This window comes from Anabrus simplex, chromosome 12, assembly GCF_040414725.1.
Source record: "Anabrus simplex isolate iqAnaSimp1 chromosome 12, ASM4041472v1, whole genome shotgun sequence".
Classification (NCBI taxonomy): Eukaryota; Metazoa; Arthropoda; class Insecta; order Orthoptera; family Tettigoniidae; genus Anabrus; species Anabrus simplex.
This window is the reverse complement of record NC_090276.1, coordinates 63,508,221-63,580,309: the sequence shown is the minus strand read 5'-3', so window position 1 is coordinate 63,580,309 and position 72,089 is coordinate 63,508,221.

Genomic DNA, 72,089 nt, shown 5'->3' with positions numbered 1-72,089 from the left:
ACAAAAGTTGCAGACAAAAATTTTGGACCCATATGTTTTTTTGTGTGTGTACTTCGACGATGTATGCTTACACAGTAAATCGCTGCTCTTCATCTGACTCAGTATATTCTCAAAATATTTTTTTACTATGTACAATTTTTTTTAAATTTATGTATGTGATGGTCTAAAATCTGACACAATTTCTTCTGCGCCACTGGGACAATTTTGTCTTGTAAAGATTGAGGTAATCCAAGTTTCTTCTGAAACTATTCAAAGAATTTCGGAATAACACCGCGAGACCCTGTGAGTGGTCCTATTACTTCTAGATGTTTCAGTTGATATTTTTCGTTGAAATACCCAATTGTTGGCTCGTATATGTTGGTTCTTTTCAACATTTACTTCTTCTGGCTGATTTCTTCCCATTGGTTCGATAACGAATCCATTTCTGGTGACCTTGCCAGGATGTCTATTCTTCTAGTGGAGCTGTTTGTTGTAATGTAGGGGTAGTTCCTCCTCAACTTCCCACGATATGTCCTTCAATGCTGCTGCTATTGGTGTCCTTACTTGATGGTGGTGATCGTTTCTTAGTAATAAACCACCGTCGTATTGCCCTTGAACGTGAGCAAGGGTTTCATTCCCTCGCCATCTATATCTCTATAATCCATGAATTAACTGTGCAGACACTTCCTCAGCAGTATGGAATAGTGTATAATGGTTGTGGCTCCCGAATGAAAAACACACCACTACTACCTATTCAAGGTCAGAAGAGAAAATAAACTTTTGTCACCATTGTGACCTTCCCATCACATCACTTATGCAATACGCCCAACACATCGAAGCGCAAGCTGTCAGAACTTCATAACGAAAGTATTACAAGTCTCTAGATTCTTCGACATCCAAATTGATCATCGTTAGTTCTTACTTCAGCGACAGCTAAGTGCATTAATTTATGCATTGTATGCATTATCTGAAACTTTTATCACAATTGTGACCATTTCTTCATCATCTTTGTAGTGTCCAATCCACTGTTTTTGCACCTTTTTTACAATTTCTATGGACTGTTTGATACATTGTGCAACTCGTGCTTTTGGCTGATGATGACCCTGATAATGGGTCGAAACTAGTACGTACCTAATAAATGTTTCTTCTGTAAAGTAACCCACTTTACTTGAATTTGTATTAAAAAGGTGGAACTATTGTACTTCTAATTTTTGACAGTAGACCTTGGTTGGGAGCCGAACTTCCACCGCAGCGAGACATAAGAGCCATGGCACTCTGAAAGAATTATGTCATGACGGGCTCTCGCTCTCAGCTCATTTGAAAATAATACCCGTTTGCATTCACTGTCCCCTTCTTACAGGGAGGTTTAAACAATATATGGATTTATTTGCGTTGTTAAAAAGATAGTCAAAACATAATTCCAAAGTAACTAGCTAGTAAAGGTTTAGGCTATTAGGTTCTTCTATTTATTAGTTTAATGAATCAGTATTATATCTTACGTAGTTGACATTCGACAATTAATTGAACTCAACTCTCTAGCCTACGTTATAACTGTAAGTCATGCTCGTGATCACTCAAAATTGTCTGTTTTAATATTGGGAAGAACAGCTCAGCATTTTCTCAGTTCGTATGTCGTATCATTGCACAAGACTTGAATAATCGAATCACAAGATCATCGGTGTATGTGGACAGTGGATAAGTGAGCCAGCTGATGCAATAACTTGAATAAAAAGATGTTGAATCAGAAAACCACAGCGCTACTCTGCATCTTGGGTAGCCTATACAAAATATGACTATTTCAAAAGTCCTCTACTGATAGAACATATTTTCAAAGATGACCGAGCAAATTGGCCATGCGGTTAGAGTTACGTAGCTATGAGCTTGCATTCAGGGCACGGTGGGTTCGAATCCTACCGTCAGCAGTCGTTAAGATGGTTTTCCGTGGTTTCCTATTAGCACACCAGGCAAATACTGGTATTGTACCTTAACCTTTTAAGTGCTGAGTTACCGGTTGACTGTTTGGTACCTCAGTGCTGAGTTTTTTCATTCATATGTAAACATTTTTGTAGAAGCCTCAATTTTTAATTTATCAGTGGGGTGATTAGCTTAAAATGTTTATAAATGTTGGTTGTTTATAAATCTAAATGCAAATGGAAAATCCTACACTTATGTTAAATATTATTTTGAGAGAAAACAAAATTACACTTATGTGCCCATGTGTGCATTATCTTTATACAAACTAAAGAGCCCAAAATAATATTATTTCCTAATATCTGTAGGCAACTAATACATGTAACTTCTTAGAAGTATATAAGTTGATATTTTAAAATACTTTCTAAACCTGGAATGTGGTGATAATTAAATGTTTTCTACTGGTTGTTTGTGATGCCGATTTGTTCAACTGACTGCACCTACTCCACTGGCACAAAAGTTTCTAAAAAAATCAATGATTTTTGGGTTGTCATCAAACACTACTTGGCCCTCAGAGCCTGTCACAGTTACCTGAAACTCTGGTGAAGAAAAGTAATCCATCCACCACGAAATTAGTGATAAAATAGCTTTTGCACTCACTGTGTTTTTCTTCTTTCGTTTAGAAGGAGGCTCTGTTTCTCTCTCACATACAATATTTTCCGCACTCTCTCTATCACTCTCACTTTCTAAATCGCTGCGAGAGCAACTAAAATGTTGTTCCGCCATGTTTGTTTACATCACAGATGTCTACGAAAAGCTCTGTAAGTTACTTCCCGAAGCTATAATCTCTGATCAGTTAGTTCTACATAATGCCCAACAGATGGAAGAACATGTCAGAGATGAAATTCGCACTCGAAAGTGAACCGGGAAACTAAAAAAAAATTTAAATTTTCGCGCACCATCTATAGATGGGCGTAGCACTGGTGGATCCGCCGCGTCAGCCCGTCTATAGGGGAGCGTAGCACTCATCGGGTTAATTAAAGTCACGGCTGCTTCCTTTCCACTCCAAGTCCATCGTCGCCATAAGGCCTGTCTGTGTTGGTGCGAGGTAAATTAACTTATTTGATTTATATTTAATATGTAGGCTACTTATTGAGAACACAGGTAATTTTGCATCTAATTCTGTATATATAATACAGTTGTGATTTTTGGAGAACTGTGGGAAAACCATTAGTTAGTGTATAAAATTTGAGTTATGTCAGTTCTTCTTCTTAACTACGTAAGTTTTGTACCGTAATATAACGAACATGTATAGTACTGCACAAGTGCCTATTTTTTCCTGCATTTCATTTGAATGGATGAAAACCATAACGGTACAAGTGACATTTAAAAAAAAAATTGAGTTAAGTGCAGGATGTAAGTTTGGGAGGATGTATCCTTTCATCAGCAAAGTGATGCAAGTGATAGCGGTAATATTCTGCGCTCTAGTGATGGGTGGTATAACTACAAATAGCATGCTTTATATGAGTGTTGAAGATGTTTAAATGCCTTTTTCTCTGAATGACCAAAATGCTACTTATACCGTTATGGTTTTCACCCATTCATTTTTTACTTGTTTTGTATTGTGTACTTACCATGGATGCAATGAAATGTCCATGTTCTTTGAAATCATCTAAGAAAAGAATAGGCAAACAATTGATAGGGAATCTCTCACCTGGGCAACAGCTCTAAATGCAGATCACTGATGATTGTGCATACAGATATATTTTAATCTAATTCTATATACTTATTTAATGGAGTTGTCACTGTGGGGAAAGGCTTTGTAACATCAAAATTTGATGCGAAGAGGTGGCTGCCAGGAGAGACCTGAATCTGACAGCTAGATAACGTGTAGGAAAGCAGTTTGTAGAATGAAGACCAAATGGCAGCATCAAGCTTTGAATGTTGTTGCTGCTGTCTTATCAGTAGACTACACAGATGTAATAGGAACGGTGACTCTAATGTGCCGTGAATCGGTTCACTGTATCGATTCAGTAATGTGAACGGAATCAAATTAATCGATTCAGTAAAATGAATTGAATATCCCATCACTACTCTGGAGGGGTCTAGAAATGTCAAGGTTTTGTAGAAAATTTTGCCTTTTTGTGCCACACCAGTCAAAGCCCATGGTGTTTTGTTGTTATTTCATACCAAGTAAGGCAGATTTTTCTACATAAGCTTGATTTTTTTATCCACATGGCAAATATCTGGGGGAAAAAATATAAAAACTGCCTTTTAAAATAATGGGTCATAACAGTTTTTATCGTGTGTGTATTAAATTTAACAGAATTTCTTAACTTGCTATTGCATATGTTTATATCTAAATAGTATGTGTATATCATGTTCAGTTGAAGTCAGAAAATACCATTGATTAGGTTTACAAATACTTATACTGTATATACATTCTTGTTTTGTTATGTTTGAATGCCATATAGCATATGATTGCTAAATGTAATTTGATGTACTTCAAGTGGTGCTTATGAATTATTAGCAAATTGTCCTGTCTTGTCTCTTCTCTGTTGTCTAGTCAAGTGGTCTTTATATACTTTATATATATATATATTTACATTTAGTTATTGTCTTTGTATTATTGATGTGAAGATATCTTTCTAATAAATATGTATATTAATTGATGTATAGCTTATTCAAACTTGAATATCATGGATAAAATGAGTTGAGGATTAACTGGAAAAGTTAACATTCTCAAGACAAAGATGTTGGTTTGGAAGAAATCGAAGGAGATTGATTGCCAGGTAGGAAATGCAAAATTTGAGCTGATGGTAATTTCAAGAACTTGGGATATGTACTTTTCCTATAGTGAGAGAAATTGAATCAATCTCTCTCTCGGTCTCTCTTTTCCCCTTGACAGTTGTAAAGCCATGAATAAAGACTTTCCAACCAGCGTCTTTCTCCGATCAACCCATCCTGCAGGTATCCATCAGTGAGTTCTCCTTCCTGGTACCTACCCTCATACCACCATCTTCTTCATGGCTTCCTTTCTCATTGAAATATGGTCAGAGTATGTCAAGACTGCATGATGGATCTCCTCCATGAGACCCTGCTTGACTCTGATCACCTCAAGAACTGAAGCGTTGGTTCGGTGTTCTGTCCAAGATATACGTAGGACTCGGCTGTATACCCACATTTCCAGTACTTCTGTCTTCTTCCTGGAGCTGTCTTGGAAAAGTCACTTAGTGCAATATTAAAATCCTGGCAGTGATACAACTTTATATTCCTCATTTCGTACCTGTAAGACGTTTGCATAGATTTAGGACTGAAACAATCATTACAGTGACCCCTGTATGTCAACAAAGATATTTCAAGTAAAACACTGCTTTTCAGAGTTCTTAAAATGTCCTGGATAAACTGATTATTTCTACACTACTTAACTCTCAACCCTTGGACTAGATCTATTGCTAGTAAACATTGGTGTGCCTAGCTGAATACATCTGGAGGTGGGGGGGGGTCATCATTGTCATCTGCAGCCTTTATTCTGCATTTTCTTCACTCTCTCTCAGTTTTTGTTTGTTAAGACGATCATACAATGAAGATGATTTTTGACAAATAATCAAACCATGAATCTAACAAAACATTTTGCATAGACAGAAGACTCATTTAAAGTTCTGACATTCCAGTAAATCTCACCGAGTTGTCACTGTTACTGCTTGCTGCTTTCCCCCCAACCCCTGCTAGTGACATTAAGTAGTGAACAAAGTGAATGACATCCTGAGGTGTCTGTAATTCTTCCAAGGAAATGAAGTGCACCGTACTATGCTTTTTCACCACTTTACAACTTCCTGGCTTATTGATAACAGGAAATTTGAAAACACCTGAATGTGTACACAGTTCATGAGTCAATTGTAAGCAATTCCTTACATCACATGCATCTCTTGTAATGAAATTTTCACATTTTCACATTGGACAAATTCCACAAGTGGTTGCCTTCATATTATCCAAGATTTAATGCCTCTGTTTTTCCTGCTCATATTTGAAGCCCCATGCAAGGCCAGTTCTTGTAGTTGTGACACAGATAGTAGAAGTCTAGTTATGACATCCAAAAGTGTATTATGTATATTCTCACCTGTGGTGAAAGGTGTAGCATATAAACTGTAAAACCTGTCACGAGAATGAACATATTCTTCAACCCATCTTACACAAGTTCTTTACCACTAGTATCCATCTTTCCATCGTACATTGTGAAAAAGATGGGAGGAAATTGGTTTTTAGTGTCGAAAGATATTTTCTGGATGATTCTGTGAGCTGTGATGCTAAGAATTACATTCTATATTTTTCTGTCCATGAAGTTCTCCCATTGCTTTTGAACCCAGAATGTTAATTCTGGTAAATCATGAGAATGTAGCTGTAGTAGTTCTATAAAATTTTCGTTATCCAGTGCTTATGAAATGGTGATTTTGTCATACAGACTGGAATCCTCATCTATACAAAACCAGCTAAGTTGCAAATCAAAATGAACGTAGCAAAACTGCCTCAAGAAAATCGTTAGAAAACAGTATTGCTTGTATGACAACAGGGTTGCCATATCGAATCCTGCCCTAAACATGGGCCACAAAATTAATGATTCTCGCATTTAACCAAGCATTATGTCTGATAAACTTTGTTAAAGAAAAATTGAATAATGACGAAAATGATTTTGTATCCATGTTAGCTTGTAATGCATGGGTTCAGTTTTTCAAGCAATGTAAATTCAGTGAGCAGTATTCTGAATTCTTTAAATTGGCTCAGTTCTATCTCTGTTTACCTGGCCATAATGCATGTGTGGAAAGAATTTTTTTCTTTAATGAATTCACAATGGACAGATGACAGAAACGGACTGAAAGTAGAATCTGTTAAATCAAGTTTATTGCTGCAATACAATTTTAAAGAAATATCTTGTCAGGAATTTCATGATTACATTGGAAAAAGTGATGAGTTGCTAAAAAGTGTGTCAAGTTCACAATAGTATGATTGGTATGGGCATCAGGGCACTTCTGCGTCATAAATACCTTTAAGCAAAGATAAATAAATGGTTTTTAGTTTTCATGTACTCGTGTTATTGAGAAGTGAGTAAATCCATGTGAGCTGTCCCATCTGTTACTTAAAATCTATTTAAATAACATTGAATATTATATAATTTTGGAATGGTCTGTAAAGTAGGTATTTTACTTAAAGTATGATTTCTTTTTATTTCTCTATTTGATTTTTAACAAGTGTGTCTTTTGTTAATGGATGGGATAGTTCACATGGAATTACCCAAACATACTCGCTGAAACCATAGGCACCAACTTTTGGTCTTGAACACGGGGGCAAGAATGAATATATAAAATATTTTTACAGGAGCAAAAACACGATTGCGTCCTCGTGCCTCTATATGCATGGGGGCAAGTGCTCTGGTATTTGCCGATGTTATTTTCTCTGAGTCTGCAGAAGATCTGGAGAAATTGCTCAGTGATATGGACACAGTCTTGGAAAATGAGTACAGGATGAAAATAAATCAATCCAAACAAAAATATTGGAGTGCAGTCGAACAGAGTCAGGGGATGCATGAAATATTCGATTAGAAAATGAAGACTTGCGAGAAGTAGATGAACATTTTTTTTTGCTATTGGCTTTATGTCTCACCGACACAGATATGTCTTGTGGCGACGATGGGACAGGAAAGGGCTAGGACTGGGAAGGCCTTAATTAAGGTACAGCCCCAGCATTTACCTGGTGTGAACATGGGAAACCACGGAAAACCATCTTCTGGGCTGCCGACAGTGGGGTCTAGTCTATGGACTTATGGCAACCCTATGTACGAATCGGTTAGCTTCGTCGAATGATATTTTGCGCGTATTTCCGCTGAGTATCTCGTTTAATATTTCAAGAAATTAAAGGGAAGAATTAGGTGATAGACAACATAGTTTGTATAAATTATTTTTTATAATTTCTAGTTTTAGGCGGATGAATGGAATACAAAATTACTTTTTTTTCCCGAAAGAGTCGGAGGGGTGAGGGGTGGGAGGAGGACTGCCTCTTCCTCTACCTCCCTCCCCCCGCCAAATCACCACCACTAAGAGTGCTTCCTGGAAGATAGAATATGTTTTTTTTTTTTTTTTTAGTGGAGAGCATGTATAAAGGATCTGAGTCGACCAGACTACGAAAACGCGACCGTGAGAGAAACACCATATTTATTACATCATAATTTCCTTCTAGCGTTCTAGGTTAATTGCGCGTTTCAAACCCTTCACTTTAAACAGCTGTACGAAATGAGTTAGGTACGTTATACCTTTTCAATACAAAATTGAACTGAAATGAAATGGTGTATGGCTTTTAGTGCCGGGAGTGTCTGAGGACAAGTTCGGCTCGCCAGATGCAGGTCTTTTCATTTGACGGCTGTATGCGACCTGCGCGTCGGGATGAGGATGGAATGATGATGAAGACGACGCATACACCCAGCCCCCGTGCCAGCGAAATTAACCAATTATGGTGAAAATCTCCGTTCCTGCAGGGAATCGAGCCCAGGTCCCCTGTGATCAAAGGCCAGCACGCTAACGATTTAGCCACGGAGCCGGACATAAAATTGAAATACACTGACTGACAGAGCAAATGCAACACCAAGAAGGAGTGGTCAGAACTTTATGCCAATTGCAGGGTAGACAGACGTCACTGAGTTATGCTCATGATGTGAAATGCGCCGCTGTGCTGCGCACGTAGCGAACGATAAACGGGACACGGCGTTGGCGAATGGCCCACTTCGTACCGTGATTTCTCAGCCGACAGTCATTGTAGAACGTGTTGTCGTGTGCCGCAGGACACGTGTATAGCTAAGAATGCCAGGTCGCCGTCAACGGAGGCATTTCCAGCAGACAGACGACTTTACGAGGGGTATGGTGATCGGGCTGAGAAGGGCAGGTTGGTCGCTTCGTCAAATCGCAGCCGATACCCATAGGGATGTGTCCACGGTGCAGCGCCTGTGGCGAAGATGGTTGGCGCAGGGACATGTGGCACGTGCGAGGGGTCCAGGCGCAGCCCGAGTGACGTCAGCACGCGAGGATCGGCGCATCCACCGCCAAGCGGTGGCAGCCCCGCACGCCACGTCAACCGCCATTCTTCAGCATGTGCAAGACACCCTGGCTGTTCCAATATCGACCAGAACAATTTCCCGTCGATTGGTTGAAGGAGGCCTGCACTCCCGGCGTCCGCTCAGAAGACTACCATTGACTCCACAGCATAGACGTGCACGCCTGGCATGGTGCCGGGCTAGAGCGACTTGGATGAGGGAATGGCGGAACGTCGTGTTCTCCGATGAGTCACGCTTCTGTTCTGTCAGTGATAGTCACCGCAGACGAGTGTGGCGTCGGCGTGGAGAAAGGTCAAATCCGGCAGTAACTGTGGAGCGCCCTACCGTTAGACAACGCGGCATCATGGTTTGGGGCGCTATTGCGTATGATTCCACGTCTCCTCTAGTGCGTATTCAAGGCACGTTAAATGCCCACCGCTACGTGCAGCATGTGCTGCGGCCGGTGGCACTCCCGTACCTTCAGGGGCTTCCCAATGCTCTGTTTCAGCAGGATAATGCCCGCCCACACACTGCTCGCATCTCCCAACAGGCTCTACGAGGTGTACAGATGCTTCCGTGGCCAGCGTACTCTCCGGATCTCTCACCAATCGAACACGTGTGGGATCTCATTGGACGCCGTTTGCAAACTCTGCCCCAGCCTCGTACGGACGACCAACTGTGGCAAATGGTTGACAGAGAATGGAGAACCATCCCTCAGGACACCATCCGCACTCTTATTGACTCTGTACCTCGACGTGTTTCTGCGTGCATCGCCGCTCGCGGTGGTCCTACATCCTACTGAGTCGATGCCGTGCGCATTGTGTAACCTGCATATCGGTTTGAAATAAACATCACTTATTCGTCCGTGCCGTCTCTGTTTTTTCCCCAACTTTCATCCCTTTCGAACCACTCCTTCTTGGTGTTGCATTCGCTCTGTCAGTCAGTGTATTTCTCGTTATTACGCCACGCGAAATAATCGTCACTAATTATTATTAATCAGAAGTGTTTTACTATTTGAAAGCTCGCGGCTTATAAATGACAATGCTATATTGAAAACACGAAACAGTATAAAACAACGTTAAAGTGTATTCCTTCATAAGTTATAAAACATGTACATTAAACATTAGCATTGTAAAATATTTATGATGTATTATCAAGGAGATAAAAGTAGGCTATACATTGGGATAAATTTTTGTCTGCGTTCAGTGTATCAAGAATCCGAGAATGTAAGATACTGGCTTTACCCCGAGCCTCCGTCCGTGCCGACCGAACTTTGTGAATCCAAGCGATTGTGTTCTTTGAGTTTCGTAAAAAAAAAAAAAAAAAACTACTAAGTGCTGACTAACGTTAAAAATACACAGCTATTTTCTTCGCATTTCTTTACTTGAAACATTATTTTTGTTGTTCGGGTCATCAGTGCATAGACTGGTTTGATGCAGCTCTCCATGTCATCCTATTCTGTGCTAACCTTTTCATTTCTTCGTAACCACTACATCCTACATCTACTCTGATCTATTTGTCCTATTCATACGTTGATTTGCCCCTAGCGTTCTGACCGCCTAGACTTGCCCCAAAACCAACTGAACAACTCCTAGGTATCTTAAGATGTGTCCTATCATTCTATCTCTTCTTCTAGTTAAATTTCGGTTTATTTTTCTCATCCCTCAAATTCGATTAAGTATATCTTCGTCTGGGATTCGATCTACCCATCTCACCTTTAAGCATTCTTCTGTAACGTCACATTTCAAGAGCTTCTTTCTGAGGTAGTTATTGCTCATGTTTCACTCCCTTACAATGCTACGCTCCAGATGAAAGTCTTCAAAAACATCTATTTACTATATCAGTGTTCGAAGTGAGCAAATATGTTTTCTTAAGAAAGACCTTCCTTGCTTGGGCTAGTCTATATTTTATGTCCTCCCTACAATTGCCATCGTTGGCTATTCTATTACCCAAGTAACAATATTCATCTACTTCTCGCAAGTCTTCATTTCCTAATCGAATATTTCCTGCATCCCCTGACTTTGTTCGACTGCGCTCCAATATTTTTGTTTGGATTTATTTATTTTCATCCTGTGCTCCTCCTCCAAGACTGTGTCCATACCATTGATCAGTTTCTCCAGATCTTCTGCAGACTCAAACAAAATATCATCGGCAAATCTCAGAGATTTGATTTCCTCACATACCATATGCGTATTTGCCGAGCGGCGGAGACAATGTTTGGTTTATGTTACAGTGTAATGTTTGTCTCGTGCATCTCCTATAGCTATATTTAATAGCTGTTCTTTTCTGCTAATTATTAGTAGCTAATAACAACACTCTCTGCTGTATTTATTTTCTTAGTTTTAATAAGTGCCTAATATTTATTACAACAGTTTATGTCTAAAATTTTATCTTCATTTAGAAACTTATCCAGACTTGACTAACACAATATTATTTGTAAATAAATAGGTATATGATATTTGTCAAATAACTTTGAAGCCTCTCTGTCGGCTCTACGAGAAATTTCACAGATTGGCTCTGCCAGCGGTAGACAAGTCAATGCTCTGTTAAAAAGCACGGATGATTTCAACTGTTTATTTGATTTGCTTTTACTCAGAAGAGTTCTAACACGGTGTGACTCATTATCGAAGACGCTACAGTCCAGCAGTGTGAACTATCAGGTGGTAAAATCAGTGAAGAACGAGTAGTTTTAGAGCTAAAGAACTTTTTACTCAATATTGTTCAACCACTGGACGGAGGTAGCAGAGAAATGCAGATTTAGAACAGCAAAAAGGCAACAATCCGGCGAAAATTGGCGGTAGGAGTAAATCTCTATTTGAGACAGCACAACAATACTACAGAGCTACAATGTTGTTTCCTGGTCGCGCTCAAAAATATAACGCTAGTAGTCGCGTGGATTGCAATCGTAGTCCAATTTTCAATGGGTATTTTAACGGTTTTTTGTTTTCAAATGTCGATTTTCGAATTTATAAGAAGGGTGGAGTATGATGCATGTACTAATCAGAGACAAATACATGAAATATCAAGTAAACCGTTCAAAAAAATTAGGCGAACATGTTTTTGAACGTATGCTATGCTCCACAAAACAATACATCACACCCAGGTATATTACCAACTAAACCTTTATTCTTTACCGTTGAAGTATACAAAAGAACATCGATGGATTCGCGTTCATTTTCAGAACACAAACGGAAATGTCCAAGTAGGGACGAAAACAAAGTGATAACAGTTCTCCAGGGTGGATTGTTATCACAGTTGGAGAGCTTCAGTGTAGTGTATGTTCTCCACGAGCATTTATCACAGCTTGGCATGCTCCGTATGAGTCGACGGAGGTGACGTTGCGGTATCAGGTCTTCTGTCAAGCCTATCCCACACATGATCGATGGGATTAAGGTCGGGAATCACTGCTGGCCATTCCATCTCTTGAATGTCCAGTTCTCGCAAGACAGCTCTGGTTATGCGCGCTACACGAGCCTTGGAATTGTGCATGAGTACGAATTCAGCGCCAACACTGTATGCAGCAACCAACGCATGCTGTAGCAGTATCTGCTCGATATACCTCGCATTGGTAAGATTACCACGGACGACGACAAGATCCGTACGGCCATCAATACTGATGCCACCCCACCCAATCACAGAACCTTGTCCGAATCGGTCACCTTCCTCGACAATATTTGGCATGTACTGCTCACCACGGCGTCTCCATACACGTTGATGTCCATCACGCTGTGTCAGGGGATATCTGGACTCGTCTGTGAACAACACAGGTCTCAGTTGGCGAAGTTGCCAGTTGACATGGGTACGGCAAACAGAAGGTGAGCTGCGCGATGTTGCTGCGTTAAACGGGGCACTCGAACAGGACGTCTGGGTCGTAAGGACACTTCTCTTAACCTGTTCCTTACTGTTTGGTCAGACACCGTGACTCCAGTGACCCTCCTGAGGTCTTGTTGCAGTTCTCTAGCAGTTGCTGAACGACATCGCAACGCACAGATGGTCAGATATCGGTCATCCTGTGGGGTTGTCATGCGTCCACGACCTTGTCCAACCCTCCTTGTGAACTGGCCTGTCTCATTGTAGCGATTCCACAAGCGTTGAATAACTGGCAGAGAGACATTGAGATCCACAGCAACACAACGAAAATTTCATCCTTCCTGGATCAAAGTGACGGCCCTTGTGACTCGAACCTCGTTAAGATGTCTCATGGGATGTACTGGTTTACGTACAACGTGCTCAAATGACCGCAGTAGTCTGTATACCTCACAACGACACACGGACGCACCGCTATTCACTTTGTTTTGTGGTGTCACCTGACAGTTTAATGCATGGCCACGCCTACAGATGGGTTATAACTTCGATTTGACATACCCTGAGTAGCTAACGTCTCAAGGTATGCTGTGCGACCATTGGAACCCCATCTACCAAATTAACGTTCACAAACCAGACGTTACAAACATGTTCCCCCCCCCCCTTTTTTTAAACTGTGCATTTTGACACATCATGGAAAATGTATTCAGTTTGAAATGTTTAAAGAAATTTGATAACATTTTGCATACTGAATAAAAACATGAGATACTTGATAACAGATGAACATTTTTCTAGAATTAATTGTTTATAATATATCCAGTTTCCCAATCCTATACAATGCTGTGCCTATACAATCAAACCAACGCAGCTGAAGCATTGCAATCTGAACCTGAGCCACAGTCTTGTTCAGCACTCGGAACATTTCACATAAACCTTCTTCATGTGCTCTGGACACACCCAATCATGCATTTACTGTAGTGCTGCCGGGTGCTTTTGTTCTTCTGTCGACTGTAAAGACAACATCGTCCTACATGTCCTTTAGGAGTTTCCACTGGCATTGCAGTCTCTTCCTGAATGCTGAATAGCAGCCTTCCATGTACTCTTATCGCCTTTGGCACTGCTTTGCACATTATTCTCCTCTCCATTTCTGGTTTCACAAGTGCCATAATCTCCTTGTTACCTTCTCACAATTATTGGTTTTGGAATATACGTTCATTGCATTTATGGCAGCGGTACTCCTAACAAAACCGCACTACAATCCCCGTTTTCATCATCCTGGTCTTCTAATAATCACCGATATATCGGCCTTTCACTCATAAGTCGCACGTATTTCTGAGAGCAAGGCATCGGAGACTGATATTGTAGCCCAGACTCTCGTCCCTCTCCTCTCGACTCAATGAATAAAGTACGCAAACCATGGATATTTAATTATGTATGCTGAGCTAGTCCTGACACGTGGAGGTGGTGGTGGTGATTATTGTCTTACGAGGAAGTACAACTAGGCAACCATCCTTTATAAAACACTAATTAGAGAGAAAAAGTGGAAGAGGTCTGACACTTTGAAGACAAGGATCATGAAGGACGTGAAAGTGAGAGACTTCCTAGACCTCGTGACCTAATACCGTCGGGGTCGGAAAATAATAAGAGTTGACCAAGGGAGGTCGAATAGGATTGATGAAAGTGAGGAGCCTGGCACAAATAAGGAAGTTTTGTTAGGTGATCGGACGATAGTATAACTGAAGTATGAGAAGGATTGTCAATATTTCATCATAAAGGCACATTCCATGCTCCCGCTGGACCAGAGGTGAGTCACCTGCCATAATCACAGCTATAGTTTCACTGTTACTACCACATCATACACGGTGTGTGTGCGTGCGTGTTCGTTCATACTAGGGGGACTACAACGCCACAGCACGAGGCAATTTTAAGGAAAGAAGCCGGGAGGATATGTGTGCTAGGTTTCGCTCTGTCAGATCGCCACTGCTAACTATTAACCATGCGTTTTTCATCGTACATACTTCCTCACCTCATACTTCTGACTTAATTATATAGATAACAGAGCGCTGGTATTTCACTCCCGTTTACCTCTACATCATTGTAGGAAGACACTGCAGGGCTGCTGTTATAGGAGTAATATAGTTTTTTTTATAGGTAGATCTGTTAAAATGAAACGCAATCTTTCAGGTTTAGTGTTTTCAGTTTTTGTTGGAATCGAACCCGTGATCATGGGTCGGACACCACCACTGATCTCCCGAGCAAGCTAATTAACCAGTGGACGATGGGTACGACCGCTGTAAAATTCAACATTTTTATTTAATAATAATAATAATAATAATAATAATAATAATAATAATAATAATAATAATAATAATAATAATAATAAAAATTGTACCGGGCGGTACACCCTTATGCCGCAATTTTAAATCTTGCGCCAATAAATCCTCTACAGGAGAAACCTTGAACTTTAAAAACTGGATCCATTCATTAGTTTTCTCAGAAGATGTCACTACCGTAAATTTTGTGATCACAAAGTTGTCAGTACTGTGTGAATTTCATCTTGTTTTGTTTTCCATTGATCAAGAAGTGTGGACATTCTGTTATAGATGTCTTTGCTGAAAAACTATGACCATGCACCCTGGTGCGAAGTGGAAGAACTTTATTTGAAGAAATTTTGTATTCATAAGTTTGTTCTTTACTAAATTTCGTTCTTTCATTTGTGGGTTGGCAATATTAATCTTTTCTTTCCCCCAGTTTTGAAGGTAACCAATCAATAATTTCTGTAATTAATTTTCTGCCAATCCTGTGTTTCTTCTTCGATTTTGTGTGCGACTGTGAATATTAACCAATAATATCCTGTGGGTGTGTCTTTATTATTCATGAAAGGTCTCGAAACTTCCCCGAGGGTATAAAAACCGCTGATTTTCTTGCCTCTCGGCCACTCGAACAACATCTAGCCTGGTGTATGGAAGTGTAGCAGGAGGCGGGTAGCGTCTCTTTCATCCGGCAGCAGCTCTTCAATAAGGTAATGGCCGCTTAACATCTTTACTTCTTGCTAGCTCAGCAGTTTAACCCGCGGGGAAGGTCCGAAACCTTTACCATATAACCTATCTCTTAAACATGTAGGATTCTGTAAAAACTTCATATATCTCTACCTGTAAATCGGGGATAGAGAGTGCTTTACTCTCTCGAGCTCCCCTTCATTTTGGATTTGAGGTGACTACGTTTTCGTAACCGTTTTTCTACTCTTCCTTAATGTGTTAAATTTATTCTGTATACGAGTCACCTCCATAGCTTGGGTATAGCCCCTGTTTCATCGGCCTAGTGCCTTTTAGGTTTTAAAATGTATATTTAGGAGTGCAAGTTCTCGCCTCCATTCATTTTGTATTTTGGGCCATTAACTTAACCTATTCTTTTTCTGCTAAGGCCCAGTAGATTGGGTACAAGACACCCCTGTTTCTTTGTAAGTGTGTCCTGAGGGCTTTTAATGGTAAAGTCCGTTGCGGCCTTTGGTAGGCTCAGAATATCGAGAGCGGGTCAGCTCTTTTATTTATGGTAAATGTACCTCTAGGAGGCTTAAAATTTCTAGGTGGCAGCAAGTGCTCCATGTAATTAGGGGATTTCTCTCCTTTGGTAATAGGTGGTTGTGAGCTGAGAGCTCAGAAATTGTAAAAATTAGGGCTTGTGGCCCAGATTCTTAAATTGTCTCTAAATCCTGGCTTTCCTGGTCTTGCACCTGATTTGACTTGTTATTTGTTAAAGTCTGAAGTTTCATGTGAAAATTGTTAAGTTTTGCTATTTTCGAAAATATAACCTTTAATGCAATTTTAATCCATATCTCAGCTTTGTAATTAGACCCATTTCAGCCCGCACCTTCTTTCACCTCTGCATTCCACGGGTATCCCCGTAATAATAATAATAACAATAATAATAATAATAATAATAATAATAATAATAATAATAATAATAATAATAATAATAATAATAATAATCGTGCATGGCATCTGTATGGGCTTGGTGGTGACCTAATAAGCATAAAATGAATGGCGAATACGTAATAAACACCCAGTTCCCAAGCCAGAGGAATTAACAGTGTGAGGGGGTGGATTCTGAAAATTGAACCGGGGCCATCGAACCAAAGGCAAGCATTCTTTTCACTTAGCCACAAAGCCGGACTTAAATTTACTAAACCTTAGGCTACCATCTCCACTGATCAAGTGTTGAGTATTGGCAGTGGCAGAGGCCAGGGCAGTAACTTGTGAGGCAGCCTTGACAATACAGCAGGCTTCTCCGTTGGCTACAGCCTGCAGCTGAAAACGCTGAAGGCTTCACGTTCATTAAATCAATAATCGAAAAGGGGCAACCTAAGTCTATTGGTAGCCCACGTCTTAATCCCAACATTCGCCATTGGTAATGTGATATTTCACGGTGATTGTAATGGGGAGATCTTCCAGGAAAGGTACTGAACAGCAAGTACAGAAAGCAAGTGTATTATGTTCGCAGATACAGAACAAATAAGCCTGGATTACAATAGCAATCCATGCGACTACTGGAGGGTTAAGCAAGAGATAGAGACCAGGCTCCAAGAAAATAACTTTCTTTCTTTGTTGAGGGCGAGTACCTGGGAGTCCAAGGGCGAAAACTATGCCCCTTTACTCATCTGTTTCCGAGAAATGCCGATGAGTCGGAGAAGTCTGTGGTTCTACACTGGTAGGGGCAAAACGATCTGGTTGAGAGGCGGTATTCACCCCCTCTTCGCTGAGGAATGAGTTTTAATTTGGAGTCGGTGAGCTATTTTCAAGGTGTGGGGAGAACTTCCCTCCTTAACAAACGGCCCCTTTCAGGGGTTTAATTTAAAAGTTATTTAGTGAAAGAAAGGTTAAATAAACAAAATTGGAAAAAGGCCGAAACAGATTCCTATATCAAGTTAAAACAGGTCGTAAGTGAGCCAAGGGCCGCGATGTTTGAAACGTGTGTTCGGCTTCTTGGTTGTTACGACCTGTTTTAGGAGGAGGATGCCAGGGTCGGTTGAATGGTTAAGGAGATTCTAGCGTTAGTCATCTTTACTATTTTATTTATCTGAGATCTAACAGTCGGAATACGAAGTTCTGTTCGTATCTTCTTGTTAGATTTCAATATTGCTGCTTTAGCCTTCATTCTGAGTATCTTATTTTGAAAAGTTTGTAATATGGAAAGCGTAGTTTTAGCAATATGTCCCCAGGCTTCACAATCATACAGCAGGATGGGCCTGATACATAATACTTGTAGAGATATATATATTTATTTCCCAGCAGAGGTCTCAAAGCTTTCATCCGTGCCACGCTGTAAGGCTTGTTCTATATTGTATCACCAGGACATATTTCTGTCCATAGTTAGGCCGAAGTATTAATTTTTGTTTGTCCAAGACAAAGGAAAAAATCTAGGTCGACGCTTGGTGAAAATAATTGCCTGAGTTTTGGTGAGATTTATTTTTACCGAGCTCGATAGCTGCAGTCGCTTAAGTGCGGTCAGTATCCAGTATTCGGGAGATAGTAGGTTCGAACCCCACTGTCGGCAGCCCTGAAAATGGTTTTCCGTGGTTTCCCATTTTCACACCAGGCAAATGCTGGGGCTGTACCTTAATTAAGGCCACGGCCGCTTCCTTCCCACTCCTAGCCCTTTCCTGTCCCATCGTCGGTGCGACGTAAAGCAACTAGCAAAAAAAAAAAAAGATTTATTTTTACCTTGTTTCGGACAGACCACTCACAGAAGGAAGGGGCTTCCTGGGCGAGGCGGTAAAGGCCTGCTCGGTTAGCCTGGAAGGACGTGGGTTCGAATCCCCGTCAGGAATTCTTAAAATTTAAGAAACGAGATTTCCACTTCCGAAAGTGTTCATGGCCCTAAGGTTCACTCAGCCTACACCAAAAATGAGTACCAGATTAATTCCTGGGGGCAAAGGCGGCCGGGCGAATAGCTAACCACTCTACCCCATCAAGTGACGAGGTTGCAGGTGGTGGAAGCCTTTACCTTCTACCCCTCCAAGGGCCTTCATGGCCTGTACCGGGATGACTTTGCCTTTTTTTTTTTTACTGCCAGAAGGACAAGATCCATTGCTGCAGCACGCGAACAGCATAGACATTTCTCCTCATACTAGTGTAAATGGCTGTGTCATCCGCGTATTGCTGCACCTTCACTCCTGGACGGGTTGGAAGGTCGTTCACATAACAAGAGTCTAGCCCCTGCGATCTAACTATGGCTCCACCACGCCGAATACTTCCGAACAAACCCGAGAGTTATCGAATGCACTTGCCAGGGGGTGGAGGTAAATGACCCGCCTCCCTTTGGAATTTCAGCTGGCGTTTAGTGTGTTCTGTGTTGCCTGGCGCCTTTCTTAACTGGTTTGTAGTGGTAGAAGAAATTATCTTTAACAGGCGATATATGTGTTGTAAGTTATACGGTCGGTTTGTAGCGGTAGAAGAAATTATCTTTAACTGGTGATCTGTCTGTGTCCGTTAGGTCATCAGCCCAGAGGCTGGTTGGATCCTCAAATAGCACCACCAAAGGTTATGCGGTTATAATCAACCCCAAAAACCAATGGCAGCACCAAAATGAGGTGTACTAGGCAAGATGAGGAGTGAGGTAGTTTGCCATTGCTTTCCTCACTGGGTCAGAAAGTACTACTGCAGCACGACTGACCCTATGAGCAGCACCTTTCATAACACTCAGATGCACTAGTCATGCTCTGAATGTCATTACTCAGCACTATCCATACCCCAGCAACTTCCATATTGTCACAGCCATGGATGTTGACTGGGACTTCGGTGGAAGCTACACTTTACTCTGGCCTGTGCCAAGAGATGGATGCAAAGTACTGTATCCATCAAGAAATGACAGCAGGCAGTAACTGGTGATATACGTGTCTTAAGTTATACGGTTCGTACTATCATTTTTAAAATGCCAAAATCATATATCTGTTCGGAATGTGGAAACAGCTACGATTATAACAAAAATCTTAGGAAACACGTGTCAAAAGTACATCCAGACAAATTAGGTGATATAGCTCCCCTTAAAAACAGCAAGAAAACATATGCTTATAAGTGTGAAAGTTGCGACAAACAGTTCAATAACCAGTACGTTTTTAAACAGCATGAACGGCAATTTCACGGGGCTGTTTATCTTAATGAGAAGAGGTTACAGTGTGCATTGTGCAGTTTTACAACCGCTGTGAAGAAAAGTTTTCACGAACACTTAGAATCAGAACATTGTATTTCCGTTAAGCTGGAACGTAACGAGTTTCGTACATTGCAAGATTTTCTACAGTGGAAGGAAGAAACTGAAAAGAAATCCTTGGCTAAATATGTTAAAAAGCGTGGTTCGCACCGTGGCGCTGACAATGTTGCTAGACATTACTATACGTGCCATCGTTCGGGACATTACTCTTCTGAAAGTACAGGGATTAGACATATTAAAACTCAAGGAAGCAACAAAATAAATGGAAACTGCCCTTCAGGTATGCAGGTACTTGAGTTTGAGGATGGAACCTGTAGAGTTGATTATATACCAACACACGTAGGGCATGAAAATGATGTAGCTCACCTGAGTCTAACAGAAATGGAAAAAAGAAGCTTGGCTACAGACATCGCCAACAAAATTTCGTTTGATGCCATACTAGACAAGGTCCGCGACTCACTTTTGGACTCTAAACTAGATCGGATTCACCTCTTAACAAAGAAAGACTTGTACAACATTGAACACTGCTTCAACTTATCTTCCTCGTCCGTGAGACACAGTGATGACGGTACTAGCGTTGAAGCTTGGGTAAATGAAGTAAATTCTAGTGATAATCCATGTGTTCTGTATTATAAACCCCAAGACACAGTGAATGAAAAACACCCAGGATTAATGGCAAGTGATTTTGTATTAATTATCATGAACAGTGCCCAGCGAGAAATCTTGAAGAAGTATGGAAGCGACTGTATTTGTGTCGATGGGACTCATGGAGTGAATAGTTACGGTTTCGAACTGACCACACTTCTTGTTCTAGACGATATGAGACAGGGGTTCCCGTGTGGTTTTCTCATATCTAATAGAAGTGATCAATATGTCCTTTCTATATTTTTTGAGTATGTAAGAGAAGAGGTTGGAAAATTAACTCCTAAAGTTTTTATGTCTGATATGGCAGAATCTTTCTTCACGGCCTGGATTTCAACAATGGAGCAACCAGAAATGCGACTCTTCTGTTCCTGGCATGTAGACAGGGCTTGAAGGAAGAACATTTCAAAAGCGAAAGGAAAGGAGAAGCAGGCTGAGGTATATAAACTTATTAGGACCTTAATGCAGGAAAAAGACATCACAGCATTTGAAATCATGGTTCCAGCTGTAATGAAACAACTTAATGAGGATCCTGACACAATTGAATTTGCCATATATTTTCGGGAAAATTATCTGAAAAATGTAAAGTCATGGGCTTATTGTTACAGAATAAACAGTGGCCTGAATACTAATATGCACATCGAAAGAATGCATAGGACACTAAAATATATATATTTACATGGTAAAAATGTCAAGCGACTAGATAAAGCAATTCATGCTTTGATGACCTTCGTAAGAGATAAGTTGTGTGATCGGTTGGTGGTACTTACAAAAGGAAAAGTAACGAGTAAGCTTAAAGATCTTAGAAGCAGACACAAAGCAGGTTTGCAGGTAAATTCAGGTCTGATAATTAAAGAAGCAAATGGCTGGATAATTCCTTCATCTTCCGATGTCAAGGAGACCTATTTCGTGCAGGAAAATATTTGTAACTGCAATTGCGAGGAATGTAGTGCCTGCATTCATCAATACACTTGCACCTGTGTTGATTCCAGCATAAAATTGAATATGTGCAAGCATATCCATAGCATTTGCTTGCTTCGAAGGAGCCGGAATGAAGTGTTCAGTTCGCTGCATGATGATAATGGCGACAGAAACAGTGATGATGACTTATTCATTCATACAGATGAACACTATGCCACTGAGAAGGACAATATTATAGAAGAGCTCGCGAAAAAGGGAAATAAGCAATCTACTCTAACTTTGGAGACTGAAAAAGAGAAACTAATAGAAGAGTTCACTCAGTTAATTAGAGGAATACGATCAGAAAGTGAAATCACAGTTCTTAAACGCCATATGGCATCACTAAAAGCGACCATAGCTGCTGTTCGTTGTAATGAAAGCTGCGAACCTTTGAGGAGAGACAAATCGGTACCTCTGTCAAGCAAAAGATGCATAGTGCCACAGAGGAGATTGTTTTCCACTAAAAGGAAAAAAGAAAAGAAGTGCTCAGCTATGAGGAAACCTGACGGCACAGAGGCACAGAATATCGCTGTTTCCTTACTTCAGGGAAACTGACTGTCCCCATTCTCGTGTATATAGTGTAATAACTTGTAGTGTGTAGCGTGGATTGTTGTAAGATAAGTGTTTTATTTTCGAGTTAAGGCCTACTGTAATTAGCAGCATTATAATTAAAAAAATGTTACGTGTACAGACTATCGAAAGAAACTTTTGTGATCGAACCAAGGACACCGATGTGAAAAATTAGAAGCCCAGGAAGCAGCATCGTCAAATTCACCAGGTATGTTTGTATGGTCATTTTAAAATTTATTGCCTGTATTTGAGCCTGCTTTTTGTGATATTTGTCATTTTAAAATTTCTTGTCTGTGTTTGAGCCTGCTTTTTTTGATATTTGTTATTTTGTGGTATTTGTCACAGTAGCTTGTTGACGAGTGAGAACTTAAACAATTTGAACTGACCGCCGTAACATGAGGAGTAGCCGGCGTTAGTGCCACACTTACATCTCGATAACTCTCGGGTTTGTTCGGAAGTATTCGGCATGGTGGAGCCACAGTTAGATCGCAGGGGCTAGACTCTTGTGTTCACATATAGGCCGTATAGGGTGGGGGACAGCACTCCTCCCTGTGGGACCCAGTTCTCTTGGATGTTCTCAACCAGAGTCAAGTTCTAAGTGGAAACGTAGTAGACGTGTCCAGTGTAAGTTCAGTATTCAGCCCGAAGGCTGGTTTGATCCTGTATATACCCGTCAACAGCTGTCATAGTTAGCCTAAGTGTCACTGAAGAGGCGTACTAGGGAAATGAGAGGTGAAGTAGTTTCCCGTTGCTTTACGCACCGAGCCAGAAGTTGCTACTACATATCAGTCTGTCAAGCCCACTGAAATGCATGCACCAACCGACCCTATGAGTGATATTTTCACATCATTCATAAAAGGGACTGGCTGCATAAGGAATGGTATTACTAGCATCACTCATACCTCGGTCACTTTCATGTTGTCAAAGCCAAGAATGAGACTGAGACAGAGCAATGAAAGTAACAAATTGTTCTAGCCCATAGCAGAAGACATAGTGCACAGTAAACACACCAACAAAGGCATGAGGCCAGTGTAAAATATGTTTATACATTTTTACACTTTGGACAAGAAACTACTTCTGTCTTAGCTGCAGTGTTTTTTTTTTACAAAATGGAAGAATCAAAAAATAAATATATCCAAGGAAGACTTGCCGTTTTTTGAGGAGAAGTATTTGAAAAGTGTGTTCATTCTTAGTTTTGAACTTTTCCATTTGATTTTTTACAGTTCCAATCAATTCAGCAACCTTTCAGAGGTATTTTTCTTGCTTGCGGCGTTTAAATGCACACTGCAGGAACAGGATCGCCCATGAGAGGTTATCTTCTTTGGCTTTTTGGCTATGAAAAGGAGAAATGATATTGCCATTTCAAAAATAATTAATGACTGTAATTCAAATCGAAAGAGAAGACTTCATTTAGTGTAAAAAATGATATGATCAGATTATGTAAAATAAAGAAAAGTTTTGATTTTTTTGTCCGTGTTTTCTGCTTGATTTTCACTTTTACGGATAAAAACAAGCCAAGTAATAAATACTTTTGAATTAGGCCTACTTTTTAATTCTGTGTGAATGTTCTTTTACTTTACAGAGGTTTGTTTATTAAATTAAAGCGATGAACAGAATATTAGCAAAACATTTGTGGCCGCAAATTGCTTTCGAAAGGGAGGACCCATAGAACCGCCGGTAATCCTTGTCCCCAAATTAAAATACTCAAATTACGCCCGTGAGAGTAGGATATGAGTAGATGACCTCTACAAAAACATTTATGTGGCCATAAGACACATCTTTTTTTGTACGCCTTATACTTGTATTTACACTCAAACGTTGGGTGAGGTAGAGTAGGGCTCTCTTTTTTGTTTTGTTTTTGTTTAAAGAATGGTTATAATTATATGGAACATAACGAATACTTCTCATAATGCTCAGAAAACTCGTGCTAATTACTCTGAAAATAATTAATATAAACATCTTCTGGCAGTACTGAATTACTTACTAGTTTTAATTTCGTTGTGTTTGTAAAACATTCATTTTAAAAGCATCTGTTTAAGGCGGCGGTTAATCACGTCTGTGTTTTCGCATGGGCAGCACGTTGGCTGGTGGCGAATTGAGAGGGAGAGAGAAGGGAAGGAGGTGGGAAGGAAGGGGGAAGTGTAGAGGGCGGGAAGGAGAGAATTAAAGAAAGAAGCTTGCGCGAAGCTGTAAAGATGGTACTATAAATTGTTGGGCCTGTGTTATGGTGGTGAACCGCTTGAATATTAATGTCGCAAGGGGCCTTGACCAATGGCTGCTTGCAGTCCATCTGTTTTATCTTTTCACCTGTCTTTCTCTGACCAGCGGTAATTCAAGGGTTGTGCAAAGCAACAGTGTTCATCTACTGCTGACTTCTGCCAAGGGATGTACAAGAAGATTCCTCTTTCACTCACGTTTTAGATAGGCTGGCGCACCGTAAGGATCTAGAAAGGAGGATTGCAATTCTCGGGTTCGTTTCCAAAGCCAGAGGGTTGAAAAGCAGTTCTTAAAGGAGTTTTTAACACAGCATAAAATGCAGTGTGATAGTACATATATCACACCCCAGAATTATATGTAGAAGTTAGAGATATTATTGTTAGTATTCGATTTATTATTATTATTATTATTATTATCATTATTATTATCAGTATTTCATTTATATATTTTGCCATTTATATTGGTAAGCTGGAAGATATCCACATATGTAGGTATGAGTAATTTGTTTTGCACGAGTGGGAAAACATTGCTTTAATAACTCTGGTAATTTGAATGAGTCATATGGCTACCCCAGTGTTTGTTGTGATGTACTTGTGTCGGGAAATTCATGAGTCATGTATATATCCCAGCCTGATGAGATGAGCTTGTTGTTGTATTAGGAAAATTTGGTGACTCGTGGAATATACCCCAGAGTTTGTTATTGTCTTGGGAGGAAGAAGTAGTTCAGGGCTTGGGCTTGAGAAGAGGACCACCCATGATTGGCTGGCAAGCACCAATCCAGACGGATCATCTGAGAGGAGGGAGATGTTGATGTCTATAAAGGTTGATCATACGGCGGCAACCTGAAACATTGTAAGGGTGATTGTAGAGGTGATTGTAAAGGAACGAGAAGGAAGATAACTACAACCAGTGACATTGTATAAGAGAACTACAACTGACGCACTGTACGGGAAGGAAGTAGTGCTGATACACGGTACTGGAGTGACACGGCAGCAATGGACTGGACTTCAAACGTTCGTGGAGCGTAGTCTTGTTATGTTCGTGGAAAGTGGCTGATTATGGAGAGTGCTTGCACATTAAGTATTGTAGCACTTGTGGCGGCCTAGCATTATATGTTGGTGAAAGCTATCTCAGACTTTCCATAATTTATGTTGAGGATCGACAGACGTGTGTATATATCTTTACAACAAGTGTTAAAATATGTGAACGCAGTAGTACAGGGTACAGTATCTGTGTGATGTGATAACTGCCGATTATGAGAATCGGTAAGTCGAATTGATATAGAGACAGTGAAGGGTATTTATCTTCATACATGTACATTGTTCATCGGACTATCTACAAATGGTACCTTAGTTCTCGCTTTCGTTTTCCCACGATTTTCATTATTATTGTTGTTGTTGTAAATATGGAGTCTTCCAGCAATATTTTATGAGTGTATTATATGTATAAAGTTGTATGTTGATGAGGTGCTCATGCACGGAATTTGTTAAGAATATAGTTAGCTATTTTAGAATCAGAGTTATTGATGAACCTAGGTGCAGTTCCTACCTAATTAGTCGTTTTCAGGAGGTTAGGTAAGGCCTGCAGCAGATGTACCAGTACGCAGCATTATGTACACGCCCTGGGATATAAAGTTTATCATGCTCTTATCTAAATTCGAGGGATCCATTCTGGTGAACTCTGGCGCCCATACTACGGACATTTCGGTTAATTATGCTTATTAATTTTATTAAGTTTTTGAGTAATTTTATTCATATATTTTTATTCATGATTTTATTTATTATTATCATGAAAAAAGGTTACAACAGAAGATGTTGGAGGTCCAGGGGCTTGAACGTCAGCGACCGCCTAGTTGAGTATGGATAGTAGAGTGGTTGCGGGATAAAATCCCGTCGCAAATTTTGACAAAAATATGTCTTAGAAGCGGGGATCAACCGAAAATTTGTGTTACAAAATAATAAAGGTAAGGTAAGGGTGTATTCTGGCGGAAGGCAAGTCCGAACCTCCGCAGAGGCGTGCCTGAGCCGGAGTTTACGTACGGTGAGGTGGCCAGCTCCTTTCCGCTTCTCCATTGCCCTACCCCCCACCAACAGCGCGTGGCAGCCCATCCAATTCTTGACCACGCCCAATGTTCCTTAACTTCTGAGATCTCACGGGATCCGGTGTTTACAAAATAATGGCATGTAAAATATTGACTCCCTGTGGGCGGAGGCGGTAGAATAACACTCACGGTATCGCCTGCCTGTCCTAGGAGGCGACTAAAAGGGACCCAAGGGGTTCTTAACTTGTGAGCGTCGATTGGTGACCGGGGGGCTCTTAGCTGAGTCCTGGCATTGTTTCCGCATACTTGTACCAGACTTCTCACTGTCATCTTTATCCTACCTCACCTCCCTTGGTGAATACTGCTTCTTTTCCGACGCCGACGCTGCTAGGTTCGGAGGACTAGGGAGTCTTTAATTTTCACGCTTTTCGTGGCCCTTGTCTTTTTTTTGGGCCGATATCTTAATTTTTCGAAATGTCGGACACCTTCCATTTTTTCCTCTGATTATTGTTGATAGAAGATAGTGCCCAGTTGTATTTCCTCTTAAAACAGTAATCACCACCACCACCACCACCACCACCACCACCACCACCACCACCACCACCACTGTAACAAAATGTGTGGCGGAAGTGTAACCTAGCAACCGTGAACTATAAAATAGAGAAACTGTGTTATGGCTGGTGGTTGTGATGATTATTGTTTAACACTAATTCCCTAGGCCTCGAGTGCTCTAATACCGTCGGGGTCGGAAAAGAACAAGAGTTGACCAAGGGAGGTCGGATAGGCTAGATTAAAGTGAAGAGCCTGACACAAGTAAGTGTAAGCAATGCGAAGACTCAGCTAAGGGCCCCGGGGTCGCCACCCATGTTCCCATCTTAAAGAGATGGGTCCGCTTTTAGTGACCTCTTGCGACAGGCAGGGGATACCGTGGGTATTATTCTACTGCCCCCACGCACAGGGGGATGTCTTATGCCTGACGGTCTTCTGAAATTAACAACCGTGGACGGATGGCCATGGCGGAGAGACATATTTACTGTATGATCATTTGATATTCGCATAGGGAAGTGGAGGAAGGTAAAATACGTATAAAGAAAGACAGGCTCAAGTGACAAATGTAATATTATGTACTTCTTAATTGCAACACATTAACAATGCCAAAAGTAAACAAATAGTTGTAATGGGCTTGTGGCAGAGACAAATACTATTTTGGTATTTATGTGGGAGAGACGTGTCTTAGTTAATACTATTAACAGGCATAGCCCTCTGTGGGCCAGTGGTAGAGTCTTGACCTTCGGATCTGCTGTAGAGACTGGTGGTTCCAACCTGGCAAACCAGACAAGTGCCAATGTGGAGGACACGAGAAATATGTCAAATAGTTTTAACAAAAACGTTCTCTGACATGAGGTACTTAACTTAACTACTTTACACTTAAAAGTAAGCAATGTGCACACTTCCCCGTCCCCTTCATAGAGCAACTCTAAGTTAGTCTATAACCTTGTAACTTAATAATCATTTCCCTGGTAAAATAGAATAGTATCCATATACTGATTATCTCCCAAATATCTCGATAGTAAGTGGATTGTTAGTTCTTTATAGAAATTCTTGGTTTGGTAAAAATCCTATTGTTTTCGACTGTATTCTGAAACATAAGTATGGAGGAGCGGGACGCGTGGTGTAGGGGTACCGTGCCTGCCTCTTACCCGGAGGCGCTGGGTTCGATTCCCGACCAGGTCGTGGGTTTTTACCTGGATCTGAGGGCTGGTTTCGGGATCTACTCAGCGTACGTGATTACAGTTAAGGAGCTATCTGACGGTGAGATAGCGGCCTCGGTCTAGAAAGCCAAGAATAACGGCTGAGAGGATTCGTCGTGTTGACCACATGACGCCTCGTAATCTGTAGGGCTTCGGGTTGAGCAGCGGTCGCTTTGTTGGCCAAGACCCTTCGGGACTGTTGAGTCACTATAATAAACAGCGTATCATAATAAGTAATTTCAAATTTCAGACTAGGTCCTATTTAAAAAATAAACCAACTGTTTTTAAAGTAATTGAAAAACTTTTTGATCATTTCAACCATTCTTCTACATACTTACATGAAGTACTATGTTGATAGGTAACGGAATAAGACTAAAGTAGCTTAATTTTAAGGTAACAAAATATTACAAGATAAATAAAATCAAAATTGAATTAAACTATACGCTAAGTAGGTATTGTACAAGGAACGAAAAATAGTTATCATCAGTTCAACAGTTTTTGTTTAAATTCTTCATTCAAGGGGTACTTGAGCCCAATCTCGTAATGGTGCAGTACATACATTGTTACACAGCAGATGCAATCTAAATTACATTCAAACGTTGTCTGACATGAAGTAGTTAACTAGTTTACACTTAAACGTAAGCAATGTGCATGTCTCTCTTATGTCTTCAGTAAGACTATTAAAAAATGTACGGAGTAATTCCACAACAAATTTGCTTTTTTTTTTTTTTGCTAGTGCTTTACGTCGCACCGACACAGATAGGTCTTATGACGACGATGGGATAGGAAAAAGCTAGGAGTGGAAAGGGACCAGCCGTGGCCTTAATTAAGGTACAGCCCCAGCATTTGCCTGGTGTGAAAATGGGAAACCATGGAAAACCATCTTCAACAACGAATTTGTACCAGACCTACAAGTATATATTTGGGTAAAATGAATGTTTGAATCACTTCTGGTCTGGTACATATGAATATCTGAATTAGTTTTACAGGAAGTACTGGAGTGTACCAATAATTAAATGAATAAACTAAACCAAAAACAAGATACAAATAAACAGTTATTTCTGGCTACTAATTTTCATTTGTGTGGTTTCTATTCAATAATTTTTCTACTCGGGCCCCGTTTGGTAATTGGTAATGGGAACTGTCCACCATTCTGTATGCACAGTAGCATATCGTTGCCACAAGCATGTACACATTCAGGTACTAATATAACAATGTTTGCAGTGAATAATAATGGTGAAAACTAGAACCTTGTGGAACTCCTATATCCTAGGATACTTGACGTTAGCCTATTTCAGAGTTGATATAGCTACATCGTACATTTTAGGAGGCTTATATGTGGACAGTATCCTAGCTTATAGACTGATGACAGTAACGAGTTTCCAGCCACAAAAAAGGGCCCATTAAAACATCACGTGTCACTACAGAGGGCGTGTGAAAAGAAGGTGTCAAACTGAGGCAGCGCATCGTTTATCATTTGTCACCGCCAGGCAACAGGTGATGGGCTTACACCTCCATACTTGTGCTTCACAATACTGTCGAAAACAATAGGATTTTTAACAAACCAAGAATTTCTATAAAGAACTAACAACTTGCAGTTCACAAGCTACAGTGTAAACCCACTTACAGTCGATATATTTGGGAGATCATCTGTATATGGATACTATTCTACTACACCCGGGAAATAAATATTAACTTACAAGGATATGGCCTAACTTAGAGTTGCTATATTAAGGGGACCGGGAGGCATAGGTTTTTATACTTCCCAATATATCAAGTGGCCCGGAGCGTTTTACTTATACGTGTCCCGCATGCACTGATGTTAAACGGGATGTCTAATAACGGGTTTTCACAGGGAGGTACGTGACGTCAGAATTCGCTGCATGTTCCTCAGCGCTACCCATCTAATCCACCCGCTTGCGTTAGTAAGCCTCATTTTCGAGCGCATTGTAGCAGGCTGGTATCGGGTACAGCAGTACTACAGTTGCTGTCAACATATCAACAATGGCTGGTGCGTTCAGCAGCAACGAATAAACAGGCATAATTTTAGTCTATGAAGAATCCGGTTGGGATTCAGCCGAAGCTCGCAGACGATGTGCTTAAGGGTTTCCAAGTGACCACCCGCCTTTTATACACGTATTTTGACGAATAGAATTGCAATCAAGACCTAATGTATCGTTGAAGGCACTTTTTGGTGCAGTGGAATGTCTGCACACGTGTATGTATTAATGAATTATTAAACTCTATTTTTTGCACTTTTGGCCTGTGTACAAATGCACCCTGTTACAGAGTACTAAAATAACGGCTATTATGTGTTTCACATCCGAAATACAGCACGTTGTAGCTCCCCTTTAAAATCAGCCACTAGTCGTTAGTGCATGCGGGATGCTTTTAAGTAGAGATATTAAACTAAATTTTTCTACCTTATTTAGAACATCCATTATTATATGAGCGGAGTATAAATATTCTATATCGTATAGTTTTGTGAAAAATAATATTTTTTAAAAGAAAAAATTGCATACGAATTGTAAAATTCTTGGACCTTTATATAATTTATATTTATCTGAAAATCTTTACGCTCAAACATTCTTGAAACTTGGCAGTCTGCTATACAACGTATACTTTCAGCTGTGGAAGTAAATTTATGCTAATATCTTGATCAGTTAATTGAGATCAACTTGAAGGGCACTGAAAAATAAACAAACGAAACAATAATTCTCCACTTGCGATACAAGACGATAATAACAATGCTTTGGAACAAAAAAATGAACAGCGATCTGGATACAAGAGGCCAATAAAGACTTAGGAATAAATAAAATAAGAGAAAAGGAAACTAAAGAAAGAGAGATTTATAAAAAATAAAGTTTTAAGAATGGAAGGATTCCAAGGAAGAATGAAAAGGAAACCCGGTCCAAAGAGGCGAGGAGAGAAGATTAAAGCACAGTGCAATGATGAAGGAACGGAAGAGGAAACAACGAGGAAGAATAAATTGAAACTGACATGTGGTCCCTAGCAGGCCTCATTGTAAAGAAAAAAAAAGTGATTGAATATTTTCCGACAAGGATAACTTTCAAACCATATAATTTAGAATATATGTCAAATACACTGTTAAATTGTGTAATTATAGGCCCATGTGAGTCTTCATTACATGCACGGAAATATGAACAAATATGGAAAATAAAATAAGTTTGTAAACCGTCCAAATTTCCTAATTAGTGCAAGTCACTGCCAAGTAGAGTACGGTTCCAGTGTATGCACCCTCACCAGAATTACTTGGTTCAATAACTGGAATATTTACGAAGGAAAACAGCACGATTTTTCTTTTTTTAGAACAGAAGTAGAAATATATGTATTTAAAGTTAATTACAAGTAGGACCAGAGGTCCCTTCGGATGTAACTAACTGCTACTGTAACTTAAATGTATCAATTAATATACAAAATCTAATAAAAAGAATACATAAAAAAAGCGTAAGATACGTTTTCCTACCGACGATAAACAAGACTAAAACTAAACATCTACGAGATTACAATATTAATTTTACCATTTCATAAACATAGACTATACTGACAAAGAAGATACATTTTAATGCGGAGGATGAATTAAGAATAAAACTGAACATCTAACATGTATCTAGGAGGTTATGATATTTCGTAGTATTTAATTAATTTGGTGAAAATTCACTTACATGGCTTAATAAGTGGAAAGGTACCGGTATATAAGACATCTTTTCTGAGTTCCGACACTACTTTGCTGTATTTCATATAGTTTAAGGTTATTGTTGAGAAAAGTGCTTATAATGTAACGTTAACACAATTTAACACAAATGCTCCAATTTATTTACATAAAACAAGTTTACAATTCACTGCACTGACCAAGAGATACATTGTACGCCATGATCTACACCACAACCAAAGATTACACAAACAAGATAAACAGTGTTGTGTCACTTGTAATGTTCATAGATATGCCAGTAAGATATGACACGGCAGTCCATGGAATAAATGTGGTTCCGTAACATCCTCCCACCTTGCAATTGTTATTTTCAATTGCAAAATACTCCGTACCACAACTGAAACACAAACACATAACACAATAAATAAATGAACACAAAAGCAAGGTCACATCAAGAGTATTCACAAATCAAGTCTTGATGGCACTTTAATTCTCCGCCCCCCTTTTGACAATTTGAATTCTTCATGTGGAGGCTTTGTCTCAGGCGAAGTGATAGTCACAGTTTCAGGCTGCTTCCACTCCTCTGGAGTTGTGTGCACCTCCAATGGATAGAGACGCTGGAGTGGTCTGATCAGCTCTCCCTCAGATGTCTTCAGTTTGGCTACTCTTGCTACTTCATCCTTCCCTGGATACACTTCCACGACGACCGCGAGGGGCCAGTTGATGCGTTTTGTGGAATCTGCTCCTATCAATACCACATCTCCCACCTTGATGCTGTTGGTCTTCCTCTGGCCGTGGTGAACTAGGAGCGCCAAGTATTCATTCCTGAATCTTTGTCGTAGGGCCTCACGTAGTTTCTGGAGGTACCTACATCGTTTAACATAGTCAACCTTGTCAACTGCATCCAAATCTGGAGTCTCATTTGTAGCAATACCCTGCAGAAATGTTGCTGGTGTCAAAGGCTTTAGTTCAGACGAATGGTCCGCAATGTATGTAAGTGGTCTAGAGTTGATCGTCGCCTCGCAATCACACAACACAGTATATAACTCTTCATAGTACACAGAGGCTCGTCCCAAGATTCGACGCAGTAGTTCTTTCACTGTTCTGATTAGTCTCTCCCACCATCCTCCCCACCAGGCTGCTGTAGGTGGGATAAATTTCCAAGTAATCTTTCTCACATCCGAGTGGGTGACAATCTCATCCCAATCCAACGCTTTCAGGGCATTATTAAGTCCTATGAAATTGGTCCCGTTGTCTGAGTACAGCACAGAAATTCTTCCACGCCGGGCAATGAATCTTCTTAACGCCAGAATGAAAGCATCAGTTGTCAAAGACTGCACCAGCTCCAGATGTATCGCACGATACACCGCACAAGTAAATAATACAACCCACGCCTTTTCTCCAGACTTTAGGTACAGCGGTCCAGCATAATCCACTCCCGAGACCTCGAAAGCTGCTGTTGAGCCCACTCTATCCTTGGGCAAAGGAGCAAAAGCTGGTGCTGTAGGACTAGCCTTGTACCTTTTACATTTGACACATCTTGCAATAACTCTTTTTGTCACTTTCCTAACTCCAAGAATCCAGTATCTTTCCCTGAGTCTAGCTAACAGCGTCAGTAGCCCTGCATGCTGTGACCGATGATGTTCGTCCCAAACCAATCTGGTCACGATGGCATGGTTTGACGGCAACAAGATGGGTTTCGTGAATGCTTCACTTTCTTCCCCAAAGGTAAGTTTTGTTTCAACCCTCAGAACTCCCATTTCGTCCTTGAATACCCTGACTTTCTTCTCAAGTTCCTGCTCGTGATCTCGAAAGCATTCCTGCTGCACAACTCTCAACAAGGTGTTCTCGGCTTGTTGCATTTCTTCACCAGTGAGTTCACCTCTTCTTGCTTGTTTTGCCTTAGTAAGGTTGCGGAAAAATCTGATGATCCAACCAATCATTCTGACTAACTTGACATAACTTGAGAAATACAAGAGACGCGGGCAAAAGTCAGGTGAACTACACGCCACACTCGATATAACTGTCTTCCGTTTCTCAATATTGACTTCGTCTTCAGGTGCGGCAATTTCATAAAAAGGCCACTGCTCTGGATTATCCTTTAGCCACCGTGGTCCTTCCCACTATTTGCTCTCAAAGAGTGCCTTTGGACTGCATCCCCTTGATGGAAGATCTGCTGCGTTCAGAGTCCCCGGTAGGTGGCGCCAATCCTCAGTATTGGTGTACTGTCGTATTTCATGACAACGGTTACCCACGAATGTAATCCAGTTGTCCGCCCGCTTTATCCAAGTCAAGGCTACTGACGAGTCGCTCCAAAAGAATGTTCTGCACCGTTGTAGTCCCAACGCCTCTTTCACTTGGGTAGAAATTCTGGTACCAATGACTGCTGCCAACAGTTCCAAACGTGGTATAGTGACATGTTTGACAGGAGCAATCGTCGCCTTAGCCTTACAAGGTACCATTCTCCTTGGAAGGCGACATCTAGCTAACCATTGCATCTGCTCCACCCAGTTCTTGAATTTACTTGTAATGCTATCCGGAAGCTCTTCATCCCATCGAAATTTGTGTTTCCATGTTTCTTGCAGCAACAGCTTTGGTAGTAAGGTAGACGGACATGTGAAGCCAATTGGGTCGAAAACACGCTGAGCCACAGACAACAGATTCCTCTTGGTAACTCGACAAGTGGTCATCGCAATGGTTTTGACATCACAGAGAAGCTCATCTGTAGTGACATCCCATAAGAGACCCAGGACTGGAACAACTCCATCTTGCATCGCAGCTCTGTCTTCTTGATGAACGGGGCTGCTGATCCATGCGCGAAGATCAAATTGTGCTGTAGACATCGGTGCAGTAGCTTCCCTCACAAATTTCTGCAACTCTTCTTCATTGGCTACACTGGTAACACAGTTGTCCACGTAGAAAGAGTCTCTGAGTCGCTCTGCAGTACTATTCAGTTCCTCAGGCGCATGTCTCAAGTGTTGTGATATAGTCGCACCCAGTAGAAATGGACTAGACGACACTCCAAAGACAACTCTGCAGTGCCTGAGGATTGCAACCTCTTTGTTACGACAGTCCTTCCACCAAAGAAATCTTAAAAAATCCTTGTCACCTTGGGCTAGCTTAATTTGTAAAAATGCCTTTCTGATATCAGCTGTCACTCCAATAGCATGTTTTCTGAATTGTAACAACAGCTTGGGTATTAATTCCACCAAATTGGGCCCTTTTTCCAGACAGCTGTTAAGTGAGTTGCCTCTTTTATCTTGGGCTGAGGCATCGAACACAGGCCTAATTTTGGTGGTCATACTAGATTCCTTTATTACTGGCTGGTGAGGGAGGTAGTGACCATCATTCTTGCTGGCAGAGGGTATCATTTCCACTATGCCCTCCCGCAGCCATTCACGAAAGATTTCATCATACTCTTTCAACTTGCCAATGGTTTCTAGTCTTTTGCTTACACTCAACAATCTCTTCTCCGCTAAATCGTAGTTGTCCCTCAGCAGCGGGTGCCCCTCTTTCCAGGGAAGGCAAACCTCGTATCTTCCTTCTTGGTCAACTTTCCCTGTCTTCTCGAAGAATTCAAGTGTCTCTGCTTCTAGAACTTCTTTGGTTTTGACATCTGCTGGGTCGCTAATGCCTATGGCTTCCAGACGCCACAAATCAGCTACATTAAAACCTGCCATACAAAAGAGGTCAGTTACTGTATTGCAGTTGCTGAATATTCTACGCTGCCCCATCACCGTCCAGCCCAGCTTAGTTTCGAGAGCAACCATCGTGTCATCTAAAACTGATCTGCAGCCTGTTAGCAGTTGCCCCATTACGTCTGCCCCAAGTAATATCTTTACCTCGGGAACATTATAGCCTACATCTGATAAGATTATGTTGTGGTTTCGAAGCACTGGGTAATACCGCTGTGTCTCAAGCCGGGGTACAAAATCACAAATTTTCTGTTGGTCCAACATAGGAATGGTGCACTCAAATTTTTCATCTAAACTTCTAAGAGTAACTTCATAAATACCATGCACTTCTCGCCCTGTCTCTACTCCACCAAACAGATTATGTATTAACGTCTCTTCCCCTATCTTCTTCAGCCCAAGCTTGTGAACACTGTCCTTCGTGATGTATGATCTTTGAGATCCCGAGTCTAGTAACACTCTTGCCAACTTAACAACCTTGTCCACCGACACTTTAACTACCAAAGTTTGCAACAATGTCTGACCCTTTTGATGAGACAGTAAGTTCTCTGTTCTACCTGGTTCGTTTCCTTTCTCAACTGAACTTTTCTTGCTGCTATCGACTGGAATTATATCCTTTAAACCCTTGCACATAATAGTGTGATGCCCCTTGCAACAAATCAAGCACCTGAGTACAACTTTGCACTTTTTTGCACTATGGCCCACCTTGAGGCAATGAAAACATGGTCCTTTCTTTTTCAAAACTTCTTGTTTTTTATCTGTAGTGAGACCTCTAGCTTTAAAACAGTCCTGAGACATGTGGTTCCCTTTATCGCACCAAATACATGCCCTATCACCCCTTTTCTCTTCACTCGAGAAAATTACTGCTGCTGTCGGTAGCTTTTCTTTGTTGTTTTGCGATGCACTCCCACAGCCACCTAGGAAATTAGAACGAGCCAGATGGAGACGTTCTTCACTTTCTACCTCTTGTCTCAAAAATTTCAAAAGTGTCTCGAGATAATTAGATTGGTCACCCTTCTTACATGCCTGCGACATACGAGACCGCTCCCATGCTTTCAAAATGTCATCTGGTAGTGCTGATTCTACAAGCGGGTAGAGCATTGCCGCATATTTATCGCTAGTAACCCCTAGTGACTCTAGTGCCCTTAACTGGGTCTCCAGTTTATCAAAAAGACTCCGTAGACTTATATCATTTAGCATGCTACTCTTTTGAAGTATTAATTGCAAGAGTTCACGAACGTAAATCTCAATCAGAAGTTCATCTCTTGCAAACCTCGATTTTAATTGTTCTATAGCTTTCTGATAATTTGAAGCTGAGGGTGGGAAACTTTCCACGAGTTCTCTAGCTGACGTCCCGGGTACAGTAGCCTGGCAAAGGTATTGGAATTTATCCTCTTCCTCGATTTCGTCATCCTCATGTATCTTTCTGAACTGCCCCCAGAAGGCTATCCAGTTGCGCACATCTCCATCGAACTGTTTAAGTTCTAATTTCGGCAATCTTAAATTTCTTTTACTCCTGGATTTACTAGAACTAGTACTAGCAATACTATTTGCCCCATTGTCACTGAGCGTGTCATCATGCAAAAAATTCTCATACCTGGTCTTTAAGGTTAACCACCTTTCGCGGTATCCCTCCATGATTTCGTATTCGGCAGCGATCTCTTCTTCTTCTTCCTGCTCTCCGGCGTACCAAACATCACGAATTTTTTCATCGAGCACGAATAATCGTTCAGCTTTGTCCTCGAAGATCTTGAATCCTGCGGAGACCTCTTCTCTTGTGGGTTGTTCTGCATTTAACTTCTGTTCAAAATCATTGCCAGCACGTGTAAACAATCGGCGCAATTGTGTTCGTTCACTTTTCAATTTCGTAATTTCTGCCATATTTACGCGGAAACTTATCCTGTCACGGTCGCCAGATGTTGAGAAAAGTGCTTATAATGTAACGTTAACACAATTTAACACAAATGCTCCAATTTATTTACATAAAGTTTACAATTCACTGCACTGACCAAGAGATACATTGTACGCCATGATCTACACCACAACCAAAGATTACACAAACAAGATAAACAGTGTTGTGTCACTTGTAATGTTCATAGATATGCCAGTAAGATATGACACGGCAGTCCATGGAATAAATGTGGTTCCGTAACAGTTATTGTATAATTGAGAGGCAGTGACAATGGACGACTTACTGCATTTTACCGTACGATGCTGTGGAAACTGAAGGGTGTTAGCTGTAAACCCATTGTCCCTATCATGCACTTCACTCATCTGAATAAAGGACTTGGTCAAATATGAGGGAACATTAGATTTTAAAATTCTCAGCAGTAAGCAAGAATCTGAGTATCATCGTCTATACCTGAGTTTCAACCCTTCTGCGGCTTTGTAGTGAGATGTTACATGACGGTCTTTACGAATACTGAAGATCAAACGCACGTAGGCGTTCTGACCTCACTGGGGTTTGGTATTATATTTCTCCGAGATATCTCTGTAAATTACAGCATCGTAATCTAAAATAGGAAATACCATAGTATAGATCAACATCTTTCTCACCGAAAAAGGAAGATATGGCAAGTTTCGTTGAAACTGATGCAATATACCAGACATTTTCTTGACCAAATGCTTGGCATGGAAAGTCTAGGAGAGAGTATTATCTATATGAATACCTAAATTCTTAACATATTCCTGATACTTGACTACAGAACCGTTTATAATTACTGGAGGAATGCCCCTGTTAAAATGATTTGTTAAATTTCTTCGATATCCTAGAAAAAATAGCTAAGGTTTTCTTCTGGGTTATTTCCGACATAAGAGTTGACTGAAAATATTGTGAATTTTGAAATGGGAGACTTGAGAGTATGTGATATGTTCCGAGCGCGCCTGGTGACCACACTTGTGCTCTCTTACAAGTTGCTTTCGTCGCAGCGACACAGATAGGTCATACGACAACGATGGTATAGGCAAGGGCTAAGTGTGGGAAGGAAGCGACCATGGACTTAATTAAGGTATAGCCCCAGCATTTGCCTGGTGTCAAAATGGGAAACCACGGAAAGCCATCTTCAGAGCTGCCGACAGTGGGGTTCAGAGTACTGGCCGCACTTAACCCTAGAATTACCAAGACTTTTCTTTCTCGATAACATGTTTTGCCGACTATGGGTAAAAAGTGCTCATACTTTTATTTCGTTGAAACCCAATTAATTCTCACATAATTAATGTGATACAAATTAACTCAGAGTAACAGAGAACATTTATATTATTGCCAATAAGGTTCATAGTATTAGTTGCACTTCATTCAGTCTGGAAGTTCACAGCAGGAAACTTTTCACAACTTTAGGTTACTGAATGTTTTTTCTACATAGATAACGATCACGGTTCGCACATGTAACGTTTGCTTGAGTGATATTCTCTCTTCACCTTCTTTGCCACCGGTTTCTCCCCAGTTATTTCTTCAATGGCAGAAACTGTGGGTCGCTGGAGTCGGTAGCGGTGATTGGCAATTAAAAGTGGAGGCTATATACATCAAAATTGAAAAAATAATGGTAAGTTTTTAATGCTCTCTGAGCGAATTTCCACAGAGAGATAAAGGTTGACTGTTCACCAACGTAATTGCGGTAATAACAGATATTTTATGATTTCGATACTAAAGAGACTGCCAGACTGACGAATGCGCGCGGCAAGCGGGAGAATCACACCTGAGCCTCCATGACCTTGGCAAAAGAAAACAATATCCCTGCTACCTTTCCTCACAGCACAAGCGAAATTTCCGCTACATGCTGTGGCGTTATACAAATCGGTTAGCCGCGGCAAACGACATTTTGTGCGTATTTTCGCTAATAATTTTGTTAATTTGTAATTAAAGAAAATAAGGAAAGAATAAGCTGATAAGACAACAGGGCCTGCACAAATTGCTTTTAAAAACATAATTCTTATAATTCCTAGTTTCAACCTGCTAAAATGGAATATAAATATAATGTTTTCTCCACAAAATGGAGCCCCACCCCTCGCTAATAGCCACTACTGGCTGGAGTTCACAAAATAATAATGCAACTACAAGAAGCTTCACTGGTACAACAATGAACATTTTAAATTACAGGTTTGACACATGAAATTCTAAGCCTCAAGTTTTACCAACAATGGGCAAAAAGCGCTCATACGCAGACTATTTTAATTCATTTTATAATTTTTCAGTAAGTCATAGCGAATTAAGTAGATTTGAAGGTAATTGATAAAAGAGACAAAAATATCTGAATGTCTTATATATATTATTTTGTTCATGGAAAAACGTATGGGCACTTTCTGACTATGCTGTAGAGGTGTGACAAACTGTTATTTGCGTATAACTGCTACAACTGTCACTGTTACAATCAAGTAACTGTGAAAAGTAACAGTTGAAAATAGCGTCCAACATTACTCACCTTTTATTGGTTACAGCCTGGTCACGGCTTCAAGCTTGTCTCTGTACAGCTGTGTTGCGAAGTCCCATTCACTCACTCGCATATGCGCGCACGCATCACTACACTGTTGAAAGTCGGTGCAGCAAAACACGCATTCCTATTTGCTATACAGTTAACGAGAGGCAGACAACGGATGAAATGAGAAGAAAATCTGAAATCTAGATGAGTGAGTTTGATAATGCCCCGAACAAGGATAGAAGACAAGAAAACATGATGATCTGTCTGCCAAACCTCGACAAAAACCGGTACAAGGGGATCAATTAAGTAAAATGAAGTAATGTTATCTGTAATATCAATATGGAAAGTAAGCATAGTAATTTATTTACGGTGCAAGGAAAAATATACGGGTGAAACTTATAACAATATTATAATATAGGTAGCCCTGCGCGATGTCTGAGTCAGCGATTGCCCCTGAGCAGTTGAATATGTCATAAGAATTTACACTTTAGATACCAGATGACAGCAGCAACTTAAATACACTATAGAGCAGGGGTGGCCACTAACTTTACTTCTGGGAGCCGCGAATTTAGGAGACTAAAAATTGGGAGCAAGTTTAGAAAATGGTTTATAAAATAAAGACACGTTTTTCATTTTAGAACAAATGAAGGAACATTTATTTTCTTCACTACATAGAACATTATTTTTCAGGTACACATCAAGGAGTGAGATTTTACTTTTGAGAAGTGTTTTTTTGAGTGTTCAATTTTGCTGTTAGTTTTTTGAAATCTGGCTGATAATTGGTAAGCGCAGTTCGCACAAGTTCACTTAAATGCTCATCAGTTCGTTCAGATCGATATGTAGATTTCATGAATTTAATCGTTGAGTACAGTGATTCACACACATAAGTAGTCCCAAAGATTGAGATTAGTCTTTTGGCACACTGTTTTGTTAGTGTGTATTTTTCTTCTAGAACATTCTTCCAAAATTCTATGGTAGAAATGCCACTTCATTTCAATCCTTTTAGTCCTTTGTCTTCTTGCAGTTCTTGTAGTTCCAACTCTATAGCTGCTGTATCCTTTATTATTGGTGATGAAACAGGACTGCCATCGTCCACAACATCAACAGAAAAAGGATTTTCCAGGAATGAAAATGAAGGTTTAAGTGATCTTAAATCATTAAATCTGCCATTGATTTATTCAGCAAGGCCAGAGATTTCACTCATGTAATCTTCAGTTTCCACCTGCACGTCAGGAAGGCTTTCAGTAAATTTCTTCAAACATTTGAAGTGAGAAAATGTTTTAGTGTGGAGGTCTTTCCCAAAAAGCGTCAACTTGCTATGAAAGCTAAATACAGTCTGGGCCAATTCAGAAATATCTTTACAAGGAAGATATTGCTTTGAGCGGGAGAGTGTGTCAGTGAGCCAGTGTCGTGAGGTGAAGCCAGGGTCTCCCGCTCAACGCACTACTGTATCTTCCTTGTAAAGATATGTTTAGCTTTTTTAAATGCTGGACCACATCTACAAAAAAAAAAAAAAAAGCCAAATCTAACAACCACTGGGGTTCATTAAGTTCAGGGAATGATTTTCCTTCCATAAACTGTTTGATTGGATCAAGTAATTCAAAAAATCTGTCATCAACATTGCTTACTGATAGCCATATTACTAACCAGTACCAAGATACATCATCAGGAAGCTCATCATTGTTCATGTCTTCTATAAAAGATTTTAACTGTCGGTGTGTTTTGGCACATGAGCGAATACAGTTCACAATTTTTAGAACTACCTGCATAATATGCGGGTACTGAAAATATTTTGCTGCTAAATGTTCTCTGTGAATAATACAATGTACAGGTAGGAAATCAGGAAATGATGTGTCGGTATTTAAAAGGCCAATAAGCCCTTGTTTCGTGCCAGTCATAGATGGTGCACCATCGGTAGCAATGCTGACAATATTACGGAGAGGCACTGAGTTTTTCTGTAAAACACCATCCAGGGCTTCTTTAATGTCACAACCTTCAAAATAACCAGGTCTAAAAGTTTTTCCACCACCTGCAAGTCCTTTGACAATACCTCACAAATATAGCTAGTTGTGGTTTATATTTGATATCAGTAGACTCGTCCGGAGACAGACTTACTGCTGAGCACTTGCTTAGATTTTTTGTAATTTTTTAAAAATATTCGCACTAAGAACAGAAACTCGCCTCTCGCATTTCGTTGATCAGTTTCTGCAGTTTCATATTTTCGGGTTCTAAAACAGAAATGTGCCATGTTCTTCTTAGTAAACCCCCCTCTATGTAAGGCTTTTTTGCTTTTGAAATATTAAAAGCTAAGATGAAGCCAGATTCGGTTGTCAAATCTGCTTCCTTGGTAAAAATTGACATAACCCTACTCTGACCATGAAGTTTTTCCTTTAGTGATTTCAGTTTGGTTTTCCTTAACTGAGAGCCAACAGGAAAATCTTTGTTGAAACCGCTGTGGTTAGTGTCACGATGGCGTTTTAGATTACTGGCCTTGAACTATGACGAAGTTATTTGACACAAAAGACACATTGGCTCACCGTTTGTTTCTACAAAAACGAATTCTTCCTCCCAGTCGGTATTAAAAGCTCGATTCTCCTCTTTATATTTACGCTTCTTGGACAGCATCGCAACTGTTCGGACACCAAGCCACAACCGTACTGAAACAGCACACAACTGCACACAGAAAAGTATCGACATTCGCTACTGCCTATACGTGAACGCGACTGGCTTTACCTCACGACACTGGCTCACTGACACACTCTCCCGCTCAAAGCACTATCAAATTGAAATCGCCGGAACTAACTTCACCTCCCATGTCTTACCGCTGACCTACAGCGCTAATAACGTTAAGCCGCACATCACTGCTACTGACTGCCGCCAGCCGCAAGATGTCGTTAGATTCCATTAATTATATCATTTAATTTTACTCTAAGGTTCGTGTCAAGAGCCGCACAAGACTGACTCAAGAGCCGCATGCGGCTTGCGAGCCTCGTTGTGGCCAGCCGTGCTATAGAGTATATTATACACTGTAGTGTATTTGACTTAAAGCAATCTCCTACGAAAGGGCTCTCACTTGGAAGATATGCGTATTATCTGAATTCTGAAAGTCACATTATGTGCCTGTAAGCTCCTACTAGTGAGAGTTTCCACTTCCCAGTTACTGTTTTCACTAGTACGTCATTCTGTTGTCGTTACTCGGTAACCTGTTATTTTTTTGTTCTCGTTACATTTGTAACAGTGACAGGTATGTAACTGTGACAAAATAACTGCTACGTTATTTTTCAGCCAATTCTACTATGCTGGTAACTCTAGGGTGAAGCAACTGCAGCTACCGAGCTGATAGCGTGGTTAGCCGACAGGGTAGGAGAGATTATGGTAAACAATTAATCATTTGATTGCGTGTCAAAAGCCTACAGTTAGTTTCAAAACTTTCCGCAGTATTCACAGGGAGTGAGGGCATATGACGCTGTTAATGGCGATTCGTCCGTCGGACGGCGACGTCAAGTCTTGGTGTTATTCGACGGGAGTAGGCCAAGTGAAGACACCGGGTTTCAATCCCGTCACTAAAAGCCATACGATAACTAACTAGCGGAGATATGTGTGGAATGATGGTGGTGATGATTATTGTTTTAAGAGGAAGTACAACTGGGCAACACTGGTCAGAGAGAAAAAATGGAAGGGGTCCGACACTTCGAAAAATGTAGGTATTTGCCAAAGTAAGACAAGGGCCACGAAGGGCGTGAAAATGAAAGACTCCCGAGGCCTCCATACGTAATACCGTCGGGGTCGGAAAAGAACAAGTGTTGACTATGAGAGGTCGGATAGGATATATCAAAGTGAGGAACCTGGCACAAGTAAGTGGAAGCAATGCCAGGATTCAGCTAAGAGCCCCGTGGTCGCCAATCCACGCTCCAAAGTTCAGAGCCCCTGGGGCCCTTTTAGTCGCCTCTTACGACAGGTGTGGAATGACATTAGTTGTCGAATAAGCTTGTAAAAAGTTTTTAAAATCAGGAAAGATTACAATATGAAGATCAAGTTTTAGTTCAAGTGGACAAACTGGGGCAAGTATTCTTTTATAGGATGAGGAATTAAGAACTGAGAAAGGTCTATGTAAACAATGGGGGCAATGACATGGGAAAGCACTTAAGTGCGGCCAGTATCCAGTATTCGGGAGATAGTAGGTTCGAACCCCACTGTCGGCAGCCCTGAAAATGGTTTTCCGTGGATTCCCATTTTCACACCAGGCAAATGCTGGGGCTGTACCTTAACTAAGGCCACGGCCGCTTCCTTCCCACTCCTAGACCTTCCCTGTCCCATCGTCGCCTAAGACCTATCTGTGTCGGTGCGACGTGAAACAACTACCCCCCCCCCCCCCCCCAAAAAAAAAAAGACATGGGAAAGATCGTAATTCATAAAATGTGAATTTTACAGGAGAAGGAAAAAAAACAACAACAGTTTTTCCAACATTCTGAAGCAGATGTTACTGAAAATAAATCATGTAAAATCAAGGAGTAATCCATTTATCAGCTTAACACAAATTTATGTTAATTATGACTCGGGCACAAATTGTGCGATGAAATGCGTTGTGAAAAACACTGTGTAATCAGTTTGTCAGCTGACGTGTATGTTTCAAGCGGAATTTCACGATAAACCAAATGAGATTTTTCATCCAAGAAAACCAACATACCAGTAAGTCTCTTTTTTTTCGGTTCGCTAGTCTCCTTCCAAGTGGTTGTTAGGTCTGTGTGTTGTCGATCGCGTCATAGGACCGTCCTCTTTTGAGGATGTTGTGTTCTTTCCACGGTTCTAACTAGTTCAATGATTGCCTTGTCTTGACTGAGGGACGTTCGGCTCTTGAAATTCTTATCCAGCTCACAGTGCTAGTATTTAAATATCTCTTGCTTTCCATGGCGAAGTCACGAAAATCACCAGGCGTCATCTTGATTACTTGAAATGTTCAGCCCCTCTGACTATTTCCTCAACTTATTCTGGAACCATTGTTGGCCACACATAGTACCCATTTTTGAAAACAAAGGACTACTATGAACGTCATGTCAAGATGCTGGCAATAACGACTAACCATTTTGAGTGGAATAGGTTTCGGAGGCATTTTGGGAACTGAAGTATCACTATGACCAACTATAAACTATGAAATTACTAGGCATTCTCTATCGCTCGACAGAAATTTCTGACCCCATTGTTCTTCGTCACTTCTTCCTCACGATCATTCAACCTTTCTTAAACTACTGCTCTTCGATTTGGACAACAACCTCCCCCTCCAATACTAAGCAGTTAGACAGAGCAGTGTCCTTCTTTGCTGCAATTGTAAGGAACAGAAACCCCAAGCTCAGAAATCTGTCTACGCAGCAGGTATTAATGGCAATTAATATGTCACCGCTGCACATCAGACGACAGGTAGCTGACCCGAGTTTCCTCCACGGTATCTTAAACGGGCATTACAGCTCGGAACATCTTGTCTCACTCTTCTCTCTCCGTGTTCCTTCCCGCTCCACCAGAACCAAAGACCTTCTCCACATTCCCCACACTCAGCACTCAATACTTCAACGATCTTTCCTAAACCGCCTCCCAACACTCTTTCACAATATTAATAGGAGACAAGAGCTTGATATAGCATCAAATAAAAGCATATTCGAGAGGGGTGTAAATAATAGTCTCTTGAAGATAAGTTGATGTGAAGGGGTTATACCGTCATCTTGACCCACGACGACTTGGCTATGAAATGGACATTCTCATGGTTTTCGATTTGGACAGTTGTTATTAGTAGGCTGTGTACCTGATCTTGTTATATTTTGTTATGTTTGGTATATTTTATTAGGAAAGTTTACGTTTGTTAAATAGTCTGATGACAGTGCAAGTGAAATTTGCTCAGTGTAGCTGTATCTTGTGCTTCGTGAATGAATAAATAAGTAAATAAATAAATAATAGCTATACACGCAGTTGACTGTCAAGAAATGGCAAAGGTTGTACCTAATTCCACCAGAGGCACGGCCTGACATACTACTACCGAGCTCGATAGCTGCAGTCGCTTAAGTGCGGCCAGTATCCAGTATTCGGGAGATTGTGGGTTCGAATCCCACTGTCGGCAGCCCTGAAGATGGCTTTCCGTGGTTTCCCATTTTCACACCAGGCAAATGCTGGGGCTGTACCTTAATTAAGGCCACGGCCGCTTCCTTCCCACTCCTAGCCCTTCCCTGTCCCATCGTCGCCATAAGACCTATCTGTGTCGGTGCGACGTAAAGCAAGTAGCAAAAAAAATGACATACTACTACTACATTCTCCATGCCTAACCTCGTGGACTTGACACAGGTTCCGTCTTGCGCAAAGTCGTAGAAACTAATCTACTGTACCAGTTGACTTGCTACCTTTTACATGCCATTAACATGAGTGTTTACTACCTTCCCCATGTCAATGGCTCAAATTGATGACGAATCTGTGATTGACTGAAACATACAACATTTTAACTGTAACTAATGAAAAATTAATACGTAGGCTATTTACATAGAAGTCCTAACCCTGACCATTACATACTCCAACACATGATGAGATATAGAAATAATATTGAAGCAGGTAAATTAATAGATGACTGTAATGACTGGTTTATGGAGTAAATGACTGAAAGCTGCTGGCGAATAAAGTTGAAAGAAAAAGCGAGTATAGCTGAGTTGCCATGGCGATACAGTGCAAACAGCGTTCACTCCGGCCGATACAAATTGATTTCTGGTAACGTCTTCTACAAGCCTCGGTTATCAGCTGAGATTTTAAGAAGTAATCGATCCAATAGTGCGTTTCCAGAAGGGTAAGATCAACCTGACGTTGAAAATAATATCATAATACGAAAAATTAAGTCTGAGGAGCCCTACGAGGTTACACAAGAATTCCACAAGACTCAGCTCATGTATCCCCCTGTGAGTGGGGGCGGTAGAATAACACCCACGGTACGAGGCGACTGAAAGGGGCCTTAGGGGCTTTTAACTTGGGGGCGTGGGTTGACGACCACGGGGCCATCAGCTGAGTCCTGGCATTGCTTTCACTTTCTTGTGCCAGGCTCCTCATTTTCATCTCTCCTATCCGACCTCCCTTGATCAACTCTTGTTCTTTTCCGACCCCGACGGCATTAGAGCACTCCAGGCCTAGGGAGTCTTTCATTTTTACGCCCTTCGTGTCCCTTGTCTTTCTTTGGCCGATACCTTCATTTTTCTAAGTGTCGCATCCCTTCCATTTCCCCCCTCTAATTAGTGTTAGGTCTAATAGAGGATGGTTGCCCAGTTGTACTTCCTCTTAAAACAGTAATCACCACCACCACTACCACTCAGCTCATGTCTACAGGCACCGGAGATATCAAAATATCTTCGGACTGGGCTACGCCGTGAGAAAATTCAGTTATGGAGATTTTATCCATAGCCGGCCCCGTGGTGTAGGAGTAGCGTGCCTGCTTCTTACCCGGAGGCCCCGGGTTCGATTCCCGGTCAGGTCAAGGTTTTTTACGTGTGCCTGAGGGCTGGTTCGAGGTCCACTCAGCCTACGTGATTAGAATTGAGGAGTTATCTGACGGTGAGATAGCAGCCCCGGTCTAGAAAGCCAAGAATAACGGCCGAGAGTATTCGTCGTGCTGACCACATGACACCTCATAATCTGCAGCCCTTCAAGGGCTGTAGTGTCATGGGGTTTGTTTTATGTAGGTTTTATCTATGACAATAAGGCATTCGATATTGGTATTGTGTGTAATTTAAAAAATGCAATATCTGTCAGTTTTTTTGTAGAATTTGGTCGAATGCTGTTTCATTAATAGGGCTACGGCAATTTAACCTTCAAATCATCAGCTGCAAGTAGGCAAGAGAAAGATCTTGGAGCACTGAACGAATGATGATCATTATTAATATTGACATAAATATAAACATATATAAAATAAGAGTTTTGTCTGTACATTGCTCAGAATTTAAAAAGAATGGTATTTCTCTATTGGTCGTGTCCACAGTAACAAGGAAATGCACTTTTTAATTTTCCGTAATTTCTATCTGTCTGTCTGTATGTATGTACGCGCATCACAAGAAAATGGCTGAAGAGAATTTAAAGAAAATCGGTATGTAAAGTCGGGGAATAAGTGGCTACAATCTAGGCCATATATGTTGTATGTTAGGTATTCATCCCGAAGGCTGGTTGATCCTCCACAGTTCCATCAACAGCTGTCATAGTTAGCCTAGGTGTCACTGAAGAGAGAAATGAGGAGTGAGGCAGTTTCCCGTTGCCTTCCTCACCGAGCAAGAAATTGCTATTACATATCAGTCCGCCAAGCCCACTGAAATGCATGCACCAACCGACCCTACGAGGAACATTTTCACACCATTCATAGAAGGGACTGGCTGCATAAGGGGTGGTGTTACCGGCATCGCTCATACCTCAGTCACTTTCATACTGTCAAAGCTAAGGATGAGCCTGAGGAAGGGCAATGAGTGTAACAAATTTATTCTAGCCCATACCAGAAGACGTAAATAATGTTATTCACGCTGAGTGAAATGATAGTTTAGGGGAAGGCCTAAAGCTTAATTCGCAAATATTTATGTTAATAGTGGTCCTATCGATAAACACTAACGAAATAATGGCAGAGGAGAGTTCGCGGCTGTCTGCGGCCTGGTCATTCCAGCACTGGGACTTTGGACTGTTTGATCGGCACAGTAGTACTGTTCGTTAAAAGTGACAAAATATGTGGTTTTTCATTTGATGGATTTTTTAATATGATAACATTGCTTTCAATCGCTACATTCCTACTGATGTCATTGTAATGATCTAGGTTGACTTCAGTTGGGAAAACCACAAAGACAGTCTTTGTGAGAATTCCGTAGCGAAGCACGGGTACATCAGATATTATGTTTTATGCCCGGGGGTCATTCGAAAATTTGTGTAACGCGACGCGACAAAACGTGTGACGGAAATGTGACCATAGCAACCGTGCAGGCTGTGATGTAAGGTATGGATGTATGGTAAGACAATGTTACCTAGCAACCGTGCAGGCAGTGATATAAGGTATGGATGTATGGTCAGGCAATGTTACCTAGCAACCGTGCAGGCTGTGATGTAGGGTATGGATGTATGGTAAGACAATGTTACCTAGCAACCGTGCAGGCTGTGATGTAAGGTATGGATGTATGGTAAGACAATGTTACCTAGCAACCGTGAAGGCAATGATGTAAGGTATGGATGTATGGTAAGACAATGTTACCTAGCAACCGTGCAGGCTGTGATGTAAGATATGGATGTGTGGTAAGACAATGTTACCTAGCAACCGTGCAGGCTGTGATGTAAGATATGGATGGATGATCAGGCTATGTTACCTAGCAACCGTGCAGGCAGTGATGTAAGGTATGGATGTATGGTCAGGCAATGCTACCTAGCAACCGTGCAGGCTGTGATGTAAGATATGGATGGATGATTAGGCAATGTTACCTAGCAACCGTGCAGGCTGTGATGTAAGGTATGGATGTATGGTCAGGCAATGCTACCTAGCAACCGTGCAGGCTGTGATGTAAGATATGGATGGATGATTAGGCAATGTTACCTAGCAACCGTGCATGCAGTGATGTAAGGTATGGATGTGTGGTAAGACAATGTTGCCTAGCAACCGTGCAGACTGCGATGTAAGGTATGGATGGATGATCAGGCAATGTTACCTAGCAACCGTGCAGGCTGTGATGTAAGGTATGGATGGATGGTCAGGCAATGTTACCTAGCAACCGTGCAGACTGTGATGTAAGGTATGGATGAATGATCAGGCAATGTTACCTAGCAACCGTGCAGACTGTGATGTAAGGTATGGATGAATGATCAGGCAATGTTACCTAGCAACCGTGCAGGCTGTGATGTAAGGTATGGATGAATGATCAGGCAATGTTACCTAGCAACCGTGCAGGCTGTGATGTAAGATATGGATGTATGGTAAGACAATGTTACCTAGCAACCGTGCAGGCAGTGATGTAAGGTATGGATGTGTGGTAAGACAATGTTACCAAGCAACCGTGCAGGCAGTGATGTAAGATATGGATGTATGGTAAGACAATGTTACCTAGCAACCGTGCAGGCAGTGATGTAAGGTATGGATGTGTGGTAAGACAATGTTGCCTAGCAACCGTGCAGGCTGTGATGTAAGGTATGGATGGATGATCAGGCAATGTTACCTAGCAACCGTGCAGACTGTGATGTAAGGTATGGATGTGTGGTAAGACAATGTTACCTAGCAACCGTGCAGGCTGTGATGTAAGGTATGGATGAATGATCAGGCAATGTTACCTAGCAACCGTGCAGGCAGTGATGTAAGGTATGGATGTATGGTAAGACAATGTTGCCTAGCAACCGTGCAGACTGTGATGTAAGGTATGGATGAATGATCAGGCAATGTTACCTAGCAACCGTGCAGGCAGTGATGTAAGGTATGGATGTATGGTAAGACAATGTTGCCTAGCAACCGTGCAGGCTGTGATGTAAGGTATGGATGGATGATCAGGCAATGTTACCTAGCAACCGTGCAGACTGTGATGTAAGGTATGGATGTGTGGTAAGACAATGTTACCTAGCAACCGTGCAGGCTGTGATGTAAGGTATGGATGTATGGTAAGACAATGTTACCTAGCAACCGTGCAGGCTGTGATGTAAGATATGGATGTGTGGTAAGACAATGTTACCTAGCAACCGTGCAGGCAGTGATGTAAGGTATGGATGTATGGTAAGACAATGTTACCTAGCAAGTGTGCAGGCTGTGATGTAACGTATGGATGAATGATCAGGCAATGTTACCTAGCAACCGTGCACGCTATGTCTTATGGCTGGTTGTAATCGGAAATGAGAGACATATTTATGATCATTTGAATTTCACAAAGCTAAAAGTGTTTTATTTTTTCGCATGTCTACACGTGCACCATTAGATATTCTCAACAATTGTGATGTAGATTGTCAAGATGTTTGGATGAATCTATGTGGTATATTTTTACGGCCGGATGCTCTTCCTGCGTTGAGGAGCTAATTAAGACGGAACGAATGACGGTCAATGAAGTTGGAAGGAATCGGCTGCGCCTTTCCTGAAAGTGAAGATGGGAAACCACAGAAAACCATTCTCATGACAGTCGATGGTCTCCCGAATGCAGAGCACTAAATCGCATGAAAGAATTTTAAAAGAGAGGTGCGGTATGAGCATAAAGAAAAAGATGACCATGATAATCGCGTATACAAGAGACGATGACGAAATTGCCAATGTGCTCATGAATGGTGAAAAACTAGATGAAGTAAAGTAATTCAGATATCTAGGAAGTCTGACCACATCTGATGGATAATGTACGAGAGAAGTAACTACCTAAATTGAAAAAGTAAAGGAAAAAAGTCTGTCATAATCTAGAATAATCAACAAGAAGGTACGAAAACACTTGGTGAATTGTTTTGTATGAGTCTGAAACATGGATCCTGAGAAAAGTGAAGTATCGAATCTTTAGGGCCTTTGAGATGTGGTGCTGGCTTCCACTTCTAAGAATATCTTGGGTTGATAAAGTCACATAAAACTTTCTCGAAGGAGCAAATGTGACACACAAACCTTGAAGCTGTTGGCCAATAAAAGGAAACTCTTAGAAGACGTGCATGTTACCCACCAACCTTAGGGTTCAGTCTGCAAGTCTCTGAGAAATAATTAAGTGCCGCTTAATTCAAATAATTAAAACTGAGTCTAACCATCGTCATCTTGGTCTACTTCTGCTTCTCTTACCCTCCATGGTTCAGTTCATTACTTTCCTGGGTAACTTAGTCGCCTCCGTTCGCCTCACATGACCCCACCACCTTATATCTGGTTCATTCCTTATTTAGCTTTTATCTCCTTATTCCGAGTACCCTTCTGTCATTGTTCCCACATATTTGTAGCCCAATAGTAATAATAATAATAATAATAATAATAATAATAATAATAATAATAATAATAATAATAATAATAATAATAATAATAATTTCTTTACTGATACCAAGTTTAGGTTGATTACGTACAATTTTATGACGTGATGTGAAGGCCTGTGCACACAAGGAGGTACTTGCAGATGAGAAAATTCCCTCCACTCCGAGTTTGACTCTAAGCAGGTGATGATGCCTTAATCCCCTTGACCAGTGTGACGGGGATAACGACCGACACAAAGCGCTTCTTGCTGTGAATGACAGCTCAAAGGACGGGAGATGCACCCTGCACCATGCTGTCTGTCTGACATCCATCTCTCCCTGTCCTCTCTCTCTCTCTTTGTTGAGGCAGTAGTGCCGGTGAAGTTCTTTTTTAACATTTCAGGGAGCAGGAGCAGGAGCAGGAGCAAGACACCCACCTGTTATTCTCTGTGTCTGGTCCCACGGTGTAGGGGGCAACGCGTCCGCCTGTCACCCGGGGGCCCCGGGTTCGATTCCCGGCCGGGTCAGGGGTTTTTAATTGTAAATGATTAATTTCCCTGGCCTGGGGACTTAACGTTCCTTTCGTCACATTCAACACTCTACACTTTCGCAATTCAACTTATCGACGCCAGGAACAAATATTTAAAAAAAAACAGCAGAAAAAAATGAAAATGAAAAGGAACATAAAAACGTTAAAAATGCCATTGATTTGAAAAAAAATGGGTACTTAAGGAGACTTTTTCATAAGTGTCCTTTCGAAGGACACACCAACTGGTATTTCTAAACTATTAGAGAGAGATTTATGAGCTCACTTCCGTTCTGGTTAGTTTAGGGCAATCCTTATGATGGTAATTGTGAAAAGTTCTGATATGGAAAGAATAAAAATCCACAGCCTGCTTTCCATTTCAACCTGTTCAGGAATGGAATGAATGATTCCCCCATCTAGCGGCGAGGATAAGAACTGTGCTGGCTGCCGAAGCTCGTCGCAATCAATCAATCAATCAATCAATCAATCAATCAATCAATCAATCAATCAATCAATCAATCAATCAATCAATCAATCAATCAATCAATCAATCAATCAATCAATCAATCAATCAATCAATCAATCAATCAATCAATCAATCAATCAATCAATCAATCAATCAATCAATCAATCAATCAATCAATCAATCAATCAATCAATCAATCAATCAATCAATCAATCAATCAATCAATCAATCAATCAATCAATCAATCAATCAATCAATCAATCAATCAATCAATCAATCAATCAATCAATCAATCAATCAATCAATCAATCAATCAATCAATCAATCAATCAATCAATCACCACTGATCTGCGTTTAGGGCAGTCACTCAGGTGGCAGATTCCCTGTCTCTTGTTTACACAGTCTTTTATCAAGTAACAGCAAAAAATTTGGAAATTTATTGAACACCTCCCGTAGTAATTATTCTAATCCCTACTCCCCTTCCTATAAACAAATATTTGCCCCAGTCTGTCCTCTTGAATTCCTACTTTATTTTCATATTGTGTTTTTGTCTACATTTAAACACTCCACTCAAACTTATTCGTCTACTAATGCCGTTGCACGCCATCTCTCCACTAACAACCGGGCGGGTTGGCCGTGCGGTTAGGGGCACGCAGCTGTGAGCTTGCATCCGGGAGATAGAGGGTTCGAGCCCCATTGTCGGCAGCCCTGAAGATGGTTTTCCGTAGTTTCCAATTTTAACACCAGGCAAATGCTGGAGCTGTACCTTAATTAAGGCCACGGCCGCTTGGTTCCCCATCCCATCGTCATCATAAGACATATCTCTGTCGGTGTGACTTAAAACAAGTTATTATTATCTCCACTGATAGTTCGGAACATATCACTTACTTGAGCAGCTCGTCTCCTTTCTTCTATGTCTTCCCAGCGGAAACTTTGCAACATTTTCGTAACGCTACTCTTTTGTCGAAAATCAGCCCTAACAAATCGAGCTGCTTTTCTTTGGACTTTTTTTCCAGTTCTCTAATCAAGTAATTCAGGTGTGGTCCCATACACTGTAACCATCCTCTAGTAGTGGTCTTACCAGAGACTTATATCCACTCTTCTTTACATTCTTGCTACAACCCCTAAATACTCTCATAACCATGTACAGTGATCTGTACCCATTATTTACAATCCCATTTATGTGATTACCCCAATGTAGATCTTTTCTTATATTAACAACTAGGTTCTTACAGTGATTCTCATAAGGAATTTCACCAGATCGGCGTAGTAATTAAAACAGAGAGGACTTTTCGTATTAGTGAAACTCACAACCTGACTTTTAACCCCGTTTATCTAGCCCACAACATCGGCGAGGTCTTTTTACACTTGCTCACAATCTTGTAACTAACTAATGTCGTTGCACGCCATCTCTCCAGTGACAACCGGGCGAGTTGAGTTGGCCGTGCGGTTAGGTGCGCGCAGCAGTGAACTTGCATCCGGGAGATAGCGGGTTCAAGCCTCACTGTCGGCAGCCCTGAAGATGGTTTTCCGTGGTTTACTATTTTCACACCAGGCAAATCTGTACAGTATAACATCATCCGCAAGAAGCCTTATTTCTGATTCCAGTTCTTTACTCTTATCATTTATATATATAAGAAAATATAAAGGTCCAATAATTCTGTCTTGAGGAAGTCCCCTCTTAATGTTTACAGATCAGATAATGCATCACCTGCTCTAATTCTCTGACTTTGACTTGAACTCTGTACTGTCTGAACCACCCAGCCCAGTCACACGCCATATTCTTTAGACGTGCTAGTAAACTCTTGTACGACAGCGCAGTGCGATTGCGATTTCATTATTAGATAACTGTTGGCGTGTGACTGTCTTTTCCTTCCCCTCGCGCTGCAGGTTGAGTGAGGAATGCCACTAAGCGAACGTTTATCAAATTTCCCCATCTCGTTTGCTCGTTCTGCGTTCCATCTAGCAAATCATTTTTATGAGCCCTTCCTCCTTTCCATCTGAAGCGGGCGGTATCACAATAATAACAAACAAGCCCACCCCGGTAATTGGTGTGTTAAAGCACGCGCTCACATATATAGAACGCATGCTGGTTTTTCTTTTTTTCCCTCCCTCACCCGCCAATAACCTGAGTTGATACAGGTCGTTTATAGGCGATAGTGGCGCTGTTGGTGGTTGACGGAGTAGTTCCTTGCGCAAACGACCACGAAGCAATCTGGAAATGTTACGTGCTACGAAGGATGGGGAAAATGGGCCGTACCAACATGTTCACGGACGTTCTTGCCTAGAGTTTTTTTTCTGAAATGTTTTCTGCCTAGACCATTCATGCAAGCAACTCAATATTGAAAACATCGTAGTGATATGAGCTACGAATTTTAGGTAAGTAAAATATAATAAATTTTATGAGAATATATTCTTTATTTATTCCTAAATATTACATTCCTTTTCTTAATTATCGTTATCCGTTCTATTAGACACGGCCGACTTGATGCGTCGCTCTAGCTAGAGATTAAATTATCAGTTTGCCTTTTTCTATCACTACGAGCGCTAATGTGAGTCGATGCATTATTTCACTTATGCACCACCACGAGCGCTAATGTGAGTCAATGCATTATTTCACTTATGCACCACCACGAGCGCTAATGTGAGTCTATGCATTGTTTCTCTTAAGCCCTTGTAACTACATTGGGCGAGGATGTTTTTCAAAAATTCGAAAGATGCCTAAGGATATTGCACCAAGAAATACAGAAATAATGATGTAAATAAATTTATTTGGCTAGGATTTGAATAAAAAGGAAACGATGAAAGAAACAAGCGATTTTTGGATGTTTTCCACGGTTTTTCATTTTCACACCAGACAGATACTGTGGCTGTACCTTAATTAAGGTCACTGCCGTTGCCTTCATGTCCTATCTCTTTCCCAACCCCACGTCACCGAAACCTTCAATGTGTTAGCGCGACATTAATACACTAGCAAAAAAACGTAAAAAATAAAATTGATTCTACGTAGTAAAGTCATTAAGTTCATGGACTGGCCGTCTAGTGTCGCTGTGGTGCATTACATCTCAAGGTATTGCCGTGACTCTACTACTTATCTTATTTCAGATTTTTGTTTATCTGATCTGAAATAGAAGCGAAGAATGGGATAAATATTCAAAGTCTGCGGACGTAGGAACAACTTTCTAGACGTAGATAATGGTAGATCTGTTTCTAGTCTTGTCTAAGCGACCGATATAAGTGAGGAAGTGAAGCCGTGTCCTTATCTGGTGTCAAGTTACAGTCTGGCAGCATGCACTGAAGAGCCGAGTAGAGAGAGAACGTAGCTTAATCTCCGAGATAGCGGCAAGCCCCCGTATATAAAGCATTGCATAACCTAATAACAAGGCTTCAAATTTGACGTATTTTCCATTTGTTCTCTCCGGTGCTGGCGCTAGAATCATATTAGAAGAGGTAACGCTTCCTCTCAGGAGACTGCTTCTCTCTCTCTCTCCCTCTCCCGCCAGCTGCAGCTTGGCGCGAGCTTGGCAGAGAGGGGAGCGACATGTATGCCAGATAATAATAATAATAATAATAATAATAATAATAATAATAATAATAATAATAATAATAATAATAATAATAATAATAATAACAACAACGCATGTTGGATATTCAGTATGAAGACTGGTTTGATCCTCCACAGCTCCGCCAAATGCTGTCATAGACAGCCTAGGTGTCACCGAAGAGGTATACTAGGGAAATGAGGAGTGAGGTACTTTCCCGTTGCTTTCGTCTCCAGGCCAGAAGTTCCTATTACATATCAGTCTATCAAGCCCACTGAAATGCATACACCAACCGACCCTATGAGCAACATTTTCACACCATTCATAGCAGGGACTGGCTGCATAAGGATTGGCATTACTAGTATCGCTCATTCCTCAGTCACTTTCATATTGTCAAAGTCAAAGATAAGACTGAGACAGGCCAGTGAAAGTAACAAATTTATTCTAGCCCATACAAGAAGACATAGTGCAGTGTAAACGCTACATTTCGCCAGCAAAGGCTAATAATAATAATAATAATAATAATAATAATAATAATAATAATAATAATAATAATAATAATAATAATAATAATAATAATAATAATAATAATAATAATAATAATAATAATAATGTCCCGGGCATGACGTTAAACTGCGTCCACAAACCGAGTGACCACCGGTATAAGTGGTCCTTCTCTACCAAGTGCCAACGGCCTCTTCGGAGGGCGAATGAGCGGGTAGAGGTTCAGGGCACTCTCCTGTGCCTGGGATGGGAAACTGCCCCTAAAGGCGGAAGAGCCACTAGGTGGCCAACGGCATAGGATAATAATAAATCTAGTAGCGTCTGTTCACCTATTTGGTGCGGCAACTGGTCAGCGTCTGTACTCCGAGTCGGAGCGGCTGCCTCAGAAAAACATCAGGAACTCACCCATCTGATTGTACTCCAATCCCACGGTATCAACCCAGTCGCTTGAGAACAAGCACACCACGAATCGTGCAAGTAAGAACAACATTACTCCAAGTGCTAACCATTTCACCCGCCAAGTGAAAATGACGGCGGCAAGCGGCCCCTCGGATTCTGGAGGAGCCAGGCTTACACGAAAGAGAGTCGGAGCTCTCTGGCAAACTTCCCACCATAACGCCCTTCTACATCGCCACGGTATACATACACTCCTGCAAGTAGGCAAACTTCTCAGATTAACATCAGAATTAGGTCAGCAAAAAATCCAGCTACTCGCCGTGCAAGGATCTCTATGGACCATCTCAAAATTTGAAGTAATGCTCAAATGTTGTAAATTGTGAGTTTGTAGATATTCTAGTTGAAAAAGCATATAATAGTGGAATCATTTGACGGTGACAAAGATAGCTTGTAACGTTATGAGTTGGAAGTATTTGCAACAGTAGGTCTACTAGATCCTATTTGAAACTGTTCTTCAACTTCTGTTCTACAATTTCATATCCTCAACGTGTTCTACAACTTCACCATATGCCTCTGACTTTCGTATTTTATCTTCAAGATCATGATTAACTTCGGATCTCTCGACTAACTTTGACTTTTATTCTCTCTTCTTTACTTTGATTATATATGATTTTTCGCCATCGTCTAATTATAACCGCCTGAGTATCAACTTCATTTTTATGCAATCTTACTACTTGTTGTATAACAATCTGTTGTTTTATCCATTGCACTTATTTTAGCAGCCTTCTAATGTTAATTTTGTTAATACTTCCACTATTATATCTCATCACATTGTATTTTTAAACCATCATTGTTATTTTTAATGTTATTTTACTTCAAATCTCTTCAAGATTTTAAAATTCATTTCATTATTACATGTTATTTAGACGCTTATTTGTAATTTAAGGTTAAGACTATGGCTGATGGTGCCTTCAGGGAAGGCGAAACATGTACAACTATTAGTTAACAAATTTATGTAAATCATCCAAGACGATTTTGTATTGATTGGGTAGTCTAATAAATAACTTAATGTTATTATTTCAATCAAATATCATCAATACGGACCAAAAATTATATTTATTACATGTAATTGTACAGAATGTATAATGACAAAACAAATTAAAAAAATATATAAAGCTTAAAGTAGAAACAGTATGGTTTACACGGACATTAAATGATCTCACAGAAGCAAACATTGCCCTTGAGGATGGACATAATAGGAAGTCATTTACGGACAAAATTCAAAAAGTGACATTAGCGGATGAACAAGAAAGAGAAAGAAAGCAGCCAAATAACATCGAACAGCTCCGGGAAAATAGATTAGAACGGATGAAACAAATGTGGGCAAAGAGGAAGAAGGAGTAAGCTATAGCAAGCACTGTACAAGTACTGTTACTGAGCGGGTTGGTCGAGCGGTTAGAGACGCGCAGAAGTATCCAGTATTCGGGACATAGTGGGTTCGAACCCCACTGTCGGCAGCGCTGAAATTATTTTCCGTGTTTTCCCCATTTCTACACCAGGCAAATGCTGGGGCTGTGCCTTAATTAAGGCCACGGCCGCTTCCTTCCCATTCCTAGCCCTTTCCTATCCAATCGTCGTCATAAAACCTATCTCTGTCGGTGCAATCAATCAATCAATCAATCAATCAATCAATCAATCAATCAATCAATCAATCAATCAATCAATCAATCAATCAATCAATCAATCAATCACCAGTGATCTGCATTTAGGGCAGTCGGCAAGGTGGCAGATTCCCTATCTGTTGTTTATCTAGTCTTTTATTAAGTAATTGCAAATAAGTTGGAAAAGTATTGAACATCTCCCTTGGTTAATTATTTCAAGAGGAAGTAGGAACATAGCAAGAATTGCTTGTTGCCGAGCTGATTGGCTGAGACGGTTGAGGCGCTGGCCTTCTGACACCAGCTTGGCAGGTTTGATCCTGGCTCAATCCAACGGTATTTGAAGGTGCTCAAACACGTCCGCCTCGTGTCGGTAGGTTTACTGGCACGTAAAAGGATTCTTGCGGGACTAAATTCTGGCACGTCGGCGTTTCCGAAAGCCGCAAAAGTAGTTAGTGTGACGTAAAACCAATAACATTATTATTATTATTATTATTATTATTATTATTATTATTATTATTATTATTATTATTAATAATATTATTATGATTATTATGATGATGATTATTATTATTAGAATTGAAATATTTATTTAATATGGTCTGTAATAGTGCTATTCTATTAAATACAATAAATAACTTTTTAAAATATGTTTCCTCAAAAATAACCTGTAAATTCAGTTTATTTTCCCCATCAAACTCTTGAGATTAATGGTTGAAAATGGAGAAGTTTACATAGCAGATGACTTGTAGTTTAGAATGTGAAAGAGCTGATGTCCTATTCACAAGTATTGGTGTGTAGGTCCTAGCAGGCGGGCTGCGTGCTGCTCTCTCTCTGTACGTGAGAGAGAGACAGGGACGGCGCGATGGCCTGCCAAGGGTATAAATAAATAAGAAGATGACCAAAGTCGATTTACTGAGGCCAGTAAAAAGTAGATCGTATAAATGACAGTGTATTGAAGTCCTCTCTGCTCAGTGGGGCGAACTGTCCTGCGGTCCCCTCCACAACAGACCTTCACCCTACGCACATAAAATGATACCGGCTCCTGTAGTGGCATCAAGTAACTCTTCAATCATCAATCAGTTATCAATAATCTGCCTTTAGGGTGGTCCCCCGCCCAGGTGGCAGATTCCCTATTAATTGCTCACCTAACTTTATCTTAAATATTTTCAACGAATTTGGAAATTTATCGAACTCTTCCCTTGATCATTTATTGTAATTCCTCACTCCTTGCCATTTAAATGAATATTTGCCGCAAGCTGTCCTCTTGAATTCCAACTTCATCGTTGTAATTTTAAAACCCTCACTCAAACTTATTCTTCTGCATATGTCATTCCACGGGAACTCTCCACTGACAGCTCGAAACATACCACTTAGTCGAGCATCTCGTCTCCTTACTCCCAAGTCTTCCCAGCCCAATTTTTTTTGCAACATTTCAGTAACTCTACTCCTTTGTCACAAATCACCTAGAACGAATCGTGCTGCTTCCTTTCAACCTTAGGCGTTATCTGGGAACACCTACCGAAGGATAACCTAGCTACACTAGAAAGAGAAAAAGGCAATATATCTTACAAAATTCTCTGCCTGACAAAAATCGCTCCTTCGAGACTAACCTATGAACTCACAAGGCTACCATTCTATATAGAAGAACTGCGTTTTAAAATAACATTGCATTCTACGACACAATGGTAGCCTTGTGAGTTCATAGTCTGTTTGGTAAAAAGCTATACATCAGTGTGACGTCAGAATGGATTATTTCTGACTAGAAACTGCGGCAAACCATAACGCGCTTATTATTAAATGTTCATAAAACCATTTCGAAGGGCAGTCAAAACAATATGACTACGACAGGTATATAAAGACGAGTTATCGGACCTATTTATAACCAATGCTGGCAGCATTAGTAATCTACTCACGAGTTGATAATGTTATGTCCGAGGCAATGCTAATTTCCAGGAGTGGTAAAGTATTTTTACTCTCACATGTGAATTTATATGTAGCTACTATTGTGTTACACTACTTGTGACGGAATACTTCGTAAATAGTGGGTGAATGTCTAAGTGCCTGCGTTGGAATTAGAGTAGATAAAAGAGTGGTTGAATGGATGGCTAAATTTCTAGAAAAGGGAACTCAGATAATTGGACTAGGTGGAGCATAATCTCATCCTGGAACGGTTAATAGGGGGGTTTCCGCAGGGTTCTGCTATTGGACCTTTATATTTTCTTGTGCACATAAATGATATGAGTAAGGAACTGGAATCACAGATAAGGTTGTTTGCGGATGATGTTATACTGTATAGAGTAGTAAATGAGTTGCAGAATTGTGAGCGACTGCAAAGCGATCTCCACAAGGGTTACATGGGCAGTGATATGTCAGTAAACGGGATGAACAGTCAGGTTGTAAGTTTCACCAAGTGGACAAGTCCTCTTATTTTTATTTACTGTGTTGATGGGCTGATAGTACCTCGTGGGGAACACTGCAGGTAGCTAGGTGTTAATATAAGGAAATTTCTTCATTGGGGTAATCACATGAACGGGATCGTAAATAGAGACTACATATCTCTTCACATGGTTACGAGGGTATTTAAGGGTTGTTGTACATATGTAAAGGCGAGGGTGTATATTAGAGTGTGGTTCCAGTGTATGAGGATTACTTCATATAGCAAATGGTAAAGATCCAAAAGAAAGCAGCATGATTTGTTTTGGGCGATTTCCTACAAAAGAACAGTGTTACGTAAATATTGCAAACTTTGGGTTGGGAAGATTTGGGAGTAAGGAGAAGAGCTAGTCGACTAGGCGGCATGTTTCAAGCTGTCAGTGGAGACATGTTTTAGAATGAAATAAGCAGAGGAATAAGCTTAAATGGAGCCTTTAGATGTAGGAGAATGAAGTTGGAATTCAAGAGGACAAACTGGGCAGGCATTCATTTTATAGGAATAATTTATCAAGGTAAATGTTCTATAAATTTCTAAGTCCTTTGAAATCATTTAAGGAAAGACTAGCTAGACAATTGAGAGGAAATTTGCCACCTAGGCTATTGCCCTAAATGCAGATCATTGATGTTTGATTGATTATTGTTGTTGTTTGAGTCATCAGTCCATAGACTGGTTTGATGCAGCTCTCCATGCCACCCTATCCTGTGCTAACCTTTTCATTTCTACGTAACTATTGCATCCTACATCTGCTCTAATCTGCTTGTCATATTCATATCTTGGTCTACCCCTACCGTTCTTACCCCCTACACTTCCTTCAAAAACCAACTGAACAAGTCCTGGGTGTCTTAAGATGTGTCCTATCATTCTATCTCTTCTTCTCGTCAAATTTAGCCAAATCGATCTCCTCTCACCAATTCGATTCAGTATCTCTTCATTCGTGATTCGATCTATCCATCTCACCTTCAGCATTCTTCTGTAACACCACATTTCAAAAGCTTCTATTCTCTTTCTTTCTGAGCCAGTTATCGTCCATGTTTCACTTCCATACAATGCCACGCTCCACACGAAAGTCTTCAAAAACATCTTTCTAATTCCGATATCAATGTTTGAAGTGAGCAAATTTCTTTTCTTAAGAAAGCTCTTCCTTGCTTGTGCTAGTCTGCATTTTATGTCCTCCTTACTTCTGCCATCGTTAGTTATTTTACTACCCAAGTAACAATATTAATCTACTTCCTTTAAGACTTCATTTCCTAATCTAATATTTCCTGCATCACCTGCCTTCGTTCGACTGCACTCCATTACTTTTGTTTTGGACTTATTTATTTTCATCTTGTACTCCTTACCCAAGATTGATTATTATATGCTACATTTAAAAATATTTTAAGTTATTTTTCGCAAATTTCACATTTTTTTTGCGATTCCTTTAAATTACTATCTTACACTGCTCTTATGCCATTTTTAATTGTAATTGTTTTTGCATGTTGTTTTACTGTACTACCTTTTTATTCCTCTTTTATGATCGTGAAATATCATACAATATTTGGTTTTCATGGAATTGTCTGTTGTAGTTATGAATATGCAATCTGGCTCCATTGCTAATTGTTTAGCGTGCTGGCCTTTGGTCACAGGGCTCCCGGGTTCGATTCCCGGCATGGTCGGGAATTTTCACCATCATTGGTTACTCTCCCTGGCACGGGGGCTGGGTGTATGTGTTGTCTTCGTCAACATTTCATCCTCATCACGACGCGCAGGTCGCCTACGGGAATCAAATCAAAGGACCTGCAGCTGGCGAGCCGAACTCGTTCTGGGATCTCCCGGCTCTAGAAGCCATACGCCATTTCATTTTCATTCTTATGCAATTAATGTTTTTATTTTACTTCTATGCCGTGATATAATTATAAAGAATCATTGCCACCGGGGTATCTGTCAATAGGAATGTATTTTAAAAATAATAATACAACGAAAACTATATTAAAAAGGCAAAATTGTGACACTGCAACACAGTCAGCAAACCAGAGGCACTTCATGCATCCGAAACCTTAATAAATGATGGAGGTCATATGTAAGATACATCGAAAAATAAGAGGGGAAAATTATCTGAAAAGGTCCTAGGATCGAAGTACGAAAGTGGAATTGGGATGAAAAAGAAGCCCAGGAAATATATCGAGTTCCTGAAGGAATCACAGATATAATTAGAAAACGGGAATTGAAATTCTACGGAGACCTACACGCAGACTGGAAGAGAGACATTTAAACCTAGCACTATCCCTGAAAAACCGCGACAAATTGCTTAGTGGAAATAAACGAAGATGTACAAGAAATTGGTATTATCGAAGAAACTATTCAAGATAGAAGAACATTTAGAAGTGTATAAAAACCGTTTGGGTTCTTGAAAATGATTATAGAATAGTTTGTTATGCAGTGTAATGAAGATGATCAGTAAACAAAACTTAGTGTTTCTTTGCGAATAATGTAGCTGCAGAAAAGTAATATTATTGAGTGCTGTTTAAAAACTAACATTATTGTTAATTATCATTAACGATATATATGTTATCACAAAATGTTACAATTATTATTGAATGGAAGAACAATTGAGTTATGTAGCTGTTTTGCCGTGGTCCTTTGAAATTATGTTATTTTTCTCGTGAAATGTCTTTAATAGTTCCATGATGTATTTGGCTTCTTGCAATATACACATGGACGTCGACCATATATACGCATTGCCAGAAGGAAGAGATTGCATATGTGATTTTTTAAAATTTTCTTATTTTAAAATCTTCCTGTAGTATTTGCAGGTTGTCACAATGTTAAAGAATATACAATACCAAAATGTTTTCAGATGACTGAATACTTGAGTATACCATTAGGGATGAGTTCTCTTAAGGTATCTAGACATGGATTCTCGACCTCTTTTTAAATAGAAATTTGTGAATAAATAAACCAGGCACAGTCACAGATTCAAGATGATAATTTTCTATGAAGTATTTAATACTAGGTTCACAGATACATCTCTTTTCAGCGTCAACTTCCCCAGGTTGGCTCTCATGGGTTTCAAATCTGATAATGGAGTCTATAGCCTTTAAATTATATTGTTTCATAATAAGCTTAATAATGCGGGCTTCTAAGATACCTGGTATGAAAGGTGGTATGTTATGAAGTCTCTCCCCGGCTAAATTCCTTGTTTATGCTCGTAATTTCTTTGACATTTAATATTTCGTCATGATGTCTATGTTTTTCTTCATTGTAAACATCCACACGGTAGGGTATATAAGTCAAGGTTTGTGAGGAAGGATCCAATTAATTCTGACCAGTACTGGCGAGGCTCCCTGTGTTATCACGGTCTAATGCAACATTGATGATCCGCGGATGGACTGACTGACTGGCTGACACGTAATCCTCGCTGATCCACACCAGCCAGGTGGATCTAGGGGGGATCGAACACCCACCCACTCTGTGTCTTAAACAGATGGTTGCTAATACAACTTGCCATCAAATCTTAATATCCTTGACGTAGAAGTACTGTTTCTGGCAACAGCATTTGCGAGTGGCTTTACACGTTACGAGAAGAAGTAGGCTTACTCTTTACAGGACAGGTGAGGTACAGTTCTCATCGACTGGCGGGAATATCGAATTTTAGCCAAACAGGTATCAAAGCTCGGCATATTTGACTGCCCTGACTGCTCTGTAGTGCCAGATCATACTGAACATAATTTTACGACCGAATGCCCTTCCTGACGCCAATCCTATATTAAGGGATGTATTCAGTGTAGTGGTTGGTAGTGTGATGCGATCATTTCTAATTATAGCAATAATACAGGTTTACAATTGTTAGTAGACACGTTGTTACATTATGTGGATATATAACTGCATATTTGAATCATTTATTTCGATTGTCGATATTATGCTGATAAAACGTGTATTATTAGTTCATATATGACTTTACTTTTATAAGGACTTCCATTGTAGTTAACTTAATTTTAAGTTGCTCTTTATTTTCATTTAATATAATAGTATATGTTGTATATATGTTTCACATCATTAGGTTTGTACCTCTGTGAAGCACACTAAATTTGTGGTGACTTTCTTCGACTTGAAGAAGGCTATGACTCGATTGATAGAATCACTCTTATTCAAGTCCTAAAGTAATTTGGCTTGGTTAACAAAACAAGGGCAATCATCGAACGGACCCTAGCTAACACAACCTCCAGAGTTAAGTTCAGAGAGAAACTTCAGACGCTTTCAAGATAAAGACGGGAGCTAGGCAGCGAGATGAGCTCTCGCCCCTGCTCTTCAATTGATTGCATAGCTTTAGCAGATGATCTAGCAATTTTCTATGGTTCTTTAGACATGCCTACAAAGCTTCCTGATCTCTTTGGAGGAAACGCAATTCATAACTAACATCAAGCCAGCACCAAGAGACGTAAAAGTAAACCAGGGGCAATCAAACGGACAGATAAGTTTAAATATCTTGGCGAGTGGATAGAACCAAACATCTCTGAAAAAGAAGCTTTCGCGTTGCGCATGAATAACATGGAAATGGCTTATCAATTGTCCAAAGACTTTTACAACAAAACTCAGACATTATTGCACTGTCATAAGACCAGAGGCTTTCTGTGCTGCTGAATGCCTTGCTATGAACATGAAAGGCCTCATAGAAAAACTGGAAATTAAAGAAAGAAAGATCTTAAGGAAAATTCTTGGCCCAGTTAAAGACAAAGATGAATATAAACGTCGGCATAACAACGAGCTGTATACTCACGTCCAGATCTCTGGTGTCATGCGGAGAAGGAGAATTGCATTTTACGTCCACTTGCTAAGAATGAAACGCACACGATTATCGAACCGGATCGTTACCTATTTTAAAAGAAGAACCGGCCAATTCGGTTCAAAGATGTTATAGTGAATAGATTAAAATAAAAAAGGGGATCACTTCCAGACAACTACAGTATGTCCTACCATTTTTATTTCAAAGAATCTATATCCTAGACCTTCAGGGAGCTCAAGTCACAGTCAGAGAGAATGCAAAAATGGACCTGTTTCAAACTCAGCAATCCAGCGTTTTGGACTTACAAACACTTGGAGTGATTCAGGAGACATCATAATCAAGAAGGCGGACGGGATGAAATTAAGAGTTTGCCAGTTAAAGGAACTTCCTATGGCATAAGGTTCTGTCGCAGTGCTGCTTTATCACTTGACAATGTGAGTCTACTCCCATTCTTTACCGTAAGTCACAGCCGAGAAGCTATCTTTTTATTTAGTTTAAGAAAATCTATCTATCTATCTATCTATCTATCTATCTATCTATCTATCTATCTATCTATCTATCTATCTATCTATCTATCTATCTATCTATCTATCTATCTATTTACCGTATTAATTGATCTAAATATCTATTAGCTTATCTGCCTTCTTATCCTACATCTGTCGATTGACTTAATGTTTAATCATTTTCCTAACTGTTTTTAATTTAAGTCAGGCCCCCGTATTTACGTCTACATAGATGTAACATCAACACTACGTAGAAAATCTCTTACTCGAGGTATTCTGCACGCCTAATCTGCTGTTGTGCGTTATTATTATTATTATTATTATTATTATTATAGATAATTTAGCTATCTAAATACGTAAATTGCTGATTATTCATTGGATGTATTCGCATGCTGTGTTCTACTTCAAGTTAGTTTTCATTTTAACAATTGGCAATGCATACCACTAACAGCAGTAATCCCTCTGACCATAGCAATACTTTTCCTTGTCACACTTCCCCTTCCCCACTCATCCCTTCAATCTGTCTACCTGCTAGTCCATTGACCCGAACCCCACCCCTTGAAGCTAAAACACACATTCTCCAGTCAGCCCTAAATAGACATAAAAGCGCACTTCACATATGTCACCTTAATACCCAGAGTTTAGTTTCTCAAACTCGTATAGATGAACTAAAAGCGATTTTCATTCCACTGTCCTTTGATATCATCTTATGCAGTGAAAGTTGGTTGAAAGTCAAACATCAGGCTAAGAATCTGGAATTACCTGGCTACTGCCTTCTGAGGAATGACAGACTTGGCAAAGGGGGAGGTGGGGTCTGCGCTTTTGTCTCTTCGCGCTTGAAACCTCAAATTATCTGTCAGTCGCCTCAACAGTACGAGCGTAAACCTGAGTACATGTTCATAGAGATACAGGTCGCTACTGTGAAATGCTTGGTAGGTGTTGTATACAAACCGCCTAAAGCTCGCCGTCTGAATGACTTAGAGACTGATATTAACAGACTGTTACCTATGTACGAACATTTTATAATGATGGGAGATTTCTATACAAACCTTCTAGATCCAGATTCTTCCGAAGCCACCCATCTATTGAATACGTTTCAGGCATGCAGCATGGCGGTCCTCCCACTTTCTCCCACTCACCACACTAAAACTTCACACACATTACTGGACCTAATAGTAACGAACAACCCTGACAGAGTATTACATCACGGCCAGACATCTGGTCCCGGACTGTCAGCCCATGACATCATCTTTATGTCTTACGCACTGCAATGCCCCAAACATAAACCTAAGTCCGTGACTTACCGAGACTATAGCCGTATTAACAACGAAAAATTATTGGAAGACGCTTTTTCGATGCCGTGGCAGGAGATAACTCATAAAACTAATAATGACGACATGGTCACCACTTTCAATAACATGATACTACATATTTTTGACAAACATGCCCCTATACGAACAGCACGCGTCTGTAAAAGACTCTCCCCGTGGCTAAATGATGATATTAGAGCAATGATGGCTAAGCGGGATGCAGCTCATAGGAAATATAAACATTACCCGACAGAGGAAAACTTTATCTATTACAAACGACTACGTAATAAAACGACTCAGACAGTAAGAAACGCTCGACTACGGTACGCCCATGACCTTATAAAACCTAACGTAAGACCCGCTACTTTATGGAAGTCAATCCGCCATTTTGGACTAAATAAACCGGACAAGGTAGACGATTTGGAAGTTTCTCTTGATGAATTAAATAATCACTTCGTATCCTCCCATGTACAATTAAACGAAGAAGCAAAAGAAAATATTTTGTGTGCAAATTAAAACACACCACCCGTAGGCAGAGACAAATTTTATTTTAGTTATGTCTCACCCCTTCAAGTGAAAGCAGCTATCATGCGAATTAAAACTAAATCCACAGGGGGTGGACAATATATGTATTATAATGCTAAAGAAAATTATCGACGCTATTATTCCAGTATTGACATTCATATACAATTTCTCCCTTCAAAATAGTGTATTTCCAACTGTCTGGAAAATGGCCCTGGTGCATCCTTTACCGAAGACAAAAGCTCCTAGACTAAACAGTGACTACAGACCTATAAATATACTGTCAATAGTAGCCAAGGGACTCGAACACATTGTGCATAATCAAATCACCAACTATCTCAACGACCACGACATATTAGACCCACACCAGTCAGGTTTCCGACGCAATCACAGTACATGTACTGCCTTACTAAGCGTGACTGACGATATAAGATAGGCTATTGATGAGCAAAAACTGACTATCCTAGTATTATTGGACTTCAGCAAAGCATTTGACTCTGTAGACCATGAGTTGCTCCTATCCAAACTTTATCACCTAGGGTTCTCCTACAGTACTCTGAGATGGTTGGGAGCTTATTTACACGAACGTCAACAACGTGTCATCAATCAAGGTACATTTTCTTCATGGCAATATGTGAAAAGAGGTGTCCCACAAGGGTCAACCCTTGCTCCTTTGCTATTTTCTGTCTATATCAACGACCTAGCTAAACATCTGACACATTGTAAACGTCACATCTATGCTGACGACGTACAATTGTACATCCATGCAAAACCAACAGACGTTTCTACAGCAATCGAGCAAATTAACATGGATCTAGAGGCCATAAGTAAATGGTCTTCCCAGCATGGACTTATTTTGAACCCAAAAAAGTCCCAAACTATAGTAATTGCCCACCCAAGACTTATTTCCAGTAATTACCGCATGTCCATCCCTGACGTACAACTTCAAAATCAAGCTTTGCCCTTTTGCAAGAGCGTAAAAAATCTCGGAGTAACCATTGACCAGCACCTCTCATGGACGGATCAGATATAGTTGGGGACAAATCATAACGACCTCGCCTCACACCACTACTTTCCAGCGGCAGCTCGGTGTCTATTAGCGATTAATGGGATTTACTACTTCTGCTGCAGCCATAGATGCCAAATCGGCTACTGCACTCTACACGAAGAAAGGGTGAATGCTACAGAGAGTGAGGAAGAAAGTGGTTTGGCAGCCTCTCCAAAACAAACAAGGATCACTTAGAGCTCATTAACTCAGCAGGGTTCAGGGTGGGATTTACAGAACTGAGGTCGTCATGTTTTGTCCTCAACTATAATATCTGTGAGTAGACGAGTTTTTGCTACGTTACACACATTAAACAATTTCAAATTTACTTTTCCGTTCAGTTTAAAGAAGAAACTAGTTGAAAACCTCGTTCTTCCAATATTCGATTATTGTGACGTAGTTTACAAAGATGTGAAAACCGAGCTTCGAGATAAACTACAACGTGCACAGAATGCCTGTGTAAGATTTATATGTAATCTGAAATTTTCAGATCATGGTACCCAGTCTTACGTCGATCTCGGATGGCTACGCCTTGAAGACAGATGCAAGCTGCATACCCTGACTTCATTGCACCGAATCCTTACCTTACAATCCCCATCTTACCTGTATGAACGATTTCATAGCCTTTCTGAACACCATGATAAAAACACTAGAGCATAAATCCTCAACCTACAACAATTCCTTCACTGTTGTGGCCAGCCGTGAATGGAACTTCCTTCCGCAGCAGGTCAGAGGGATACCAAACCAAGGAAGATTCAAAAGTATGTGTTCAAAATATCTCTATGAAACGAGCTCGTAGTGCGACAGTCTTCTTCTTCTTCTACTTCTTCTTCGTTTTCTCCTCATGCTTCTTCTTCTTCTTCTTAATCAATAGTGTTAGAAAGTACTCATATGTGGTTTTCCTGCATAGTTATCCTTATCGCTATCCCCATTTTGCAATGTTTTTCACTCGTAGTAAACACACGAAAACTGTAATATTCGCCAATGTGATATATTTCTGGAATTGGACAAATTAATTTGTAAATATTAGTAGGTTTATCTATATTATTATTATTATTATTTTATTATTATTTTATTATTATTATTATTATTATTATTATTATTATTATTATTATTATTATTATTATTGAAATTGTACTTCGTTGTATGTTAATTTCTTCGTAGGAAGCAAAATGTTAATTTTTATTGTGTATTATAATAGTTATTTTTATGTACAGCAGGATAGCATAGTACCCTAGTAATTTGTTTCAGTCTCTTTTTTCATTTATTCAGTATTTATTATATTTTTTTGTTATTTATGTACACTGACTGACAGAGCAAATGCAACACCAAGAAGGAGTGGTCAGAACTTTATGCCAATTGCAGGGTAGACTGACGTCACTGAGGTATGCTCATGATGTGAAATGCGCCGCTGTGCTGCGCACGTAGCGAACGATAAATGGGACACGGCGTTGGCGAATGGCCCACTTCGTACCGTGATTTCTCAGCCGACAGTCATTGTAGAACGTGTTGTCGTGTGCCACAGGACACGTGTATAGCTAAGAATGCCAGGCCGCCGTCAACGGAGGCATTTCCAGCAGACAGACGACTTTACGAGGGGTATGGTGATCGGGCTGAGAAGGGCAGGTTGGTCGCTTCGTCAAATCGCAGCCGATACCCATAGGGATGTGTCCACGGTGCAGCGCCTGTGGCGAAGATGGTTGGCGCAGGGACATGTGGCACGTGCGAGGGGTCCAGGCGCAGCCCGAGTGACGTCAGCACGCGAGGATCGGCGCATCCGCCGCCAAGCGGTGGCAGCCCCGCACGCCACGTCAACCGCCATTCTTCAGCATGTGCAAGACACCCTGGCTGTTCCAATATCGACCAGAACAATTTCCCGTCGATTGGTTGAAGGAGGCCTGCACTCCCGGCGTCCGCTCAGAAGACTACCATTGACTCCACAGCATAGACGTGCACGCCTGGCATGGTGCCGGGCTAGAGCGACTTGGATGAGGGAATGGCGGAACGTCGTGTTCTCCGATGAGTCATGCTTCTGTTCTGTCAGTGATAGTCACCGCAGACGAGTGTGGCGTCGGCGTGGAGAAAGGTCAAATCCGGCAGTAACTGTGGAGCGCCCTACCGCTAGACAACGCGGCATCATGGTTTGGGGCGCTATTGCGTATGATTCCACGTCACCTCTAGTGCGTATTCAAGGCACGTTAAATGCCCACCGCTACGTGCAGCATGTGCTGCGGCCGGTGGCACTCCCGTACCTTTAGGGGCTGCCCAATGCTCTGTTTCAGCAGGATAATGCCCGCCCACACACTGCTCGCATCTCCCAACAGGCTCTACGAGGTGCACAGATGCTTCCGTGGCCAGCGTACTCTCCGGATCTCTCACCAATCGAACACGTGTGGGATCTCATTGGACGCCGTTTGCAAACTCTGCCCCAGCCTCGTACGGACGACCAACTGTGGCAAATGGTTGACAGAGAATGGAGAACCATCCCTCAGGACACCATCCGCACTCTTATTGACTCTGTACCTCGACGTGTTTCTGCGTGCATCGCCGCTCGCGGTGG